The sequence below is a fragment of the Amblyomma mixtum genome, chromosome 3 (genome assembly GCF_055824585.1).
Source record: "Amblyomma mixtum isolate Tamu chromosome 3, ASM5582458v1, whole genome shotgun sequence".
NCBI lineage: Eukaryota > Metazoa > Arthropoda > Arachnida > Ixodida > Ixodidae > Amblyomma > Amblyomma mixtum.
In genome coordinates, this window is record NC_143014.1 from 230,918,365 (window position 1) to 230,984,899 (window position 66,535).

At 48.6% G+C, this 66,535-nt stretch overlaps 1 protein-coding gene and 1 pseudogene across 1 annotated transcript; one reads left to right on the plus strand and one right to left on the minus strand.

Annotated features, from left to right (window-relative positions):
* The first annotated feature begins 21,878 nt into the window (after nt 1-21,878).
* Nucleotides 21,879-22,955, plus strand: LOC149353975 (uncharacterized; annotated as a pseudogene).
* Nucleotides 22,956-25,182: 2,227 nt separating this feature from the next.
* On the minus strand, nt 25,183-36,768 carry LOC149353976 (uncharacterized). Its single transcript, XM_089582981.1, has 3 exons — nt 36,554-36,768; nt 28,988-29,138; nt 25,183-25,779 (listed from the first exon to the last, which is right to left on the minus strand). The coding sequence occupies exons 1-3, from the start codon at nt 36,766-36,768 to the stop codon at nt 25,420-25,422; spliced, it is 726 nt and encodes a 241-aa protein (XP_089439107.1). The 3' UTR covers nt 25,183-25,419.
* Between the last annotated feature and the right edge of the window lie 29,767 nt (nt 36,769-66,535).

The window sequence follows — 66,535 nt, forward strand, 5'->3', positions numbered from 1 at the left end:
TTAAACCCGCATAAACAATAAACAAAATTATTAACCTGCGAGCACCGCAAGATTCCTTTCGTCACAGACATTAGTAAGAGTTCCAAGTAGTTGAAGGCTTATCCTAGGAATGTTGTGTCCTACTGGGTCGTGCCTCGACATCATTTCTTTGTTTATTTTTCTACTAAAGCTCAAAATGACTTAAACATTCTTCGACGAAAGGAAAACTGGTTAACTGAATGCCCAAAATTTGTTTCTTTTCATATTGCAGGGACCTTCTGACTGATTTCGCATTTGATTAGAGTATGAAAATTTATTGGTAAAGCAAAATAAAGACAAAGTCTTCAGCTGCTAGTGCTGTCCTTATTTCAGGACTCCAATGGCCATCGCTGGCTCACTTGACACCAGGTTACGCCGGATAGTAAGGTAAGAGCTGGACAGAGTGGCCTCCCACTGCTCATTCGTGTTGTGTGTTTGCAGGTTGTATGGTTTTTCGCACCTGCAGCCCCACGTGACCAGGTATGCTGTGTTCCTCTCGTCGCACCACGAGCATGTGTCTTTGTAGTGTTTACGAATAATATGCTGTATTTATGTTAATTTGGGAAGGTGTTTGTGTGGAGCTGCCTCCAGTCCCTAGCCTCCTGTGCTCTCAGCCCCTTGTGTGGAGGGAAGGAGTTGACGCATTGACCGAAAGTATTGCAATCTGGTGTTGTAGGTAATGGGTATCGGTGTGGTGTCTAGTTGAGCGGCGTGAGTCTATGTGCAGCCTGCTCGGTTGGTATATACTCTAGCTATGCGGTCCACGACATCGTTGCCATTGAGGTCTCAGTGCGCTGGTATCCAGGTGATTTGGTGTTTGAGCGATAGGTGAGAGGATCTTTTTCTTTTTCTTTCTTTATTTGTTTCTTAGAACGTGTCTAAGGGGGGGGGGGGCGAAGCTAAAGGCGTAACAACGCCTGACGGGGCCTCGGCCCCCCAATACAAATTCAGCACAAAAAAAAATATTAATACATTTCGGCAAGCGGCACTGCACTTGTGAATCAAACAAAACATTTGCACATCTGATAATGAAATGTAAATAAATGCGTAAAAACAGGGTAGTAGCAAGGCTAAAATAATGAACTTTGGAACAGAGAAAGCACAAAATATTTTTTTTTCTATCTGACTTCCTTCTTTCTAGTTGATAATACGCATGCAAAAACACACAATGTATTTACAAAGCAAAGGAAAAACCGCTTGAAACCAAAACATTTTTACACTCTTTTTTGAATACAGGAAATCTTTTGTAGAAATCTACATTGAAATTGGTTCTGTTCAACATCTTAATTGTTTGAAAGTTTAATGTTTGTCGTCCATAGTTTGTTCTTATAGCTGGTAGTCTAAGTGTAGGGTTTCGGATTGAATAGCGAGATGAATTACCTGAGGAAGTTGGATAGAGTTTGTATTTACGAATCCATAGAAGTAACTTGAAATAGTACACCTGGTCGGCCCGGAGCATAGAATATTTTGTGAAAAGTGGTTGTGTAGGTAAGTTTCTGATGTTTCCATGGAAGTTTTCGCACATTCTTAACATTCTTTTTTGTAGGACCAATAACCTGTTGTAGTTAGAATATGTCGTTGTGCCCCATGTTAAGATGCCATAACATAACCTGGAGTAGAATAAAGAGTGATACAATTTTATTTTTTATTTTTTTTTAGCCACGTTGGTAATAGACTCTGTATTCTGCATATGCTACCCACTACTCGGGAGAGATCGGTGGTGAGCTTAAGAATATGGCACGTCCATGAAAGATCCTCAGAGAACCAGACTCCCAGAAATTTTTGGTCACTTACTTGGCTGATCAGCGTGTTTTCAAACTTTATATTCATTGCATAGGAGTCTTTTTTATTGATTGGCTTAAAAACGACATATTTAGTTTTGCTAGTATTTAGTCCTAGCCGATTCATTCGTAACCATGTAGAGAGATTAGAAAGGTAAGTGTTAACTGCTTCTTCCAGGGATTCATTTGACTGGGCTTTGAAGAACACATTTGTATCATCGGCGTACATTATTAATTCGGGTGAACTGGGTATTTTTGTTATATCATTAATGTACACCAGGAATAGCAGCGGCCCTAAAATGGATCCCTGGGGAACGCCATTCAGAACTGTCAATCTGCTAGATAACATTTCGTTAGCAGATACACACTGATACCGGCTGTGAAGATATGTTCTGATCAATGCCAGTGGGACTCCTCTTATTCCATATGTTTGTAATTTATTAAGCAGTATATTGTGCTGTACTGTGTCAAAAGCTTTCCTTAAGTCTAGAAACAGACCAAGTGTCAGGTGCTTGTCTTCAATGTTTTCAATTATTTTATCTTTTATATTGATGAGTGCCTGTTCTGCAGACTTATTCTTCTGAAACCCATACTGAGCACTGCTAAATATATGATGTTTTTCAAAGAAGCTCGACAGCCTGACGTATATGGCACGTTCGAATATTTTTGAAAACACTGGTAGAACCGAAATAGGTCTGTAGTTGTTAACATCGGTTTCTCCGCCACCCTTATACACAGGAGTTACTTTAGCAATTTTTAGTTCCTCGGGAAATTCTCCAGACTGAAGCATCTTATTTATAATGTCACTCAGTATCAGGCTAAGTGTATATGCAACATATTTTATGGGTGGGACTTTTATGCCATCGACTCCAGCAGCGACACTATTCGACAGACTTTGAATTATGTTATATATTTCAGTAGGTGTCGTTGGTACAAGCATAATAGATTCGAGTTGCTGCTCTGATACCAGACTGCATATTTCATCACGAGCCTCTTCACACGAGCCTATGGTAATGAAATGTCTGTTCATTTCTTCAGCAACTTCCGTTACGGGAACTCGAACGCCGTCTTTGTAAATGTCTATTATGTCTTGTTGGTGGCGCTTTCTACCCATTACTTCGTTGACGATGTCCCATACTTTCCTAGAATCATTTTGTACATTCATGAACCTATTTTCAAAATATGTGTTCTTGGCCTTTCTTAAATCGGAATTTAATTGATTTCTAAGCTTCTTGAACTCCACAAGTACGCTTGTATCTTTGCATCTTATAAATTCGTGGTGCTTTTTGTTCTTTTGCGTTATCCTCTTATATAATTCACGAGTGATCCACGGCTTCTTTATTTTCTTGCTCCTTGCTTCATACTCCTGCACAGGGAAGGCCGCGTTGTAACATCTAGAAAACTTCTTCAAGAAGGCGTTATAGGCCAGATTGGCGTTGGTTGCTTCATATACATCTTCCCACGATTCTAGGTCGATAAGTGCTCTAAATCTCTGAAGGCCCTCCTGGTTGATTACACGGGACATAAACTTTCTAGGACGTAAGTCGCTTTCTATTGGTGAAGAAGTGAGGCAAAAAATTGGCATGTGATCACTAATATCATTGATTATAACTCCAGAAGTGACATGGCTGCAATACGTGTTCGTGATGCAAACATCTATCGAGGTAGCGGAGCCGCAAGCAATCCGAGTGGGCAGTCGTATGGCATTAGTACAGGCATGAAGATTCAGGACATTTTGAAATTCGTGTGCTTCTGCAGTTGTTGATATTGTATTTATATTTACGTCACCAAGGATTAGGATGGACGAAGTTGAAGACTGAAGCAAAACGAGTGCATCATCTAGAAAATTTAAAAATTTTGATATATTACTCGCTGGCGGTCTGTACAAAACGCCAATTGCGAAATTTGAGACCCTGACAAAAAGGCTTTCAACGTCGTCATCCATCCTTGTCAATTCATGCATAGTTTGGAAATGCAAACTGTTCAACAGATAGAGCGCAACACCCCCACCTCTCTTCCCCTCTCTACTTAAGCTCATAGATTTGTAGCCATCTATGTGGGGCGGTACATCTGTTTCAGACAGCCAGGTTTCAGTGAGTGCTAAGGCATGAAATTTCATTCCGAGTGAACCAAGAAGTAATTCGAAGTCATCTATCTTGTTTTTGATACTTCTAGTGTTTAACTCTTTCGCTACCGCGGAAAAATGCACGATTTGGAGCGTACTGAAAGAAAAATTTTTTTCTCAAGAACTAATACACCCAGCACATATTGCAATGCATGAAATTGTAGCTTATTAGTTACACTTCTGAATGAAACAAACACCAGAGTTTTGTGTGCAAAAGTAAATGAACATTTATTTGTGAAATTTGCTAAAAACAAAAAAGTAAATAGCAAAAACAAAAATTACCGGCTCCACTAAGCCCGAACTTGATTAGAGGAAAACTGGAATATACAAACTGTTGCACATGTTTATAGCTGTCATTATTCACAGTTTCAGCTATGAGAAAAATTTACTGCACTTTCCATGGCTTGTCAAGTCAGGGGTCATGACTGTGGTGCCACTGTGAAGAGCAATCAGAGGTGAAGATGTGAAGTAGAGGTAGACTGACAAGTGCTTCACATAAGGTTTTATCTTTGTTCCTCCCTTGTTCTCTGATAGCCGAGCTTGTAGTTTCTTCTTTTTTTCATTCTTTTCGGTTGGTGTTGAATGGATTCTATGAGAGGATTGGGGGCGTGGACTTCTTTTCCCTCATCATCCCCGAAGATTTCTTGAATGAGCTGCTCCCTGAAAGCCAGCTGATAAAATTTGGCATTTTAGGCAAGCTCTAAAACATCAGGATCGATGAAATAGGTTTTATCGATGTGGTTCAAAAGCCAGGACACTTTTCAAGTGTTGCCAATAGAAGCTGCCGCCACTGAATCATCCTGGTCCGTTACGTGCAAAAAACAAAAACAAAAAAGCGAAAAACCAATTTTGAGAAATGATTTTTGATGGCAGAGGGCCAGAATAGATTATTCTGGTATTTCAGTAGCGACACAGTCGTGGCAGGTCAACGATTCCAATGTATATGATGATTCCAATGAACATCAGAATCTCCAACAGATTCACGTCTTCTCATGAGCCGTCACGCCGAATTTGCTGAAAATCTTCATCCATGCATACTTATTAGTGTTTCCGCGCACGATCTTCATCTTTTCCGTCGTGAAGAGCATCAAAAAAAAGTCGAGAAGTCGAGCGAATCTCCGAGCGCCGCTCCGCAGCGATGTGCCGATATGGACACCTAGCTCGTCTTGGTTGAAAAACGCGACGCGACCTTGAGCATTTGGCAAACTGTCTTCGCCATACGTTGTCAAGACCCTGAAGCACAAAAATAAGCCACTGTCATCAATTACAAACCGTATCCACCGCAGAAAACACACAGCGAACGAAAACAGAACTTACATGCAAGTACGCGCTGACGTTCCAGGCTCCCGAGGCGAAGTCTCGCTGCCGAAACCGAAATCCAACGTTTGTACATTGTTGCCCGACTAATAACCACTGCTTTCGTCGCAAAAAACGAAACCGAAACCGGCCGACGTGCTCGGTGTCAGCTTTCGCTTCCGAGGAGCGCGCGGCGACGCGGACGCCATTTTCTCCGGCTGACGGTGCTGCGGCCGTTCAAAGTTTTATTTTTCACGGCGCCCCCTCATGTCAAAACACTGAAACCAAGGCTGCAATCGAAAGAGCACTTGACGAGCTCGCTAACTAGATGGCGGAGCACGTCCACAACGCTCCAAAATTAGCTTTTTTGCGCGGGCGATTTGAATCGATCATATGCGAACGATCGCCTAAGGCGCGGTAGCGAAAGAGTTAAATGTAGTGCTGTGAATTTTCCCCTGAAATTTTGAAATTTTGATTTGAAATTTTCTGTGTCATAATAACAGCAGTGTACATCGGTATCCTCATCCATGAATAGCGCCATTGCAGATGTCTTTCTTTATGCCTTGATTCAGTTTGAAATTTTTTCAACATCGGACAAGCTGGCGATGCGTATCACATCAGCTTCTTCGTCCTTCCTTGCAAGTATTCTTCCGCCACGAGTCCACACAAACTTCCATCCCATTTTCTTCTTTTGAACGATTGCAGCGCGAAGCAGTTCCTTGTTGAAGGTGGTTAAATGCTCATTTATGAATATTTGTTTGCTGTCTCCAGCGTATTCCAAATCTTCTGTGGTGAGCTGCTTTTTCCTTGCCTTTTGCAGGATTTTGTCCTTCTTTGTTCGTTGCACAAAGCGCACGACAATGTTCTTCTCATGAGGTTTAAACGTAGGCACTCGGTGGCAAATGTCTATGTCTGAATCTGCAATAGGCTCGTCCAGTAAGGTCCCGATTCTCTTAACAACGTCACATACATCTCCGCTTTCTGGAACACCCCGTATCTCTAGATTATTCGACCTCTGGTATTGTTCCAGTTCTTCCAGCTTCTCACTCAGTCGGTGGTTTTCTGCTCTTAGTTCTTTATTCTCTTTGTGCAAATACTGAAGCTCTTTGCGCCGCTCTTTCATTTCTTTTCGGAGTTCATTTACTCCATCGCAGGTGTCGCTACAATATTTGACGCTTTCCTTTAATGCCCTCAGGTCAGCTCTGAGCTCGCGTTTCATATCTTCCACAGATTTCGCGAGATCTTTCACTTCCTTACTCATGACGGAACGTTTTCGCGGCACAATGACTTAATGGCACCCCTAAACGTTAGCGAGAAAAGCAATGCACAAAATATAGCAGTATGGTTGCTGTGTTCGGCAGCAGTGCGCAAGCAGTAACTTGTTTACAGAGTTATCAGAAACATGACACTTTCTCACCTGCACAGAATACAGAGCTGTTAGGTCCGTCGTTTATGCGCACCGCAGCCGAACTGAAGCTAGATGATTTGGGCAGGGTCCTTTTATAGATGAAGCCGGCACCGTCGTGTTCACGTGTCCACTCGACGCTTGTTGTTCATGACAATGCAGGGTGTTGTCTGGTCGATGTGCTCGCTGACTATCAGTGATATCCAGGCACAGCTGAAGCTTGACGCTGATGCTGCCAGATCCGGTGGACAGCGCCGCGCTTGCGCAGTGGAACCTCGTATCCCAGGGGCTGCACAGAATACAGAGCTGTTAGGTCCGTCGTTTATGCGCACCGCAGCCGAACTGAAGCTAGATGATTTGGGCAGGGTCCTTTTATAGATGAAGCCGGCACCGTCGTATTCACGTGTCCACTCGACGCTTGTTGTTCATGACAATGCAGGTTGTTGTCTGGTCGATGTGCTCGCTGACTATCAGTGATATCCAGGCACAGCTGAAGCTTGACGCTGATGCTGCCAGATCCGGTGGACAGCGCCGCGCTTGCGCAGTGGAACCTCGTATCCCAGGGGCTGCACAGAATACAGAGCTGTTAGGTCCGTCGTTTATGCGCACCTCAGCCGAACTCTGCAGTTTGTTAGCTGGTGCAGCCTGTTATATATATATATATATATATATATATATATATATATATATATATATATATATATATATATATATTCCTCCAAGAAAACAGCGTAACGTAAAAACTTTCTAACACAACTATCTGTAACCAGCATCCGCCGTTTATTCCACTTGCAAGGACATTAGTACAAGAGCGCAAAAGCGGAGAAAGAACGTGGACTGTGGCAACGCTGCATGCTAACGCTTTGAACGGCGCGTGCCTGTTCTGGAGACATGCACAGTGTGCCATCTCTATAAAATCCTGCCCATCCCCCACATACGTCACCCGGGCGGGACATTTCGAAATAACAGCCGCAAGGGTCCGCACAACATTGGCATGCTGTCTCGACCAGTCAGATAGCATGTGCGAAACGTAATATCAGTCCTAATAAGCAAATCGTTACTGCGGCCCAAATTTTCACAGGCTCGGCTTGCTCTCTAGCCCAAAGCCCGACTTCTACTCGACGGTGAACGTTCCTACACGACCATGCTGCAGAGGGAAAGCTGTAATAAGCGGCTTCTTGTGGCAATCTTTGACTTCTGTAAAAATGCCGCCATCCTGTGTCAGTCGACGAAAGAAGATGGATCCCTGAGCTCAACCAGAGAGGTTCTGCACATATCGATGTTAGCAGTCACACTGGCCGCTCATGAAAGCTATGTGTCAATTCATCTGGGCGTAAGACGAAGTATCTGGATGCAAGCAAGGCCTGTAGCCACGTGGCGACAAACAGACTAATTGTGTCGCCTGTTGTGGCAAATCTACACATCAGTTCAAAGGAAATACGCAACAGGTTTAGGTTTAGGTTTATGGGGTTTAACGTCCCAAAGCGACTAAGGCTATGAGAGACGCCGTAGTGGAGGGCTCCGGAAATTTCGACCACCTGGGGTTCTTTAACGTGCACTGACATCAAACAGTACACGGGCCTCTAGAATTTCTCCTCCAAAGAAATTCTAGCCGCCGCGGCCGGGATCGAACCCGCGTCTTTTGGGTCAGCAGCCGAGCACCATAACCGCTGAGCCACCGCGGCGGCGAAATACGCAACAGGCTGGACCTAATGAAAACCACATCAACAGCAAGACGACGACTGTATGGAGCACACCTCATGAATTTTGTTGCGGCATAAAAGCCATACCTTAGCGACAGACAGCAACGCATGCGAGTAAATTTTCCGCAAGCCCTTGTGCTCTTTGAGGGACGCTAGAATGCATCGGCTTAGAGTGTCCTCCATCAAGAAAGCCCAGTCCCCTGCGTGCTCAGTGACCCCTTCAACAACTGCCAGATATCTTTTTGACACGATCGCAGTGCATTCTAAACCAGTGCATTCTAAAGCAGTTTAGCATACGGACATTGCACTGGCCACTAGTGGCAGCAGACTTAAACCCCACTGCAAACGCTTGAGGGCTATCCAAGGCGCAAAGAAAGGATGATATCCCCGCACTGCAACGCCCGAGGAACAGTGAACTACCGAGCGAGATGAATAGAGGAGGCTGGCCACGCGCCACGGCGTTATGACATCTTTACTACTTAAAGCGGCGCAGTGTAGCGCGCGTGGTTGCCGTCAGTGAATATTTTACACAGTGTTAGGTAATGAAAAGTGATTTTAAAGAACTTTTTTTTCCTCGGAATAAACAGGCTCTTCTTAGGTTAAAATTTATTCGGAAAAGAGAAGAGGGTAAATGGGGAGCCAGGATGTCTTGCACGTGGTGCCTTGGTGGAGTCTCGCTATCCAATTACTCGGGAAAGATCTACATGAAGTCAGAGCCGTACGCCGCTGGTTACAGCACACCGAGCCTGTTGCGCTAACTTACGCTGAAAAGCACGGAAATTATTTCCGCAACGCACCAGTAAACAACGCACTGAGTTGCACCGCAACAGCCATCTGTGGCACAGACGCATTACGAAAGCGTCTATTGCACATAACTCGCTCGAGCAGAAGAGCGCCTGCAATCGCGGCCGCCAATAGCGTCCCCTTGCCGCTTTCCTACAGAAACAGACAGGCTTAATTTTGTCGCTCACATCAAGTGCATTTTGAGAAAAAAGTGTAAAATATCTGCCTACGCCGCAACAAAAAGATATGTAATTAAAGTGTGGCACGTAGCGCTCGCCAAAGAAACTGTCGTCTACGTAGCCTACAATACCGGCCTTTATATTCTCCAACTTTGTCTATACTGGAAGTAATGGACACGAAACGCGCATGTCCTAGTGCGATGCTTCGTCGTGTAACATATCCATTGAAGCCTACGAGAAATGCGAACGAGCGTACTGTTGTTTCGAAACTGACTTCCTCTGAATTTCGTTGTTAACTCTTCTCCAGCTCTTTGGAATCGGGAACGTATCTACAGAAACACGCAGAATTCTAAATTCGACTCTAAAGAAAATCATTTAAACCGGAAAAGTATAGTCCGAAAAAGAAAATCTGCGCCCGATATTTATTTAGCGCACCGTATAGCTTTCACAAGCCCTGATTCCTCGCAGATAGCTCCCATAACCACTGACATTTAGCGAAATCGTCACAGGCATTGAGGAGGAGCCAGTAGCATCATCGTGAAGATAATGGCTTGTAGCGATTTAACGTCCCAAAGCGACTAAGGCTATGACGGACGCCGTAGTGACGGGCTCCGGAAATTTCGACCCCCTGGGGTTCTTTAACGTGCACTGACATCGTGCAGTACACGGGCTTCTAGAATTTCGCCTCCATCGAAATCTAACCACCGCAGCAGGGATTGAACCTACGTCTTTCGGGACAGCAGCCGAGCGCCGTAACTGAGCCACCGCGGCGGCTCACCGCAAAGCCGGCACACCATTAAAGACGTGACGTGCTTTATTTTCAGAGTCAAGCCTCACTGTTTTCTGGAGCACCGCTTCTACAACCATCTGATCCGACATCCGAAAAGGCTCAGGTATGGCCTCGATGGACGCGAGAAACTATGTGACTGTCATCAAACTTCCATCAAACTGCACGCAAGGAGCAGGTGCTCATATTGAGCATTCACCATCAGCCTTGGAGAAGCGAGGTCTCCATTGCCTCCTGCACAACTTGCTGCAAGCGACATTTACATGGCCTTCCAGACACCATTCAGAAACTAAGCAATACAACAGACTACACCACCTCTGTACCGAAACACTATGCGGATACGCATGACTTTGGGAATAGTGCATATGCACTTTTATATAGCGTAATGTGCAATCTGATGTCGCATGAATGGCACCGCAAAGCCGTCTGCAGCACACGCATGAGAAGATGCGCCCTAACGCGTGTCGGTGCAGCCAAAAACTGTTGCGCATCATTCATAACTATGCCGGCATCGGTGTCCGTGAGAGCGAGAGAGTTGCTTTGCTATACCTGTTTTGCCCCAGCGCTGGAATATATCCTGGACAAAATTTTAAACAGGAAAAACACAACGCAAGCGCTACTGCAACCACGCCGGCACATAGTACTCAAAGAAAAGTGACTGGCACGGACGACGTGATTAAATAAAATACCGTTTCAAATCTGGCTGACCTTTGTACTTAAAACGACACTGAGGAGCATCCTATCCAATTCTCTTTTCTCTGTATAAATAGATTCTTCGGATCTTTCTGGGCATGCTGACGTTGGTCTGGTTACAAAATACGCATTTATGGTCGTGAAAGCCTAATTAAAAAAATTTCCCGCTACAAGATTCAAACTGGTGATGTCCTGACAAATATACACGGATTGCCACCGTTTTGAAGTGAATAGCGGAGTAGCGTTGACTCTGTGATCCGCGCAATCTGAGTCGACGAGTGCATTTACTTGCGGAAAGAAGAAGAGCGAGATGGGTGGAATCGGCCGGGGGTAGCGACGCCTGAGTTTTCTTTTCTTCCTGTTTTTTTTTTTTTTAGAATATCTCCGTTTTCCGTGAAAATAGACTCTTTCTGATTAGAACGCGCGCTTCTTGGTATACAGGCCAATTTAAAATTCTACTCTGTGGCTCTTTACGCACGTTCGGCGGTGCCAAATGCACTTTCGAGACACACACACAAAAAGTCAGCCACCGTCTTCGCCGTCGCGCATTCAGCAACAGGCAACGCGACAGAGAAGACGCGAGAGACAAGGCTCTTCTTTGTTGACAGTGCAGCAAAGCAGACGCAACGTAGTACAGTCCAGAACACGAGCGTGGTGCATCTGCAACTGTTAACTAATTTGTAGCCAGCTCGCTCGCGCTAATGTTCCTAAAGCTGCGCAGCGGCTTCCTGACGTTGTTCGGGCGACTAAGAGATGTCGAGTGTTCCCTCTAATAGTTCCAGCGATTGCAAGCTCATCGTAAAAAAAAACAATGTGCAGGCGCCTTTGATGTTCCACTCACTCAGGTCAGAGGCGAAATGCAGCCGAAAGCACTATGCCCGAACTGCCGAGCTTATACACTCCGACCCGTTCTCCAGGTTGGTCCACGGTCAGCCCCTTGGTAGTAGTGGTGGTCGTGGCGCTAGTGATCGGCGCAGCAGATTTTACCCCTGTATTCAACACGGCGCAGGCGGATAACCCGAGACTGCACGACAGACGTCTGCCTCGGCGTACTTCTCGGCGCCGAGCCTGTGCTGTTGGCTGCAACACACAGATAACGAGATGCTGTTTGCTACATGCTTGAGATACAAAATAAAAAGAGATACATCCAACGAACATTCGTTACGCTACCGTTATAGGCTAAGTGCACATGCCACTTTTTCTTGCCCAAAATACTGGCCGACTTCTTTGAAAAACATAGCAAAAAAAGAATAACGAGGGAGAAAGGCATAAACAGATATGATGCATTTTAATGTGAAAGCATTTCTTCACTCATGAGTGGCGTGGACGGGGTGTGCCACCGAGGGCTGTGGACAGGAAGAGTGGACAGAGCGTGTCCTCATGAGCTGTCGATCATACAGTAAGAATGTAATTATCATTCGTAATGATTAGTAATGATTCAATGGAAAGTTTAAATGACCGAATTACTAAGTAAATAATTAACAAATAATCTCCCCATTAACTTCGATAATTACTGTGAGTAAATCACAAAATCGGTGAATTACAAGCAGTTCCTCTAGAAATGACCGAATAAAATTAAGGAAGAAATTAATTGCAAAAATAATAAAAAATAACGATATCAATGATTAGTTTTAATTAAAATACCTAATGACTGTTGTTTGATTAATTAATAATGAATGAATTGGCATTTGATTATAAACCATTATTTCATGCGTTAATTAAATGCTTACCCTCACATTAATAAGTAACAGAGGAGGCAAGGAGCTCGAGGTCTCCGGAAATTTTGACCGCCTGAGGTTCTGATGTCACACAGCTTTATCACACGTCTCTGATATCGCACAGTGCACGGCCCTCTAGAATTTCGCCTCCATCGAGATTCGACCGCCGTGGCCGGGATCGAACTCTCGTCTTTCGGGTCAGCAGCCGAGCGCCATAACCACTGAGCCACCGCGGCGGCAGTTGCCAAGCCGTAGGAAATCTGAAGAGAAAACATAGACGACAGCTGCGTCCGTATTAACGCATCCTGGGACTTTAAACCTGCGACAACTGTCTTACGTCAGGTTTTTTTTTCCTTGCCTGCCGTTAGAAGGAAAACCATTGGCTAAAAAATGCACGTTGCTATCTTCCTAAATATATTACTATAGTCCCTTAGCCCCCCCCCCCCCTTTTCTCCCAAGTTATCAAGTATTGCCGCGGTGGAATATTGATCAATTGACACGACCGACGTGTCATTTCGAATCGCGTGATTTCTCACTGCAGCTGCCTGTTCAGAAAACTCACCTGCAGGGAAGCCTTCGACGTCAGTGCACCACGGCCGACAGCTCTGACATGCCCGGTGCTCTGCCGTGCATGCTGCCTCGGTGGCCATTCCCCGGGCGCACGGTGGCGACGGCCGTCAGTAGCGCCTTGTTCACCGCGTCTGCTGTCGCAGCGTCGGACCAAGACGCCGAGGCCCTGGCACAGCTCGACGACAGCCGTCCGCCCACGAGACCGCCTCGCAAAGGGCGAGCTTTGGCTGCAGTTCATAGTGCAGCGGGCCAATACTTGCTCGGTGGCGCCACTGCAAGACATTGGAGTGAGGACTCGGGATGATGCCACCAAAGTTGCTAGCGGACGGCTATTACGAGGCCTATAGCCCACTGTCACATCAGGCATAGGAATAGTCCTGGTAGTAGTCTACACGTTCGAATGATCTGACGTCGGAGGAAGAACACAGAACGCAATCCCACGAGCAATTCTGGTTTGTCTTCTGCCTCTTCTTCGTGGCGCCTCCTACAGTGCTAGAAGGACCGCGTTGGAAACAACTGTAGAATGGGCGCACGCAGCGCAGAATACAAGCCGCGGAATCGGAAAGCAGCTTCTACAGAAGGTCAAGGAACCGAAAAACACAGGTGACCGTACGGTCGTGCCTATGTTTTTATTTCTTAATTTTTTTATTCACCTGCCTGCAGCGCCGGAATGGGAATTATTGGAGGAGGAAAACATAGAAATGGTATACATGTAGCAGAGTGGTCGCGCCCGCAGGAAGCGCGTTCGCAATGTCGACCTTCGCGTTGCCACGGTGGTCGCGTTACATTCAGGCAAATACAGTGAATCTCCTATATGATCGTGAAAGTTATGCCTCCTTTTTTTCTTTATCTGAAGCATTCCTCCTCCCTTGCTCACTGATTAATGCACCAGACAGCTCCTTACTATTCTGCACACGAGTGGCCTCTCATACCTGAGGCCCAACACACACGCAGCGTAAGGAAGTTTGTTCCCACACGGAGCTTCTCTTTTTTCACGCGATGAATGAACTCAAGCCGGGTGTCTTCCCAGGGTAGAAGTGATGAAAACACATTGCCTACTCATCATGTTTTTACAGTGTATGTGCCGCGTGAAAATACGGAGGAAACTCTAACCATCTCCATTTGGAGTTTTTTTTTCTCCGTTGAATAGTTGAGGGAGGAATAAAGTCTGCGTTCTTCTCCACCTCTCTACTTCAAGGTTCACGTGATTTGGTGGGGGCGTGTAGCAGACAGTCTTGCAGATGATGGACGAACGGATGACACACAGAGGAACAGAGACACTGGACTTTGTAAACCTTCAAAAACGGTGCGGAAATAGACAGACACAACAGAAACAGAAGCTTCACTCTCAGCTACTAAAGCTGACCGAACGCCTAATGTTCACCTACTCAAGCTGATGCAGTAAGTAGCACTTGAGCTTACTGATCGCTCATCGCGGATTTCCGAAAGCCGGGGCCTGTCTACTTCTTTCGACGAAGCTTGAAAGAGAACCGTGTAAGATCAGCCCCGAAATTTCTAGAAGCGCGCGGCGGCACTAAGGAAGGGAGTAGGGGCCGCTGCACGTGCTAAGCTGCGTCTCTTTCCCCTTGTATTCCCGATTCAGCTCGAATCATTTCGAACCGTTGGTCCGCGCGCGCTGCAGCGCCAATGTGACAGGAAGAGGAGGACCAGAGCCGTGAGCTGGGCCGTGCTCGCTGCCGCTTTCGAGTCCATTCGGCAAATCTCACTTCCTTAGCTCATTGACATAGATCAATGCCACGATCCAAGCATGGCAAAGGATCCACATAACGATCACCGCAGCAGTGGAGAGGGACTGAAGGGGTTCAGGCTGGTCGCCATGGACAAAATTGTTTAGAGGAAAGGAAACACGCTGTAACTGTTTCACTTCACGGTGGACCCCTTAGCTACCCTGCCAGAAGCCAACCGAGACTAAGAGAGTTACCGCGTATCTTGAAGAAGAGTGTGATTTTGAAAGGAGCGAATTGTCTTCATAAAGACAAAGTATACAGTTTAAATAGCCGAAAGAGGATCATGAATGACAATCTAAGTGAAAGTAAAAACTGTATAGCGCCACCTAGTCGTCACCGCTGTGCATTTTCCCGCTGCCTTCGCTTTCTCAAACATAAGCCAACAGGTAATGGTTTCTTTCCCGAAAACGCATGACCGCCACGAATGGACTATCGTTTTTATATGCAGAAATAAATGCTCGAAATGTGAAAAAAATGCCCAAAGATTACAATTCATGCAGGCGTCTAGGGGTGACAGATGATGACGATGAAAACCCTTTAATTGCTCCTAAAACTGGCGGGTGCCTCCCTATTGAGGGATTGTTTTGAATCTTGTAGCTGCTCTAGCCATTTCCGTCAGCTCCTGCAGAACTTTTCTGTCTGAGCTGGACAATATTTCCCTAACGCTGAATCGACCGTTCATTTTTCCTTTCCATTTTTGTTTGTTTGCTTGTTTTTGTGGTTTAACATCCCAAAGCGTATCTGGCTATGAGAGACACTGCAGTGTAGTGCTCCGGATAATATCGACTACCTGGGGCTCTTTAACGTGCACTGACATCGAACAGCACGCGGGCCTCTAGCATGTAGCCTGCATAGAAATGCGACCGCCGCGGCCGGGATCAATCCCGCGTCTTTTGGACCAGCAGCCGAGCGCCGTAGCTACTGCGCCGGCTGCTATTTCTGTAGGGTAGAAACTTGGGCAGGTCGGTAACTGTGATTCATGGTATGTGAGGTAACGCAAAACGGGACTGGGACCAAAAAGACGCACCTGTGTTGTGTGCGTCTTTCTTTGTCCCTTGTGGCGTCTTTTTTCTTTTTTTTCTGTGTGGTTACTGCGAGTGCCATGGCTTCCACCTTCGAATGGGTTGGGTCTATGCACCTGAATGATAGGCTACTTGTGAAGTCGCCATCGGATTCTGTAACTGTTTTCTTCATGACGCCTACAACCCGACCTGCCTTCTCTGTGTATAGTGTGTTTCTATTGTTCTTTCTTTACTTTTTCATGTTTTGCATCTCTTCCTGCATAGTGTACCGTGTGCATGTTACCTGGTGAGGGCTTTACTTCAAAGGTGTTATCAGCAATTGGGGGCTTCATGTCGGTCTTGCGTTTTGCTCATGTACAGCCGTTTTACTCTCCCTTAAAGCAGAACGACGAGGTCCCAACGCTCCGTTGACACATTTTGAGTTTGCACCGATGAAAAGAAGGAAGAGGAGGTCAGCTTTCGTTCCCGTGCACTGCACCACGCGGCGTCCGTGTCGCGTGATTTGTCTCGGGGCTAGTCACCCACTGAATATTCCATGCTGGTTGTGGACTGAATCTGAGGTTTCGAGAATCGCGTCTAATTCAGTGCATCGCACGAAGACACCGACGAGAGTCACTCCATGCTGCTACCACTCAAACGCAGAGCTACGACGTCCCAATGCTCCGTTGATAGAGCACTGATGGCCCCGGCGCGGCTACGCGACGGAAACGTCGACGCTCGGCACAGCTACAGAACCTGCCCGTTCGGAACCTGGTTTCACACACCACCCCCTGGTGGTACCCAAGCATGGAGAGGGCCTTCTCTACTGGTCACTGCCGCTGTGATCCCGGCTTCCATGACGCGCCGCTATTCATCCAGGCCCGACCTCGAAAAGCAAGGGATGCAGTGGAACTATACCCTTTCCTTCTCCATCTATGGTTCCCTGGTAGCGAGAGGCCATTTATCATAGGAGGTACGCACACTCTTCATGTTGACGTAGTCGCGATTCTTCACCTCACAGACTCCCCTCAAAACGTTCTGATCTTTGTGCAGCTCAGGCGCCGCCGGGATTCTCCACACACGGAGGTCCTCGCCACGCTCCATCAATGCAAAGTGCCTACACCTAACGGCAGTGAAAAACATCCTGGTCGTTATCACCAGAGGGTCTGTCCTAGCTGGAGCCGACCGTGGACTCAGCCGAGTTGTCACAAGAGCCGGCGTTCACTGCATCCCCATCACAATGAATATGACCAACTCCTTCTCCTGAATCTCCGTACGCTGCTGCAGGAGTCCGCCGTCTTGCTACACATCATTCTGGGAAGATTACTACCCCTGTCCTGCATGCGAGCTGGACTGCAGAGCTACTGTCCGTCCTCGTGCTGGTTATCGTCCGAGCTGGCCATCGACCCGTCCACATAGCCGTACACTCCGCTGCCGGATCGCCATGGGGGCTTGTGCTACATGAGCTCCGCAGCACTGCAGATAAAGGACCGAAACTGGCGTCCCATGCCACGCGGTACGAGCACCCACGGATGACGCAGCTCACCGCTAGCACAACATGAGGACCGCAGCGGAGTGATCGCAGAGAATCCCGCCAGCAAGAGGGTGTCCAACCCCAGCGCTTGCCTCGTCTCGTTGCCCTTAGGCTGCAGACGATCACGGTACATACTACGGCGACAATAGGGAAAGTGGTGATGCTGGAGTTCAATCTTGCAACGTGTTATCATTTTCTTTATTGCGACTGCGCGCCTGCTGCCATGCCACTGAGACTAGCCACAAATGATTTGAGATTATGTACTTGAAGCTGGAAACCGCTTTGCCCCCGATTTGTCGAAAATCATACATGTCGAGACCCGCCAACGGCCGTGTCCGGTCACATTGTACCTGATGAGCATGATAGCCTTGGAAAATCTCGGACAGTTCACCTGTTTTATGCCTGCTCATATTGACTCGTTCACTTGCTTAGACCTGAAAACGTAGATAACGCGGAACCTCCACGAATGCGTACTTACCACAAAACAGCCGAATTCTTCAGTGATGTTCTTAGCGGCGCATTTCTCCTTCGGGTCGTTGCTGATATTGTCCTCTCATTTTCGCTCCGCAAATAAGGTTGTGCAGCCAGTATTAAGTATTTCAGACTTCAGTGCAATTGTCTCAGTGAATGGGAATGCTGTCTCTACGCTGCAAAGTGCACAACTGGCAGTCTTCGCGCTCTCAAGGTTTCAAGATTCTGCTCCTTGTCAGATTTTTCTGTTTGCGTTCTTTAGAAGGTAATATCGCCCATTTGTCTAAAGATCCAGCAAGAATTTCGGAGTGAAATGACTAGCTGACGCGAGACAACTGCTTTACCCTATTTGACGCATGCATGCTGTTGCTTTGCAAAGGATGCTTTTGGAAGATCCTTGTTTCTATCACAAAAAATTTGCGAAACGTGATGCAAACTATATTATAAACATACACTAATTTACAATACCAAGAAAGTGTTTTTTGAAGAAAAGAATTTAGGCATGCAGTCGATGTTGAGTAATAGATTAGCCATTTTGCGCTCAAAGAAAAAGGACGGCATCTCTATCGATGCACAAATATTCATAGCTCTCATACATTTCTGACTTTTAGAATAAGCACCAAACAAAACGATATCGAGCTGGACGAGCGGAAAGTGCAAAGAATTAAACGATGGATGAATTTTGGGGCCGTATTTGGCAGGCCCACCGCCTCTGGAGCAACCAGTCAAGGTTACGTCGCGGACAACCGAGGTCAGCCACAACGAGAGCTACGCACAAAAGCAATTACAGAAGGAGGAAATTAAGACAGTATGGAGAAAAAAACTAAGTGCTCGTAAATAGAAGAGTACGTAAATACGTACTCTTCTCGTCGACATTGCCCGGAAATTCCCCTCTGATCTCATATAATAGAGGGGTGATATCCGTCTATGTCTTCGAGGCTACAGCAGCGAATACTCAACTACTACAACTCAACTACAGGCAGCATGGCACGTTCGTTACGTAAATGCAGCGCCAAACGCTATCCGATGAGTCAAGTCAAACCAGTTTTCTACATTTTCATTTGTAGGCGTCGGCTGAAATGGTTCCGAGATGCCATGTGTTGTAGTCGGGGTGGAAGCCTTCAAATGAGAATAAGTTCTCAATACAAGAATGCAACCATCAAACCAGGCCTCCGGTATACCACCCCGAGATTAGCACCATAATCGTATAAGACTTGCTTTTATGAACATGGGTTCTCTTTTGCCCAGTTGTCCACTCACAATGCTGGAAATTATGCTGAAAGGCTTATACAGGTTTGCAGAAAGTCACTCAGTATGTTAACGGCGACCGTTCGCAGCAATCGCCCGAGGTCTTTGGTGGCGTCTGCGTCTACGCAGGGCTTGTGTGGAGTCACCGCGATAAAGGCGGAGAGCGCACCTACGTGGGTGGCCCACACGCCCCCCTTTTCATTACTGAAGACGCAGTTCAAGTAGTGGATAGCAGCATGGCAGAGGCTGCAACCACGCGTGGAGTCTTCGCAAATGGCTAGTCACAATCTGGCGCACTAGCGCTCCTGCTCAGTTAATACACCTTCCTGCAGCGTCAGCCAAGTGCCCGAGCGACAGTGGCGGCTAGAGGCGCCGGTATGATGTATGCAGCAATGAGCAGAGCACGCCCTGTTGTTAAGCACGGCCCACTGCATGAAAAGGCAGCTCTTTAAAGCTGGGAGCCAATTATTGATTTCAAACTCGCGATTGATATCAAAACCTCTGAAGCATATGGCAACAATATGGCATAATCTAAGAGGCCTTCCAAATAATTATGATAGCAACAGAAACAGACACTGCATCTTTCAACTCCTTAAATCAGGTGAGTGGCTATCTTGCGTGGAATACTCTTGCATAACACCATGTAAATTCGATAGGAACTAGCTTTCCTGACAATACGTTCAGCAAGCCGCACACGAATTTATTTTTGTTCCTTCTTAGAGCAAAAATCATTGCTTAAAGGAATAATTGATTAAAATGCATGGAAGTGTTTAATTCGACTAATGTTGAGGATTGTTCACTAAATCCCGCTAAGCTGGTAAGTCACACAAGAAAACCAAGCGTTTTTAAATTCAATTGTAATCCCTGATGTCACCATTTGAAGCACGCATTTTTTTTTTTACAAATTATCAAAAGTTCTCGAATCCGGAAACTCTAAGCGCCACCTTCACCCAATACGCCCTACCGGATGCCATACAGGGCGGGTCAGGAGATCCACCTCGTTCACACTATATAGAAAAAGGCTAGTTGCATGAGGCGAAATATGTATGACATATACAGGCTAAAATACGTCGCCCTGAAACCGTAAATATATCCAAGACGTTACTTCTGATGTGTGTTGTTATCCACTCATATTTCAGAGAAAAGCCCCGCCGCAGTGGCTCTGTGCTTACGGCGCTCGGCTGCTGACCCGAAAGACGCGGGTTCGATCCCGGCCGCGGCGGCTGAATTTCTTAAAGGGGAAACTCTAGAGGCCCGCGTGCTGTGCGATGTGAGTGCACGTTAAAGAACCCCAGGTAGTCGAAATTTCTAGAGCCCTTCACTACGGCGTCTCTCATAGCCTCAGTCGCTTTGGAACGTTAAACGCCACTAAACCAAACCATATTTCAGTGAAAAAAAGAATGGGCGAGCTATTACTAGACGCGCCGCTGTTTCCGCAAAAGTACGCTCACCCAGCAAAGACCTCATGAACGCCCTTTTTCATAAAGATATATGTATATATATATTTGTTAGGTTTGTCAAAAAGTTACAGTGCCATTTTTGGCCCGACCTACTTGAATTATTAGTCGAGATAAATTAATGAACTGTTTAAATATAGCTTGAAACGTTCAGGCGTGAATAGAAAAGTTGTAGAGCCCCACAAATATTGTCCAACCCAGGCACTTCCAAGGACATAGACTCAGTGTGGTCGTTTTTATTCGGTGAAAGCGGTAGCCTGGGGATTTAAAAAATACCACGTGACAGCGCACTCCATACGCCCGAATGCGCCGCAGTTGCAGCGCCCCCATTCATGCTTTGTGAAAAAATTGATGCGGTTTAGCTCTCGTTAAACTTGGTTGGTTGCGAAAGCCTCTCCTCCTCCGCATTTCAAGACGTTCGGCCCGTTGTTCTTCTGTTTACTCGGCACGCCTTGGTCTCCTAGCTCCATTCCCTATAGCACGGCTGGACTGACATTCTGAACTTGAAGTGGCTTGCTTAGCTGCTTCTGATTCTCGTCATTTTCGCAAACGTTCTTCTCGTTATTCCTCTGTTTCCTGGGCATATGGTTTCCGCTTGGCTTTTTTTACGTTTAGCTGGCCTAATCCCAGCTTGTGAACTCGATACTGCTCGTTTACCTGCTTCGGCTTCTCGTCGTTTCCGCTATCGTTCTTCTCGTTGTTCTTCCGTTTCTTGGGCACGTTGTAACCTCTTTCTTGCATTCTTCCTGGCTTGTTTGGCTGTCGCCTAACTTTCGATGCTCATTGAACTCGATCTGCATCGAGATTTTCGAGCACGCTCGAAGCATCCGGTGCTACACGGGCATTTTCAATGCTCATCGAGAAGTTTTCCTCATGTGCGTTAGGTGGCGCCAAATGTTCCTCCAAAAGCCATAACATGGTGATGTCCGGCAACGCTGTGCAGTCGGGGCCAGCGGCAGCCAAATCCGCAGCCAGTCGCGATAGCGGTTGGCGCCAAAACCGAAGGCTTTGTTGTGGCAGCTCTGCGAATTATTATGAGTTCGGAAAGGAAGCGCGAGATTGCTCTCATGATGGTGGCGGCTGCTGACCTCGAAGTCGAGATTGAGGCGGCTAAAGCTAAGACAGACAGTGCAAAAAGGCAGCTGCTTTTTGCGAACGGGCTGTGTATTGTGGCTGCGGTTGCGTGCAATGGTGCAGTCCACCGGGAAAGGTGGATGTACAATCGCAACGAACGCTGGTTTGAGGACACACTTCCCCACCTCGGTGAGCGGTTCTTCAAGCAAAGCTTTCGCGTGACGCCTTCGACGTTCCGGTACATAGTCGAAGCTTGCCGGCCCCTGCTGCAGCGCGTCGATACGAATATGAGGCTGGCCATCTCTGTCGAGAAGCGCGTTGCAGTGGCGATGTACAAGCTGTGCTCCTCGGCAGAAGATCGGTCTGTGGCCAATCTTTTCGGCGTAGGGCGATCAACTGTGAACACCATCTACCGGGAGTTTTGCGACACCGTAGTGTGCTTACTCGAGGACAAGTGGGTCAGCCTGCCCTCTCCAGACGCAATGGGCGACCACATAAGAGAGTTTAGTGCCGTTTGCGACTTCCCACAAGCGATGGGGGCACTCGACGGGTGCCATTTCCCCGTGTCGCCGCCGAAGGAAAGCGCATCGGACTAATACAACTACAAAGGCTGGTGAGTTATGTCATACTTGGCTTATGTAGAGCTTACATGTTGAAGCCATAAAGGCAGCATTGCAATAATACGAATTTGCTAATGCAAAAGTCTTCAGTTCATAACTCATTGTGCTTGTCCATGATTTATGAAGAATTCTTTTAATGTTTTTTTTTTTTTTCACAGGCACAGCATTGTGCTGCTCGCCTTGGTAGACCACCGGTATTGCTTCCGGTACGTGAACGTTGGCTCACCAGGACGCTGCCACGATGCGTACATCTACCAGCGCTCCCGGCTGGCCGAGTTCATAGATGGGCCAACATTTCAGTCGCCAGCTGTAATCATCAGTGGAACAGCTGTGCCTCCACTGATCCTCTGCGATCAAGCGTTTCCCCTTACAGCACACTTAATCAAACCCTTCAGCCACAGCGCCCACTTGGATGCCGACATGAAGAGATTCAACTACCACCTGTCGAAGGCCAGAAGGGTGGTGGAGAACGCGTTCGGCAGAATGAAGGCACGATTTAGGTTCTGCATGAAGAGGATGGAATGCAGCCTAGATACTGCTCCACTGGTGATTCGTGCCTGCTGCACGCTGAACAACATCTGCGAAGCGTTTGGCGACCACGTCATGCAAGACTGGACCTCTGATGGAGAAGTTACCGAGGCCCTGTATGAGCAGCCACAGAGAGTCACAGATGCTCAAACCACAACTGGTACTGCAGTACGACTTGCAATCCTAGAACACTACAAGCAGCGAGCACAGAACTGAGGTAAACAGTGCTATCCATTTACGATAACCGTGTTTTCAGGCTGGCTAGTTGGTGCAATGCATTTCCTTTAAGACACTGTGTGAAACGATAACAGAACACGCAGGAGACGCACAAAAAATTTCAAAGTTTATACCTCTTTATAGGCTTGGCAGCTAGCACTTTACAAAACAATGCATACATTACATTCAATGCAACCAAAGCAAAAAGATGAAGGACAAGACAAAAAGACGCTGGCTAGCTTTATTTTGTCTTTCGTCTTTGTATGCTGGTCCTGTTGTCTCACTATGAATTACCAACATGCCCACAATGCTTTGTTGCTATATAATATATCACAGGAGAAATATCACAAACTGCTGCGAAATATTGCTCAGGTACTGGAACAGGTGCAAAAAACATAAAACAGCAAGAACGAAAAACAAAATAATAAACAGAATCGTAAGGAGTAACCTCACACGTCGCACTGCATGTGGTTAACATAGCCGTGATTATTGCAAATCACTCAGGTACTGCAAAAAGCTCAAGAAATACAAAACAATATATAAAATCGAAAGGAGTAACTTTAGATAATGTCATATTGCACATAGGTAACACAGCTTTGAGTATCGACCCGCCGTGGTGGCTCAGTGGTTAAGGCACTCGTCTACCGAGCCGGAGTACCCGGTTTCGAACCCAACTGTGGCAGCCATGATTCGATGGAGGTGGAACAAAAAGGCGCCCGTGTGCTGTGCGATGTCAGTGCAGGTTAAAGATCCCCAGGTGGTCAAAATTATTTACGGCACCTCTCTCTCTTTCTTCTTTCACTTCTACCTTCCTCCCTTCCCTTACGTCACATCAGATGGTGTCATATTGCATATGATTAACGTTGCCTTCAATATCACAAATTGCTGTGCAACATCACACATGGACTGAAACAAGTGCAACAAATGCCAACAGCAAAAAAGAAAACAAAACAAGAGATAAAATCGGAAGGAGTCACATTAGATAATGTAATATTGCACATAGTTAACGCATTCTTGAGTACCACAAATCATTGCACAACATTGCTCTGCCGCTGGAACAAATGAAAAAAATGCTCACGGAAAAGAAGAGAGACAAAATCTGGAGTCACATCAGATGATGTCATATTGCATGTGGTTAGCATTGCCTTAAATATCACAAATTGCTGTGCAACATCGCACAGGCACTAAAACAAGTGCAGCAAATGTACAACAGCAAGGTAGAAAAACAAAATCTATAAAAATGGAGTCGTATAAAATAATTTCATACTGCATATAGCCTTGAAAACGTCACATAGGATAAAAAAAGTGCACGGCGCGACTTGCTGAGATGAAAGCAGGGGTAAAATATCAAGAAAACCGACGAGTCTGAAAACCAGCATAAAAAGAAAACTGGTAGGCAAAGTAAAAATTGCCAAAATACAAACATACAACTCTGAAAAAATCAGAAAACCGTCAAAATTCGCTGAGAGAATGAATCTGGAGTCACATCAGATGATGTCATATTACGTGTGGTTAACATTGCCTTCAATATCACAAATTGCTGTGCAACATCGCACAGGCACTAAAACAAGTGCAACAAATGCACAACAGCAAGGTAGAAAAACAAAATCTATAAAAATGGAGTCATATCAAATAATGTCATACTGCACATAGCCTTGAAAACGTCACACAGGATAAAAAAGTGCACGGCGCGACTTGCCGAGATGAAAGCAGGGGTAAAACATCAAGAAAACCGATGAGTCTGAAAACTAGCACAAAAAGAAAACTGGTAGGCAAAGTAAAAATTGCCAAAATACAGACATACAATTCTGAAAAAATCAGAAAACCGTCAAAATTCGCTGAGAGAATGGCAAATAGATTAAAATGAAACCTAATGAGCTGTGTGGTACAGTTGCCAATAAAATACGTCTTAATTATGCATAAATACGCATGGAATGCATATGGCTAACCCTGTGCCCTTAACCCTTTCAGGTGCTTTGTACACAATTGTGTAAGTGGCAAACTTGCAGCTTTTTCTGGGAAACTGGAGCACTTAACAGTGATTTCATTATTTCAGTCAAATTGTGTACCCTTCTTGTTGCAAATAAGTTACTTTTTTTGTTTTTGTACCTTGTAGAGAATGTAGTAAACAATATTTTACATAAGAGTGAGCTAGGTAGCACTTTGTCTGCCGTTTTTGTGCAGAAGATTTTGCCGTGACTGAAAACATCGATTGTTTTTCCTCAATTTCGAGCATAATGTGAGTCTTCCAAACACAAAGTGATTCCACGATCCCTAGGGTGTTTACCTGACACACGAGAACATTTTGATGCTATTATTTCTAACAAATCTGACACTTTGTATGGAATTCTCCACATTGTTGTAAGAACTGACCTGTCATGTTCCTGAATATACTACTTAGGTGAAAAAATAATTGATTTCAGTGAAAACAAAAAATGGCACCTGAAAGGGTTAAAAAAAATCCTTATGTTGATTCAAAAAATTTTGTGACAGCATTAACCAATTTTTCTTGCAGGGTCAAGTGCCGCTGCCTCATTTCCATTTCCCTGGAGTGGCACGCCTCAAAACTTTCACGGAGCATCCTCTGCTCCGTGAGCAGAGCTTGTCGAAAGTCATGGGAAGCAGTGCGCATCCTTTTTCTGGGCTGCTGCTCGCGGATGCCTGCCTGCCCCTCAGCTCCTCCTTCTTCAGTGGTCACGGATTCGGCTGCAACACGTTCGACCTGGCTGTCGTCCGCATTCAACATGTGCTCTTGAGACGCCTGTGCTGGGTCGGCATCCTCAGCGCCACTGTTGTCGGTGCCCACCACCATGTCCGCAATGATCTGCATCATATAGAACAGAGAAGAAACATTTTATTATGTTTGCCTGTTAATGTTTTTGCTCCATAGAGAGGTGAGAAGTGTGGGATCATTTCTGCGTGTGTGAAACAAGGATGTCTCTAGTGACTAGGTGTGTATTGAAGCAGAGATATTGTCATGTGTACTTATCGATGGCCACGCCACGACGGCCCTTGTCGACATCGGCGCCGACTACTTCGTTGTAAGTGGGGAGCTGTCCCGCCGCCTTCGCAAAATACTCACGCCGGAGGCCACCTTGTCACCTCGGCAGGCCGCTGCACTTCTCTTGTTGACATTAACGGTCTCACGTGCCCTGTAACCTTTGTCGTCTTGCAGCGCTGCTCGAGAGATATTACTCTCAGTATGGATTTTCTGACCGAGTTCGGCGCTGTTATCAACCTCGCCGACTGTCGCCTCACCCTTTGTCAACCTTGCCTTGACACGCCGAGCTCCGAGGCGCGCATCTTAGCGGACCACGTGACTTTGCTGCCTGACTCAAGCGTGTTCCTGCTGGTCGAGTCCGCACCGGTTGCCCCTGGCGAAGTTCTTCTTGAGGGTAATGTGCAGCTGCTTCTTGACAGGGGTTTTGGTGTTGCTAAAGGTGTCACACGGCTTCACTCTGGCTGCACCGAAGTCCTCGTCACCAACTTTTGCAGCACACCGCTGCACCTCACGAAGGGCACAGTAATCGGCCTCATCGAGTGCCTCAACGCCCCTGTCGACCCTGAAACCCTGTCTGCGGCTCCTTCCTGTCCGCTCCCTCCCAAGCACTCTGCGCTGCCTTTAGGTGTCAGCATTGCACCGCAACTCTCTGCTCAGGAGAGAGACGAGCTCATTGCTCTGCTGGGTGAGTTCCACGACTGCTTTTCTATGTCACCAGGGGTTCGCCATACGCCAATAGCAAAGCACAGAATAATTACCAACGACGCTGTCCATCCTGTTCGTCAGTCACCTTATCGGGTTTCGTTAAAAGAATGCGAAACCATACAACATCAAGTGCGCGAAATGTTGGCTGATGACACTATCCAACCATCTCACAGCCTGTGGGCTGCTCCGGTGGTGCTGGTGAGGAAAAAAGATGGCACCCTTCGCTTCTGTGTTGACTACCAGCGCCTCTACAGAGTCACGAAGAAGGACGTATATCCACCTTTACGCATCGATGACGCTCTTGATCGCCTGCGCCATGCCTGTTACTTTACATCCATTGACCTTAAAAGCGGGTATTGGCAGATAGAAGTGGATGAGCGGGACAGAGAGAAGATTGCTTTCGTCACCCCGGATGGACTCTGTACAGCTCCAGCGACCTGCCAGCACATTATGGACACCGTGCTCACCGGCCTCAAGTGACAAACATGCCTTGTCTACCTTGATGATGTAGTCATTTTTTCAAGCACGTTTCATGCACATCTGGTTCGCCTAAAAGCGGTCCTGCAGGCTATCAGAAACGCCGGCCTCACCCTCAAGCCAACGAAGCGCCAGTTTGCCTATGACGAACTGAAGTTTCTGGGTCACGTCGTCAGTCATGAGGGCGTCCGTTCTGATCCCGATAAAACAGTGGCCGTCGCTTCCTTCCCGACGCCGTTGGACAAGGACGCTGTGCGGAGATTTCTGGGCCTCTGCGCTTACTAGACACTTTGTCCCAGCTTTTCGGATATCGCCGCAGCGTTTACTCGTCTCACGAAAGAGTCCGTCCACTTCCAGTGGTCTGATGAAGAGCAGATTGCATTTGACCATCTAAAACGGCGCCAGCAGGCTTCCCCTGTACTAGGCCATTTTGATCAGAACGCCGCGACTGAGGTACACACTGACGCTAGTAACAGAGGCCTCGGGGCCGTCTTGATCCAGCATCAGAACAGCTCAGAGTGTGTCATCGCATACGCCAGTCACCTGGTGCATGGCAGGGAAGTCACTACCATGCTCGACACTATGCTGCCCCGCCAGCCAGACGTCTACACTCACGCCAATGCTCAACTTGTTGCCCAACATACGGAAGAAGCCCGACAGCTGGCCCGCCTTCGCATCCAAGCCTGCCAGCGAGTCGGTGCTCGCCAATACAACCAAGGCCATCGTGATGTTAAATTCAATCCTGGTGATTGTGTGTGAGTGTGGACTCCAATTCGACGCCGTGTCCTTAGCAAGAAGCTGCTGAAAAGATAATTTGGCCCGTACGAGGTGATTCGCCGTATAGGCGAGTTAAATTACGAAGTGCTGCCGATCGTAACGCGGGTGCCCCGCCGCCCTCCTGCCTCCGAAGTTGTTCACGTCGCTCGCCTCACAGAGTATTGTGACCGCTCGGAGCACGTGGCCCAACTCTTCGTGATTTATGCATACTTTTCAGCCTTGATTTTGCCTCTCTGCGCATCGGGTCGATGCGTCTTTCGGGAGTGGAGCAGTGTCATGTGTGTTAATTGTGATTTCCCACTTAACGTCATCCTCAACTAGCGGCAAAGAGGAAGATCGACGGCAAAGAGGAAGAGGCTCTGTGGGAATCGCTTGTGAGCTCGGCTGTGACCCCTTGGACTGTCTCTGGCGCCTGCTCTCCTGTGGTCCTGGTCCTCCTGTGTCCCCACGACCTGCTTCGTTTGGACGACCCGTGACAATATTAGACAGATTTTGTTTCTGGCACACTTATATTCTTTTGCCATCTAGTGGAGAGAAGTTTCAGGCTTCAGAGACGTTTCAGAGAAGTAATCAGGCTTTCGAAATACATTGGCAATGTTTCTTCCAAGGACATGTTTTCTTTACTTACTGCCTCGGCAAATGCCTTCAGGGGCCATCTGTGGCAGATTCTGTTGACATCATGACCACACTTGAAACGTAAGGTGGTTGATACTTTGTAGCGCTAAAAGACAGGATGACAGCACTAACAAATATGATGCGGAGAGGATGGAACTAGAGATAAACATCACTATGGTTCAAATGCGACCCAGCACATGCTGTGTGCTATGCAACGTGCAGCAGTTCTAAAAGACAGACTACTAATGTCAGGCTGTTTGCATTTTGTATGTGATGTCACCTTGGCATTTTTATTTAGCATTAGAGTGTGCCACATATTTCATGACCACAAGATCATAGCTACTCCAATAAAGGCCATTTTCCAAAGTTCACGGTGATGTATATGAAAAGGTGACAAAGTGATAGAGCACCACTTTTTTGGCAAGTGCCTTGCCAATCTTGAATTTGATCTACATACCTCCTCTACAGTGGCTCCGGCAGCACAGCGGGTTTCCTGAACGAGCGAGGGGTCGTTCATGGGTAACGACCCCAAGAATTCGTGAATCCGGCTGTAATGGGGCCATTGGATGGCGCCCGATCCTGTTGTAGTCCCGTTTTTGTTGATGTCCCTAAAAAGGATGGAAAGCCGCGCAAATTTACACAACTGCTTAATGGCAGCGCAATGTGCATTTAAAATCGACAAGAGAAGCCGTCAATAGTTCTATAGTAAACAGAAACAAGCCTGCCAGATTTTACATTCAGACGCCAGCCAAAATGAATGGAGACTTGCAATGACATCTCGTGAAGCGTGAATTCGAAGCAACGAAACAGAACAGGCGCAGGTGAAAAAGGCAAGGCCTGCGTGTGTGGGGTTACTGGCACGGTTCGGACCCTGAACTCAGGGCCAACGCCACTCCGCTAGCTCGACCACACCTGTGGCCGCGAAGAACAACACCTCCGAGGAATAAGCCCGCAGGCAAGAGCTTTAATTGGGATCTCCCAATAGTTTTCCTCGGTCGCGCGCAGACAGCCGCGGCAGGCAACAGGCACAGGACACAGGCACAGGAGACAGGCACAGAGCAGTTCAGGTCACCTGGGCCGCCGCTGGTCTCGCGTCCGCTCTCTCTCAAGGCTCGCTGTCAACTCCCCATCCGACTGTCCCGTGGGCGCGGCCCGCGCGGCCGCCGAAACCGAGAGCGGTGGGCAAGGAGGGCTGCCCACGTGACGACGCGTAGTCGCGGGCGCCTCCCCTCCGCTCCATGTCGGGGGCCGCCAGAGGAAGAGCCGTGGTAGGCCACGAGAGAGAGAAGGGTGCATCCGGCGGGCGAGGGGCAACATGAATCCCCACACCCTCCCTCTCTCAATAGTGACCTCCACCCGCTGAAGCGAACTCGGCGGATCAGCAGGTCCATGCCGCCTTTCCGGAGACTGGGCCCCGGGATGGTAGCTCTGCGCCTGGGGCGCGGGCCAGACCAGGATGGCGCCCGCGAAAGCCGGCCTGCTCCGCGTTCAGGCCGCCCGTCGTCAGCTCGCCCCGCGCTGTTCCGGAACCGCCGCCGAGGCCCCGTGCGATGGTGTGGGGGCGAAGTTCGGCGGCTCGACCCCGGCCGCGCGCCGCTCTCCGTGCCGTCGCTGAAGCCAGGGCCGTAAATCAGGGCAGCCGGAGGGGGGCTCGGTTCCTCCGAGCGGGCGTCTTGCAGTGCTCCGGGTACAGGAACTACCCCGGCTTGTGTATCCACACAGGCAGGGTGGGCACGAGACCTCTCGCACCAGGTTTTGCCGTGGTCGGCATGGGTCACATTCGGCGATCTCGCCCAGTTCGGATATTGTGACGTCGGGGGCAAGGATCTCCTTGCATGAGGTTCACCGTGCGCGATCTCGCGCGTCTGGTGTTCCTTCGCCGTTTGCTCGATCTCGAGCTGTTTTGGCCAACCGACGCCGCCGTGTGCGTGATCTCACGTTTTCGGCATTCTCCCGTTCCCCCAGCGAGCTCGCTGGCTTCGGGTATCATAGCGATGCCTGTAGAGATCTCTCTGGACTTCGCTCGCCTCTGCGCAATCTTGCGCGGGTGGCGTTTCTGCTTCCACAGCAACCTCCCTCTGGAAGTACTGTTTCAGCTCTCCCACGTGAATGGGTCCGCTGATTCGGCCCGATCTCGGGTCTTTCAGCCGGTAGTTGAGCCGCGAAAGCTTCTCAGCGATCAGGAAGGGTCCCACCCATTTGGGCGCTAGACTGGCCGCGAAACCTGCGGTTGCATCGCTGAGAGCGTGATTGCGCTTGAGAACGAGGTCTCCCATCTGAAAGTCCACGTCTCTGTGTGCGCGATCATAAGTGGCCTTTTGACTTGCCCTGGCCTTCGCGCGGCTGCGGTTCGCCTCCTTAATGGCATTTGCCAAACGCTCGCGCAATCGCCTTGCGTAGTCGTCAACATCTGCCGTGACTTCGCGGACACTCTCCGACCCTTCCATGAGAATTGTGTCCATAGGCGTGTTCAGCTCTCTGCCAAACATGAGAAAAGCCGGCGTGAAGCCGGTCGAGCGATTTGTGCTCGTGCGCAGAGCGAAGGAGATGGCGTCCAAGTGCTCGTCCCAATCATTGTGCGATCTCGCATATGCGCCCAGGAGCGGCTTGATATCTCGATTTCGGCGCTCGCTCACATTGGACTGGGGATGGTAGCACGTGGTTTTCTGCTGCCGGACACCCATTGCTGCACACGTATCACGGAAAACTTTCGATGTGAAATACGTGGCATTGTCAGTGATCAGCCGCTTTGGGAAGCCGTAGCGGCAAAACACTTCACACAGCTTTGCCAGGATCTCCCGGGCAGTCGCTTTTCGCAGCGGGTACAATTCAGCGATCCCACTGAAGTGACACGTGACTACCAGCACGTATCTGTACCCTCGTTTGCTGCGCGGCAGCGGCCCCATCAAATCGCACGCCAGGATCTCCCAGGGCTTGGTGCTTAGGATGGGTTGGAGTAAGCCAGGTGGCTTTCCACCTCTAGGCTTTCTCTCTTGGCAGACGTGGCATGTTCGTACATATCTACATACGTCAGCCTTCATTCCCGGCCAGGTAGCAAACCGACAAAGCTTCTGCCATGTCTTTGGAGCGCTCCCGTGACCGTCGGCGTCGTGATAGTGCCGCATAGCGGCGCGCCGCAGTTTGCGCGGAATAACGGCTTTGAAACTCTCATCCGAGGCCTCTTTGCCTGGCACGTATTTTAGCAAAGCTCCATCACGGTCCAGCAGGAAGTTCTCCAACTCACTCGCCGCAATACCAGCGACACTAGAGTTAGCGCCAACCACACTACCAGTGGCTTCACAGCGCAATTTGGCCTGACTCGTCGGAGTGTCTCTCTTCACTAAGACTATTGATCAACTCCTGACAGAATGAGTCCTCCTGCTGAGCCCTGACAAGCTCGTCTCTGCTGAACGCAACCTCGAGAGGGATCCCCGCTCCAACGAGGTGCACGTGCTCTCGGGGCTTCGAAGACGGGGCACTCCCCGCAACGAGCTCCTTCCGCAGAGGGGGAGACAGCTGCCACTCTGCCTCCTCCTCGTCCTGGCCGGCCGGTTGGGTGTCAGTGACCGGCGCCCGTGACAGCGCATCGGCGACTACATTTGCAGTGCCTTTGCGGTAACGCACTTCGAACTCGAAGCGTTGCAGTGTCAGGGCCCATCGCGCAAGCCTCCCGCTGGGCTCACGCAGGCGTTTCAGCCAGGTTAAGGCCATATGGTCGGTCTCGACCGTGAACTTTGCTCCCTCTACGTACATCTCGAACCTTCGAAGTGCGTAGATGATGGCCAGGCATTCCTTTTCTGTCGCTGAGTAATTGCGTTCTGCCGGCGTCAGGGCGCGGCTCGCAAATGCCACAGGTAGGAGTTCATGCCCCTCCATCTGAAGGAGTACTGCTCCCACCCCGATATCACAGGCATCTGTCTGGATAACAAATGGGCGGTTCAGGTCGGGCAGCTTCAAAGCCGCCGTCTCAGCGATAGCGTGCGAGAGCTGATGAAAGCTCTTTTCCTGCTCGTCTCCCCATATCCACGGAGAAGACTTTCTTAGCAATCTTGCCAAGGGCGCTTGCAGTCGCACACAGTTAGGAATGAAATGGCGATAGTATCCCACCATGCCAAGATAACGGCGAACACCGCTCACATCTTTAGGCGCAGGAAACTCCAGGATCCCCCGAAGCTTCTCTGGATCAGGAGACACCTGTCCCCGTTTTACTCGATATCCAAGCAAGCTCACCTGAGCCTGGCAGATTTGCACCTTTGCGGGATTGAGCGTGATGCCAGCCGCCCTGAGATTTCCCAGGACATCTCTCAGGTGATCGAGGTGCTCCTCGAAAGTTTGAGAGTAGACGATCACATCGTCCAGGTATGCGAGAGCGTGATGCCATCTGGCGTCTCCGAGTACACGGTCCATCACCCTTTGGAATGTGCTCGGAGCTCCGGACAAACCGAAAGGCATTCTCGTGAAGTGAAACAGACCTCTGTGACACGTGAAGGCCGTTTTGCACTCATCGCCCGGTCGCATTTCGACCTGCAGGTACCCCTTGCTTGCGTCAAGAATCGAGAAGAACTTAGCGCCGCCGAGATTTGAGACGATCTCGTCTATTCTCGGGAAGGGGTACGCATCTTTCTTTGTGACCGCATTCAGCCGCCGATAGTCAACGCACAAGCGCCACGTGCGATCTTTCTTCGGCACAAGAACCACTGGGAACCCCCAGGGACTGGAAGAGCGGCATATGAGACCAGCATCGAGCAACTCCTGGAGCGCCTCGTCGATAGCTTGCCGTCTGGCAGCACTGACGGGCCTTGGGTTACATTTCCAGGGCAGCGCGTCACTCGTATCTATGCGGTGCTGCACCAAACTAGTGCATCCCGGCTGGTCCGTGAATATCTCGTCAAAGTCATCCAACAACGACAAGAGGCGGTCACGTTCGAGCTGTGTCAGCGCACCGGCATCTGCCATTAAGTTGTGCATTTTCGCCCCCGATCTCGGAGGAAACCCGTGCTGACAGGCCGCCGCTGCCGATCTCGGCATTGGGCGGGGAAACCCGCTGTCTCTTAGCTCGCCGACATCTGTCGGTACAGCCTGCCTGCCCTTCTCCGATCTCGGAGAGGGAGCATTGAAGCGGGCCGCTGCTGCCGATCCCGGCATTTGGCGGTGCGGGCTTTGCTCGTGGGAGGTATTTCGCTCCTCCGCGGGCGTGTCGGCCGTGCGTTCTGACAACGATCTCGTTGCAGTCGGCGGGTCGACAAAGGGCCTCAGTGGGGCGCACGGGTTCTCCCGATATCCGCCACGGGCGATGTCTACAACCAGTCCAGTTTTCGCCAAGAACTCTCGGCCTAGAATAACTGGCACTGTGAGACCAGGCAGGTGAACGAAACGCATTCGGCGCACACGCTGATCCCAGCGCACTGCGAGGCGAACGTCACCACAGGACCGCACTTCTCCGCTAGCTAGCTGGAGTGGCGTCCTTCGCTGTCGCAACCGAACGGATCTCCGCCGGAGCTGGGAAACGACCTCGTCTCCTATTGGCGAGATGCTTGCCCCCGTGTCCAGCAACGCCTTAAAGGTTCTCCCCGCAACTGCGAGGTCCATGAAAGGAGCAGGCGTGTTAGTTGGTTCTCCAACTTTGAATGCGGACGTGACGGGGATGGGCTCCCGAGCGTTGGTAGCCTCCGCCGGTGCTGCTACCGGCGGCCTGCCTCGTTTCCCGATCTCGAGGGGCAGTTTCTGGCTATGTGACCACTCTGGCCACAATTAAAGCAGCGCACAGATCTCCATGCTTCTCGCTGCGACGCTCGGGGGGTCTCAGTGGCACCTCGGCCATCCAGCCGTACACGGATCTCCGTGGGTGCTTTCTGAGCAGGCGTGGGCTTTTCTGGCGGTACCCCGCAGATCTCCGGGGGTTGTGTATCAGCACTCCGCAGCCCGTACCTGTAGGGATCCAGAGCACGATCCGATATTTCGAACGGCATCCGCTCGTTCGTGAACGCACCTGCCATGGGAGTGATCTCACCCCTTACCGCTGCAACGCCGCTCCAGGCACACCTAGGCTCGAGGCACTCCTCAGCCGGCGGTGGGGGCCGGTATTTACGGGCCGCTGAAATTTGAGCCTCGACTCGGCGCGCTTCAATGGCAAGCTCGTTCAAATCGCTGCATCTGCAGCCCCTCAAGTAGAGGGAAAATGTCGGATGGCTCTGCCGGATGACACGTTCCACTCGCTCCGAACTCGGAGCTTCTGGGTCTGCATATTCATACAGCTCTTGCATCGCTCGTACGAACTCGACAAGCGATTCATCCGGGGCCTGTGTCCGCAGTTCAAGCTCTCGTCGCATACGCAGCTTGTAATCGTATGGAAGGAACTCCTCCCTGAACAAGCGTCGAAAATCAGCCATGTTGCCTGCTGTGTGGCCAACCAACTGGTACCACCGGGCGGCTTGATCAACGAGTGCGACGGGGAGAGCTCGTCTCAGAATCTCGCTCTCGCTCAGGTCACTCGCTAGCTCGTACCGGCGCAGGGCCAGCAGAAAGTCATTCGCACTTTGCTTGTCGCTGTAGCCACTGTAATTCGGTATCGGCACTCCGATCCGAGGGCCGGGCGAGCGCGCTAATTGCAACATCTGCTGCAAAGCGTTTGCGAGGACGTTTGCGATGTTCTCTCCCTCTGCTGGACACACTGCGCGCTCTTCAGCCACCTGGCTGGGTGCGCGTCCCACATTTGCGGGCGTAGTTAGAGCGGGGCCAACTGGCCAGCTTTTGTTGCCTTCGCCAACTGGCGGTGGCTTGTAGTGGTGCTCGGGACCTCCCGGACCAAGTTGCGCTGCGTCACCCTCTGCCATCTGGCGGGGAGCGCGGCCCGCATCTGCGGGCGTTGACGCAGTTAGACCACCTGGTCTGAATGCGTGCGCAGGAGTTGAAAGGAGCGAGTAGCCGACGCCAACTGGCAATGGCTCTACGAGCAGTCCAGGATCTCCTGGGTCGAAACTCGGTTTGCGAACCGCATCTGCGGACGCGCCTGAGACGTAGCGGAGCGTTTGGAAGCCACTGACACCTGACTTTGGCTTTCCTTGCTGGCCGGGATCTCCCGGAGCGTAACCAGTTGCGCGACCCGCATCTGCGGGAGCGCCTGGGGACACGTTCAGCAGAACGGAACTCCTGTAGCCACAGCCATCTGGCTGCTCCAGCTCGGAGTATTCACCAGGAACTCCTGGCGCAATATTTCGGGCGCCAGCCGCGCCTGCGGCTTCATGCATAGCGCCCGACGGACCTTGCGCTACCGCATCCGCGGTCGGTTTAGATGTGGCCACGGAAACGATGCTCGAGATCTCCCGTGCTTCGCCGCATACATCAGCCAACATCATTAGGTCCGGCAGCCCGTAGCGCGGGCTGGTCATGCTGTTCTTCGTGAGCTAGCACCCCACCTGGAACTCCAGAGGGGCCCCACGTTGGTGCGCCAAAATGTGGGGTTACTGGCACGGTTCGGACCCTGAACTCAGGGCCAACGCCACTCCGCTAGCTCGACCACACCTGTGGCCGCGAAGAACACACCTCCGAGGAATAAGCCCGCAGGCAGAACCTTTAATTGGGATCTCCCAATGTCTTTCCTCGGTCGCGCGCAGGCAGCAGCGGCAGGCAACAGGCACAGGACACAGGCACAGGAGACAGGCACAGAGCAGTTCAGGTCACCTGGGCCGCCGCTGGTGTCGCGTCCGCTCTCTCTCAAGGCTCGCTGTCAACTCTCCATCGACTGTCCCGTGGGCGCGGCCCGCGCGGCCGCCGAAACCGAGAGCGGTGGGCAAGGAGGGCTGCCCACGTGACGACGCGTAGTCGCGGGCGCCTCCCCTCCGCTCCATGTCGGGGGCCGCCAGAGGAAGAGCCGTGGTAGGCCACGAGAGAGAGAAGGGTGCATCCGGCGGGCGAGGGGCAACATGAATCCCCACACGTGCTAGAAGGCCGTCTAAAAATGCTGCGTCGTTAACATGCACAGGCCCGCTAATAAGCGCTTCGTAGCAAACGTCAGTTTACTTACCGGTACATTTGCGTTAAATTTCTAATCTTGTGCCGCACCTCTGCTGCCGTTCTATGAAAGCCAAGGGCCCGCAACGCCTCCGCGATTTCCGCGTAGATTGCGGCGTTCCTCTTCTGGCGCCGCAAATCGTCGAGGCGGTCCTGCCAGCAGTCTATAAGAGCGGCTGTCTCGCGCTCGCACCAGAGTTTGCGCGCCGACGAGCTGGAGGACGCCATCTTTGTTTACACTGACGAGCCGACGAGAGACTGCGAAGCGTGTAGCGTGGTGCCGAGATTATTTATAAATATGTTTTCATATAAGCAGGCATAGTGCTTGAAAATGTTCTGTCTTGCATTTTAATCAATTACAACAACAACAGTTGTAGTTTTGTTTTGTTAACTAGTGTTTATTTTTATAGCTTCGTGAGAGCGAGAGTGCTTTCGATCGTGCTTGGAACCTCAAGCACTCTTGAGGGGCCGGCATCGAGTCAAGCAGGATCGAGCTCGATTGCGCTTGAAAGTGGCCGTGTGACAACCGTCGATCTGCATTGAGTTCGATGAGCATTGACTCAATGAGGATCGAAAGTGCCCGTGTGACAGGGGTATTAAACTGTTCAGAAGCAGTAGAGCAACTAGATTCAGATATAGACTTCGTCGGTGACTTCGGAGTCCTCGAGGAGCGCGGCACAACCGGCTCCTGCTGGCTGCGGTGGAGAGAGCAAGCTGACGTCACGCGTCGCCATAGCAACGGAGAGGCTGACGTCACACCATCTGTTAGGCGCGGCGGCGGCTCCTCGAGGAGCAGTGGGGTCCACGGACCACGCGACGAGCGGTTAGACCTGGCGTAGTATTGCTTTCGCAATAAAATATCGTTCGTTTCGCTCCGTTCGTGCTGCCCACGAGAGCTTCGCGTTGCGCTTGGTTCCAAGATAAATGCCAGTGGGTTCGGGCGCCAACTGAAAGAAAGCGCGGCTGCCGTTTCTGCGGCGATAATTGTGCTCTTCCGCGACATTGGCGAGCGGCTGATGAGGAAGCGCTTTATCGGAGCGCCGTCCCCAGCCGCTGCCGGTAATGTCAGAGCCAAGCAAAGGTGGAAGCCCTTTCTCGTAAGCGAGGAGAAAGCACGGCGCGTTCGATGTTTTTACAAAGCATGGATGAGAGCGCTGTAATTGCGGCGCATTCGGACGCACGAAGCGCGCTGTCGCGTGGTATTTTTTATACTCGGCGGGCTTTCGTTTTTCCTGAATAAAAGCGATCACGCTAAGCTTATCTGGTTGGAAGTGCTTGGGTTGGCCCAAATTGAGGGGGCATTTTGGCTCTCTAAAGGGCTGAAAGGCGAAAGCGTTTCCTGGCGCACTGTTTGTTTTATCTCAGTTTTATTTTTCATATATTATTTTTTATTTTATTTTTGTCTTTGTTTCTTTCCCTAGTTTTATTTTTATTTTTGATTCTTTTCTTATGTTTGTTTTTATTTCTTTTACTTTATTTATAAAACCCATGCATGCACTAGATGCGCCTTTATTCATGCTCAAACCCTCAGCCTTCGTGGCTGAGCGGTAGCGTCTCCGCTTCAAATTCCAGAGGCCCTGGTTCGATTCCCAGCCTCGACACAGTCTTCTTCTAAGTAGTGCCGCCGAAACGCGGACACATTTGTCGACACGGCTGCTAACGACAGTAACAGGCATTACAGGCTTTCGCCTTAATATTTGTGGAGCTCCACCACTTTTCTATTGGCGCCTGAGCGTTTCAAGCTATATTTAAAAAGTTAATCAAATTACCTTCACTAATTCTTCCATTAGGTCGAGCAAAAGAATGCTAGTGTAAGTTTGGATAAACCCTAACAACATCCACGCAATTTCAGTTCTGAAGAACGCTTAGGTTTTTTTTTTTAAATATTGGTCCAAGTTAGTTGGGAATCCTTTAAAAAGTTTACTAGAATAATGAATATATCCGCCGATCTCCTGTCAGCAGGCTCGCATTTTTGGCTATTAGCCTTTTTGCTGTCATCAAAAACGTTCCCTATATGTCTTCTACGGCAGCCTTAACTGCTCGATACAAGCGATGGAGAAACATTACAAGATTTTGCTCTGCATTGGAAGAATGGATTACTACCTTCAACTTTTCGATAACAGTACCTTATAATGTTGCCATATTCAAAATTTTCGTCCAAGAATTCTGGACATAACTTGTAGCCAAGTAGTCACAACAAAGATTAGCTTTAAATTTCGCCAGTACAAAGCAAGGTGGAGGCAACGGAGCAAGCAAAGCATTAGGCTAATATGAAGGAAAGAAACAGCTGCGAAACAAAAAAAAAAACTTCGAAATTTCACCTATAGAAATTTTTCTCTTTACGTAGCCATTTTTACACATACAACGTCTACAATCCCTTCTCGAGTCTTGTTTCGTTTCTGCTAAATTATATGGCATGGTGTTATGTACGTCGAACCACAGAACGGGTGCACGCGTTCTTTCTCTCTGATCCGCTGGAATAGCCTTCCCTCTTTTTCTCTACTATGTCTCCGGCCGCCACCCTGGATCTGAAGGAGAGTTGACTTCGGAGCTCGCGAAAGAGCGGCCACTAAATGGGTGTCACTCTGCGGTGAATAAACACTTCTTGTGTCCACAAACGCCAGGTTGTAAGTCTCCTGCTGACGTAACAACCATCGAATGTTCTACACTGCTTTGGAGGAATGATGTCTCGAGGTGGTTGTTTGCTGGTCGGTGAACGAACACAGCACAAACACAGTACGCAAAGGAAGGGAAGACAAGGTAAAGGTGACACGGGCGCTGAACTGCCAACTAAAGTTTATTGCTCTGACCTTTGAGTAATCACACAGAAATCGTCAAAACAACAAGGAGTGACACGGATAACCCGACATTGGCAACAGTAATCAAGCGCGAAAGAAAAGATAATCACCCCGTATCTGATTACAACATCAATTCCTCATAAAGAATAGCTATGGAGGTCGTAGGGTATACTTTAGGGCGGTTATTTTTGCTGACTGAAAAAAATGTCAAGTGATTTTTTCTCCGCATCTCCATCGCACGCTTAAGTTTCGGAACTCAGGTGTACAGATTTTGTCAAAAGTAACCAAGCTGAACGTATTTCTTCTAAGTCGTATATTAAAGCTATTATGGCAGCCATCAAGCTCTAAATCTCTGTATGGTAAGAAGAACCCCTGTCCTCACCTTCAAAGAACTTTTTGATCTTTAGGGACGCCGTGAAGGTTATGTTATACGAGCGAGAAGCAAACCATGGAGCCTGGTTACTTTTGACAAAGACTGTACATCCTCAATAGAGGCAGAGAATACCCAGGTTTCCTGAAATCTCACTTGTCCCATTGCATCTGTGCTCTGTTTTAAGCTCACATTTAGGCACCTGCCGGTTTTTCGTGCATATGCATCACAAAAGAATGGAATATACGACCCTTGGAGAGCATGATGCGAACCGCTGGAGACTGCCTGTGTAGCACCGCTACGCATTTTATTCACGCGCTTGCAGAGACTTGACAAGCTATGCAGAGGCAAAAACGAACATCTACATAGACAAGTCTTCCTAAGAATCTTAAATTCTGCTAAATCCTCTGTGTGAGTAGGGTATGACTGCGACCTTTTTATCGTACTTATGACCCTGTCAGCTACGACAAAGGGTGTCTTTTTGTTCCCTGTAACAAACTTTTTTTTTGCTTTGTTTTCTTTTCAGCTCTAAATCGTTTGTCTAGTCTGTGCAAGCGCACGAACCAAATGGGCACAGGAAACCGCGGTTGCTTCACAAGGTATAGTCAGCGGTTCGTATATCATGTGCTGAAGGGGTCGTATATTTGATTCCTTTGCGATGTAAAAAAAAAAGGTGCTTGAAGTTGCCATTTTTCTCCTTCTTGAGAAGAATGCTGTTCGAGAGCATGTAACATTAGAACAAGGAAACTATAGGAATAAGATTATCCATAGGACTTCGCACATTTTATTTCTGTGCGCTAGGTGGTGTACTCTCCCTTGCTTGAAATTGTTTCGAGGGTGGTAAAAGAAATGAGACTGTGATTGTTCTGCCGAAACACGAGGGAGAAACAATTTCTCTAGGTTTCTATAGTACTGTCGCATGAACAGCCATCACAAACTGTAGCCTTAGAGAATATATTTTCGTTTTAAACGCAAATGCTAAAAGAAGATACGATTTGCTGACATAGTGAAAACAGATAAACAATCACCTAGCGCCTTCGTCCCTTCGTCCCAATCCCTTCGTCCTCGTTACGTCTGTCCGCTCAACTGTTTAGCTCCCATCTTTGATCAGTAAGTAATCCTTTATGACCTAAGTTCACTGCTACTTCTTCCGGTTTCTCAGTGGCATCCCCAGGCGCTGCCTATGCTACCCTTCTCTTGGCAGGTTAAGCACACTTCGCTCAATTTTCGTCGTTGTGCGTAGGTTCAGCACCCGCGGCAGCGTTCAGCACCCGCGGCAGCATAGGCTCGCAGAGCATTGCAGGCAGCTCCATCAATTACATCTGGATGGAAGAGGACGACACCCTGTGCCATATCATGCTGGGGCATAAAAGAAAAAAAGCAATTAGAAGTGCAGTGCCCAACCTTCTTTCGCAGCAAGGGAAGCGACGAAAGGCCTCGCCCATTCATACTGAGAGGTTTGGGTAACTTGCATAGCGCCGACGAAATTGGAGGTACATGCGGAGCGCACGCTCTTACAAAAAAAAGCACTTTAAATAGACTTAAATAGACTTTAAATAGACGCTGTCTACCACTCCAGTGCCTACAAGGTCGACCGGGCTCTGTCAACGCTGGAGGATACGCACGTACTACACCGCAAGAACGCATTTCACCCAGCCGCTGGAAAAGAAAGGCCCGAGCACATCGCAGTAATCATCGACAATTGATAAGCCAACGCCCCTGCGGATCAATGGCTGCGGCTATCAGACAGCGTGGGATCGCCGCCATCGGCTGCCTTTATAAGCGGTCACCATCCCGCATTCCGTACCAGTTTGGCAGCGGCGCGCAGACGACAAGCACGACGCTAACCTACTGCTTTTTGCAGGTAAGCACATTGCTAATTTGAGGTACTTTAATTTTCTGCGTGCTGCTGCCAAACCTGGATGATCCTTTTCTGTTTCCAACTGTAGCAACATGTCAAAAGAATTTGCTAAGGTCATTGAGGATTTCACGCGTGAGATTAGGGCGGAGCTTCGCAGCGTAAAAGAAAGCGTGAAGTTTTGTAGCGACACTTGCGATGAAACACGTGCTATCGGCTCGGATGTCAAAACCCTTCGCAAAGAGATAGGCGAGTTGATAAAGTGCAATGAAAGTTTGAGGAAAGAAAACCACAGGCTGACACTACGAATTGAAGAACTAGAGCAGTACGGCAGAATGAATAATCTGGAGATAAAGGGTGTCGCATCTCGGGAGGAACCTGTCGATGTAGTAACAAAAATTTCTGAAATCATAGATGAACCAGTCACCACTTCTGATATTGACACATGCCACAGCGTTCCCACAAGGAACCCGGATGAATTCAACATTGTTGTCCGTTTTGTAAGGCGAGATAAGCGACATGCTTTTCTCGCAAAGGCTAGGAAGCAGACGATTACGAACAAGGACCTTGGCTACTCGGAAGGAGGATCCGTCTATGTCAATGAGCACCTCACCCCCGCTAACAAACAGTTGCTAGGAGCAGCAAAAGCGCGCAAGAAGGAAGTGTCCTGGAAATTTGTTTGGACAAACAGGGGAAAGATTCTTGCGCGGAAAGATGAAACAAGTGACGTCATCAGGATAGCTGAGCGGGCAGATCTTCATAAGATGACACGCTAGTGCTTTTTCCATTCTACTATGCTAACTGGTTCGGAACCTCCATGGCTTACCAATATCCATGTCTTCTTTATGATTCTTTGACATTCAAAGACAAATTTCATTTGCAAATGCAAGCGTTTTTTGCCCTGCACTTCAATATCCGGAGTATGAACCATAAGAAAGACAGCCTTAATATGATCCTGGAATCTTTGGGTGTGCAATTTAATGTGATCTTGTTCACAGAAACTTGGTTACGATCCCATGAGGATCATGTTAGCATAAATAATTATCATTATAATGGCCTAATACGTCAGCAAGGAAGAGGTGGAGGCGTTGCAATTTATGTGAGGAATGGCTATCCGTACTCTCTGTTGGACGAATTCTCTGTTATTGATCCCAGTGTGGAATGCTTGGCTCTGTCCGTTACAAACATTGTTGTAGCTGTAATATATAGACCTCCTACTGGTAACAAATCACACTTTTTTCACTTTATTGAAAATTTTCTTGAGTACCTGATCTCCACTAAGCTCCCATTTGTACTTATGGGCGACATAAATATTAACCTACTGCACGAAGATGCCAACTTTACAGAATTTAATAGCATCGTTTCTTCCTATGCCTGTACAAACAATATAACTCTTCCCACAAGAGTGACTTCAGATACTGCTACTCTGTTGGATGTCTGCATCACTAATGTCATGTCTTCTGATAATGATTTTGGACTACTTGCATCAGATATTAGCGACCACCTGCCAATTTTCTGCAGCCTTCAGATTGGTGGTAGAAAAATTGCAGATAAAGATGCTGTTGTAAGATGTAGAGACATAAACGAGACTTCCCTTAATATATTTAAGGCATCAATTGAAAGCACATGTTGGGATAGCGTATACGCCTTAACAAATGTAAATGAGGCATATTCTGAATTTTTTTCTAAATTTTATCATTGTTATGACAAGGCCTTCCCTGTTGTAGTGAAGAAAGTGAGAAACAATAAATTTCGTAAGCCTTGGATGACCAAAGACTTGTACAAGAGAATAGCAAAGAAAAATGATATGTTTCATAAGTTTCTTCAAATACGTGAGGCTAACGATTACGCCGACTATAAAAAATATAGAAACAAACTTAATAAAGACATTAAGGCTTCCAAAATGAATTATAACATTGAACAGTTTTCAAAGATTCAAAATGACTCTAGGAAACTATGGCTAGCGGTCGCTAATATATGCCATAAGAAACAACCTAAGAACATAATCGAAATTATGACACCCAAAGGTAAGCTTCTTGACACTGAACTACCTAATGTAATGAATGAATATTTTGTGGCAGCTGGTAACGTAACTACAGGCTCATCACCACCTGCGTCTAACTATAACAACCTGATTACTCCTTTGCCAAATTCTATAGTGTTCGAACAGGCTACTTCCCATGAGGTAGCGACGTTAATTATGAACATAAGAGATAATGTGGCTGCAGGACACGATGACATAAGGGCACTTCCACTCAAGTATGCGTCAGTATTTATATGTGACATACTGAGTCCTATCGTCAATCTTATGTTAACGGCTGGCGTATTTCCAGATGCGCTAAAAACTGCACGTGTCACTCCGGTATTCAAAGGGGGCGATAAAACTGAAATGTCTAATTATCGACCTATTTCTGTCCTGTCAGTATTTTCTAAAGTTTTTGAAGGTGTCATTAATAACAGGCTGATGTGCTTCTTTCATAAATATAACATTATCGACAGTTCGCAATGCGGTTTTATGAAGAACAAATCCACAGAACAAGCTTTATTAACTGTGAAGGAGAAAATTCTTGAAAATATCGAACATCGAAGATACACGCTTGGTCTCTTTCTGGATTTTCGTAAGGCATTCGACTGTGTGCAGCATAAACTCTTATTGCGGAAACTAGGAACTTATGGCATTCGTGGTACTGCGTTAGATTTGCTAAATAATTATGTAATAGATCTCAGTATGTGCAGGTAAATAATGTATCTTCCAATCACTGTGCTATTAGACAGGGAGTGCCACAGGGGTCAATATTAGGACCGCTCCTGTTTATCACCTATATTAATGACTTCTCCAATATACCAGGGTCACCTAATTTAATTATGTATGCGGATGACACTAATATTTTCTTTTCTGCAACTTCCATGTCGGAGTTAGAAACAAGTGTAAATTCTTATCTAAAGAAACTTCATTTGTGGCTGCAAAATAACAATCTAAGTTTAAACCTGACAAAAACCAACTACATTATTTTTAGACCTATTAATGCACTCATATCGCAACCTATGAATATACAATATGCAAACACTACAATAAGTCGGGTTACTAATCAAAAATTTCTTTGAGTTTGGTTTAATGAAACCCTATCCTGGAATGTACATGTTTCAAAGCTAACTACAGAATTAAGTAAAGCTGTTGGATGCCTGTATAAAATTGCACCTTTAATACCTGTTTGGCTTAAGCTAGCAATATATTATGCCTTTTTCTATTCCAGGCTATCGTACTGTATTTTAGTCTGGGGAACCACAACAGCTGCTAACATTGAAAAACTTCGCACACTCCAAAAAAGAGCCTTGCGGGCATTAGAAGGATTTTATGGCTTACCGTTAAATTTTCCAACTGCTCCACTCTTTAGAAAATACAGTCTACTAAACACTAAGCAGATTTATAACTTTCGCCTGCTGCAGCATATACACAAAAATCGATTATATGATTCCACCAATGACACCCCGACAATGAGGTACCCCTTCCGCAAAATAATGGAAGTAGTACCAAGAATCCGTACAAACTACGGCAAACAAAGTTTAAATTATCAGGTACCAACTATTCTCAATGTGTTTAGCGTTAAAACGGAATTTACCATCTCTCTAAATAGTTTTAAGAAAAAAATCAAGAAGCTTTTGTTAGAAACTGACCCTCTACTAACATGAAAATTTTTTAAGGTCGTCTCGTTTTTGGCGTACATTTTGTTCTTCTTACTGCATATCATGTTACTTTATTAAATTACTACGCTTTTAGTCTTTGGTAAATATTTTTTGCTTACATGGTTTATGTTTTCCATGTTATGTTTTCCATGGTTTATGTTTTCCATGTTACATGTTATGTTGCTTCTATGTGCTGCGCACCGCTGCCCCTGCTTCAGGTGCCGGGACCTCGTCAGGCCAATCGGCCTTTTGCCCCGGCTTCCTCTTTCTGTAGAAAGAAAGAAAATAAATTTCAATTTCAATTTCAATATCTCTGCACACTATTGTGCACGATTAGGTGCGTTCTGCTGGCGACTCTTAGCCTCAGCCTAGAATTTAACGCCTAAAACAGCTACGAATCATTTGCACTGGTGCCAGTATCTGATTCCAAACGCATTGACGCTTTCAGTTCGCGTGTATTGCTGATTCGTGGGCTGGAGCTTGCCCTGGATTCGTGAAGAATTGATAGCCATTGCTGGCAAGGTACAGCCGTGAAATGTTTCAGTAATATCCGGCTTCTAAAACAGGATTTGTGCCCGTGCCGTTGCCTCCACCCACATTCCGCACTGCTTCGACGAGAGGCCCTGAAGCACCGGCGCTCGGCGGGTATTGTTTAAAAAATCTGACTGAACGCATCATTACCCCGTGTACAGAACAGCGCAGTGCCACCTTCATTTTAAATCTGGACTGCTCTCAGACGTCTTCACAGAAGCGCCGTCGGTTTCTACTTTGCCGATAATATACGGGGTTCTTCAGCAAACTTGCTCCGAGATTTAAAATATGACAACCAGGTTACAAAGAGTACACTACTGCAGGATGATATGCTGGTCACCATGGTTTCCAAAATAAGTGATTTCATAATTATTAATTAATTAACATTTTATCGTGAACTCTAGCGCAAACTGTTCAGTTTAAAAGGGGAGAGCGTCTTCAGGAATGCTCATTTAAATTTGTCCTTCACAGTAACATTAGCGTAGTTTCTTTTCTTGAGAGTAAAATTAAGCCCGCGAGATATTAAAATTGTCGTATGACTATGGCACTTCGGCCTCGCGATGTTAACCCCCTCTCAAACGCACCCATGTGAAGGAGCCTGGTTAAACAAAGCCACAGCGAATGAGCGGACAGACTGTAACAGCGATAACTGCGCGGCAAGAGCGGGAATTACTTTCAACTGGGATAACGATGCTGCAGCAAGGGCGCAACCACGTAAGAGGGCAAAAAAGGCGCAAGACGGTTGCGAATGTGTAACACGAATGCATGAGCGTTAGCTGCGGCGCGAAAGCAAGTAATTCTGCCGCAACGCGCCCTGCCACTACACGCCTCGCATCGCCTCGGCGCGCTGACAAGTTTTCAGCGCGACGAGTCACCACATCCAGTGCACACGCTAGAACAAACACGCCACGCCACGCCGCCACGCCACGCCGCCACGCCGCCAGGCCACGCGCGCAGAATTGGCAACACCTTGGCGCACTGCCATGATACGTACTAAGTGCTACGAACGGCGCCGCTGCTGCCCACGCCGAGGGTGCGAAATTGGGCAACGAGCTACAAGCTAGCACTCTAAAATTATCCGTGCTATACCGTAAAACGACGACCATGCGGCGATGGCGTGAACGCCTCCCTCCTACCAGCATCCTGATTCTAGCAGTTCTCGTTGCCTGTGCTCGTGCGGAACCGTCATCACTGTGACCGGTGGCTTATTTATTCATCACGGCTTTGTCCAAACGAGTTCTCTAAATCGCGGTACAATTAAGGGTGCTAACATTGCGATACGGTGCGCTTATTCATCAACTTTTTTTTTATAAATCGCGCGGAACTCACTTTTGTCTAAGGGACAGAAACCATGCTATAGTTACGCGGGCAAAAGAAATTAACGGGTATCTCTCGGTATCGTGTGCAATATTAACACTGAATATTTTGCACTAAAGTTAGTGGCAAATTAGCTCATTTCTCTCAGTTAATTAGCAAATTCGGCGCATTTTAAACGTATTGGCACGAAGCTTCATACCAATGCAAGCAACGCAGTCCTGGGTGCTGTTCCGCTTCAAACCCAGGGGAAGAACGAGCCATTGCTTTCGCTAGTCGCTCTTTGTCTAAAGGTGACGCTAAATATTATCCCACCGAGAATGAATGTCTTTGCATCATGTGGACGACGTCGAAATTCAAGTCCCATTTTTATGGGAAACTTTTCAATGCATTTACCTTCTGTGTTTCTTTCACACATGACAATATGTTGAACTGGTCAAGACGGCTGGTAAAAAGGGGCAATAGGATCTTCGTAGGAGGCGGTCTGTTTACAACTAGGCACAAGTTAGCTGAAACGCGCTGTATAAATCTATGACAGCTGTCATAAATTAGAGGCGCGATTGCTTCTATTATGCCTGAAGCAAACCGTATCAGCAGTAGGTTAGTACAAATTGAAATACATGCCGCTAGGACATATGTAGACAGGATACCTAATGACCTTGGGTTTGGCAAAATCAATTCCTGGCTTAGACTGAGTGCAAGTGACTGCGAATGGTGCTGTTTTTGAGAGACGAACGCATTTATTCGAGCCGGGTGCAGCGAATGTAGCTTATGGATGCAAGAGGACAGTACTCACACCGGTAACCTCTAGTCACGAATATTTACAACGGCATGAAGACATTTCCTTCCGACCTGTGTAACGGGACTCAACCAACGGTGGCACTATTCTCACTTTAGACATATCTGCACCTTTGAACGAATGCTATCAAAATATCAGAAGAAATTCAGGGATTTTTGGATGCTGGTGTCTGTTCTAAACACTCACCAGAGAAGCCTTTGAGCCAGATGACCGTGGCGGTCGCTGGGAGGACGGCCGACGGCTCTGCCAGGCTGGTAGCTCTCCAGTGTATGCAGTGTCGACAGCCATGAGGGGGAGCGTGATTCCGGCGGCTGTCATCACCTCTTCGTTCTCCGTCTTTGTTGCCGCACCGTTGGACCCAGATAACGAGGCCCTGGCAGAGCTGGATGACGTGCAGCTGCATTGACGACCGCTCCGCAGAGGCAACGCTGTGGCCCCAGTTGCCGCTGCAGCAGCCCAATTATTGCACGGTATCGCCACACCAAGACAGTGCAGTCGGGAAACTCCACCAGGCAGCTGCCATAACGAGCGAAGGATCAACCGGGACACCCTTGACATACACACAGGGGATGGCCCCTTGTCTCGAAAGAAGTAGTCCTCGCCGGAGTGTAGACGTTCGGATCATCGCGAGTTCTGAAAGGAATGCACGCCGCCAGTGCACGAGCTGGTCTCTTTTGTGTTCTAGTTCTTCTCGCAGTGACAGTACGTGCGACAAATTCCAAAACTGTCGTTCCCACAATCATGGCGTGCAAATAAGGGGGACATTTTACAGGTACCGAAAAACCCTAACGGAGCTCCTTCCTGAATTTTTCAGATTTCGCTTCGTACTTCGGCCACAAAAAGCTAATATTCTGGCAGCCTGTACGCTTCAACAGTCCTGACAGTGGCCCTGACTTCGCGTCCCATCCTTCTCAGCGGTGGGAACATGCAGAACTTCACACCGAGCCCCATTCACAGATGAACGCGCACTTGACAACGGCAGCGAGGTGTATTACAGTGTGGTTGAAGGCGCGGACCGCGTGCGTGTTTGCATAAAAACTTTTATTGAAGTGTAAGATACCGGTTGCGGATGGGAAAGAGCGGTGTTACTGCGCATGGACGGAGGAAAATGGTTTTGTTAGGAAACCGGTAGCGTTTGAACCGCGGCGGCTGCCTCCGTCCGGGCTATGACCCTGGATTGAGCGGCCTGTCGGAGCTGGAGAGCATGGTTGCCTTCACGCCGCCACTTCAAAGGCACAGTCCATTACTTGACCAGACTTGACTCTGCGAACGCATCAGCGAACATTCAAGTATGCCATGCCGGGCATTTTTTTTTTTCATAGACATTGCGAGACATCGTAAAGTTGCGCAAAAAGAACACACACAAAACAGGGTATGGGAAGAGCACAACACTGGCAAATGTTTTTTAATGAAATCTTTGCAGCCGGCTTCCCCTCTGCCATAGTGGAATCGGTGGTTGAAGAAACGCTGCAAACGATGAAAGGCAAACCGCGGCAATGATTTGAAAGGAAGTGAAAGTGGCGGAAATGCTGTGTGTGCATGAGGCAGAAGCAGCAGCACAGGTAAAAGCACCGTGCCAGGAGCCCTGTGCAGAGTATCGAATTCCTCCACCAGACAGGAGCACTGCCAGCCTGCTGGCAGAGGTGGTGGTCGAGGAGGCGAGCAGATCAGCCGATGTCGCTTTCAGTTGAATCGCCACCTCGCGTGTTGCTATCCGTCGCAGAGCCCACAGCGTCTGGCTCGCAAACCATTGAACCCATCCTGCATCAGACACGTTAGGCGATAACGTGTACAGCACCACCGTTGAATATCAAAACACAAGTAATGTCCGTATATCTAACACAGATCCAGTAAAAACAGACATTAGCTCCACGCCGAAGAAATGCGCGCAGTGCCTTTTTCTTTCACTGCGAGGAAAATTCTGCAGAACGAAGAGAGATATAAGAGCAAAAATAAGATATACGGAAGAATAAACAGAAAATAGTGCACATTTTTTTTTATCACGCTAGCCGTTGGACTCTCCTATGCGTGAACGCTTTCTGGTAGAAGTAAGCAGATGTCAAGGGCCGTGTGGTGCTGAGCGCGGCAGAAACAATGCTTCCAAGTTTAACACGCTGGCAAGGAGAATATGGACATTCTATCCTTACCGAAAACCTCTTTCTTTTAAATTCAGCACGACTAAGCGAAAATTAGCATTGCGCTACTAAGCGAAATTCAATTTAGAAATAACCATTCATTATCAACAATTTTATTTAAACAACTTAATTTTTTCCCTGAAATGGTTAAAAGCCTCCACAGGGGCTCAGTGCTAATGATGCTCGGCTGCCGACCCCAAGGACGTTGCTTCTATCCCGGCCAGCAAAATGCGAAATAGAGGCGAAATGGTGGCAGCCCCTCTGCTGCGCGATGTGTGCACGTTGAAGAACCAAAGATGGTCGATATCCGGAGCCCTTCAATCGGCGTCCCTCATAACCTGAGTCACTTTGGGACGTCAGGCCCCTTAAATCAAACCGTAAACCAATCTTAAATGGTTATCAAACGCTTTGCGCAACCTGTTCTGGTTGGTCACACATTGATCCTTTGTTGTTCACCGATCTGTTATCAGTAAAGCTTTTGGCGGCTAAAGAGCTATATAGGGTACGCGTTCTGATCCCGAAGAGAACATTCTAACTGACAACGGAACATTACTAAGCTAGAAAAGTCTAAAAAATGAAATAATTGGCCGATTTCGCAAGTAAAATGTGCTACTCAACATCGAATTTTGGGCAACGATTCCAGAGCCTAGCCTGCACCTCACTCGCTTCAAAACTGGTAGCAACCCGTCCTGGTCAGCAGGTGCGAAGATTGTTAAATCCAAAATTCTCGGCCATAAACACCTCTTTTGATTCTGGAAAAACATTAGAATTGCCAGAAATGGCCAAAGAATAAGTTTTTTTTCTGACAACAACACTCGCATCCAGTTGTCCTTAGTGCCTTTTTAAAGAAGTACAGCAAGCCGAAATTAATCCAGGGAACTATACCATGGCATATATAACTCATGGGCAGCTTTGAGACGTTAGACACTCATACCATACCATACCATACCATACCATACAATACCTTTCAATACCACACACCACCATATCATAAGAGCTTTTTCACGTCCATATAATCATTTTAACAACTTATCTCTGCTCCTAACGTTACCTGCTCTGTTTAGGAGAGAATAATGGGCAATATCAAGCTTTCTATGCTTCTTAGAACGTCACAGCGGTCGGCATTGAGCGACTTATTGTCCTACGCCCTCATTGGTATTCTACTGCCATTCTGCTCCACCACTTCTCCATCTGAATTTTCGTTGACGTGGGCAGCTCTCTACACGTGACAGCGATTCAAACGTCGACATGTCGCTACTTCTCTCAGTTAGACGCAGGGCCTGCTGCAACTATAACACTAGTTCTTGAAAAAAACATTTCTGACGGCTCAATCGGTCACTTATCGTGATGAAGGGCCACCACATCCTGCGTCACATAGGCCAGGCACATATTACAGATGCATTTGGAAAAGCAGCGCTCATGCTCTTCGCGCACTGCATGAGAAAGGACCAGAAGGCTCAGCCACGGGTGCTCATAGCTGCCTGCGACACGTTTTCCGCCGCGCAAACTGCAGAAAACTGCACAGCGCTTACTGATGGAAAAGCGCCCTATTCAAAGCTTATTTCCCCGACAACTTCAGCCCACGTTCGGGCCCGCTGAGCGGAAACTTCGAAACCTCATTCTAAAGCCTAGGCCCGAAAGGTCAGACATACAGTCCTTCCCAAGTGAATCAGCAGTGCGATGTTTTGTTGCCCGTACGGGCTTTTTGATCACAAATAGAGAGTCAAAACGAGCGCTTCAAACTAAGACGTTAGAAAGCGACGTGGTACATGCGCTAGCGGGGTTTCTTTGGGCTTCCAAAAGCCGCACGCGTTTCGATAGCGCAGCGCATTTGGAACATGATACCCAAAATACGTTGAACTACAGTGGCGAGAGTAATCACGTTTTTGAAATTCTATAAACCGTATATGACAATTGTTAAAGACCGGCTGCAAATCTCTCACTGCAACCAGGCGATTAACTGTAATGGTTAAAAAGTTAACAAACACGGATTAGTTAACATGATTTAAGCAGTTAAGCCCTCTTGGCTTACTAGATAAGTGGTCTCACCGGTTTCCTAATATCCTCCGAGAAAGGTCGCTAAGCCATTCGCTAAGCTATGTCGCTAAACCATTCTTAAAGCTCAAAAAGCCTGTCCTCAAGGTTAGAGGTGGGCTTCCCTGAAAACACCTCATACATGGCTCCCTCTTGACGCGTGTAGCTGGACCCTGCGATTAACCTTCCTCGTCAGGCATTGAAAGGGGGATTCACATCACGGACTATTACCCTCGGACCAGGCGTCGCATGGCGAGACACTTCCGCTCTTTGAGGTCGCCGCTTGGCCCGCGAAATGGAGAAAGCCCGAGCGCATGTATAATCCCTTATCCCCACCTCTTGCGTCTTTCGCCTCTGCAAGTGGCGGCAAGCGCGTTAGGCATTAGCACAATACTTCGCCATCCTGCGTTCACCTACAGCACTGACCAAACGCGACCCCCACGAAGCAGAATTGGGAAGCCATATGACGCCACGTACGCAATAGTCGGCGGGCCGATGGTGCGCCCGGTCAGTCCACTTAATCGGACCCAACTAGCCCAAGCCAAGTGAATACACAAATGCACCTCGCGCAAAAGCACCCCATGAACCTCACCATCTTCCGCCTTTACACGATATGTGAGGAACTGAGGCACTTCATACTAAATCACCAGGGAATCCTCCACCCCTGACAAACACACCCCGGAGAACACCACACCTAACAAGGTTGGCCAAAGGAAAGCTTTATAGCTTTCCTTTGTAGCCTTATGGCAGCATTTTGGTCGATGTCAATGATACTCAACTACTCCCTATTTACCTAACGGGGTTGTGAGACTGCTCTGCTTATCTTTAATCTCAAGGACCAACCACCGTTGATCGCCACGTCCGGCCGCGCAACTGCCTCATCGGTCCTATAAGGCACTCCTCACAATCCCCCTACCCATCGTCCCCTCCACCAGCCGTGCAGTCCGGCCTTGGTTCAACCAACCAGATGCACAACTGACCGATATATAAATTAATCCATCCATCCATCAATCAATCAATCAATCAATCAATCCACCAATTTATCTCGCGACCAAGTAGCCACGCTATGCTAAGCCGGAAGTTCCACATAGTCAACAACTGGCGTGCGCGGTCGTAGGACAAGGCGGAACACTTCGAAAAAAAAAATTTGGTTTTGAAGAAAGCAGAGGCCCTAAAATAAATGTTGCACTTCTTGGTGGACGACGCAAGCACGCTATAAAGAAAGTTATGAAGGAAACAGCGAAAAAAGGAAGAGAGAAAAGGGCACAGCAGTAATAATTTAGACCCCCTGGCATTCTTCAACGTGCACTGATAACGCACAGCACATGAGGAGCGTCGTTAACATTTCGCCTCAGTCAAGACGCGGATGCTGTGTGCGTGGTTTGATACTGTGTCGTCGGGTATAAACACATCTCAGACGTCTGGGGCATGGGGTTTAAGGAGTTAAAAGGAAAGGTACGATAGCACCCTTACAATGGCTGTACACTTGGACCAAGAAAAGGCTAAAAAAAGGAAAAAATTGGAAGAAAAGCCAAGTGAATGGTTGCTCTTCGGAAAAATGTCGCGCTAACTGGCTAAGAACGTAAACTCTCATTTCTACTCTGCTAAATTTTAGCCCAGAAAAGCCTTGTTGGCTTTTTCTCGTACAGGTACGAAAAACGAGAACCTTTGCAGGATACATTTTATTAACTTTTGAAAACTATCACTAGTACTTCGCAAACAAAGTTCACTATTGCGACTGAGAATACTTCGTGACTCCGCAAAACTCACCGGAGAACTCTTCTTTGTCGAAACCCTGAGTTGGTAGCTGGGGGACGTCTCACGGCTCTGCCAAGCTGAGCGGCGTCCCTTGAATGCAGCTTCGGTTGCCACCGAGTTGTTGCAAGGTGAAGGCGGCCGTCTAGACCTCCCAGTTCTCCGGGTTCGCCGTCGCTGGCTCGGACCGATGTGACGTGGCCCTCGTCGAGTTGGATGGCTGTTGGACGCCAACATGACCGCTCCGCGCAGGTCGCCCTGTCCCCGCAGTAGCCGCTGCAGCAGCCCGATCCTCGCTCAACGGTGCCATCCGGACGCGTTGAAGTCCGCAGCCGAGGCGTTGCAGCCGACGTCGCGAGCGGAGGAGGATCGGGAGGGACGCCCTTGGAAGACACAGAGTGCATGGCCTCGCCTAGCAAAAAAAAAAGGAATGCTCTACGGGGCGCAAAGGTTCGAACATGGAATGCTGCAGGGAGCAGGCAGAATGCGTGCGCGCGAGCTATTCTCAGTTCTATTCTGCCTCTTCTTTTTTGTAGCCATTTTGCAAATAAGAGTTTTAGCAGGATGTCGGCACTACCACATGTGATCATGCCTATAACAGACGCATCTATTGCACAGAAAATGTCTTATAACAGGACAAGAGATTTTAAGAGCAGCTGTAAAAACAAAAAGTATTTTGCCTCGAGGTACTAGCCTGTACTTAATTAATCGACGTCAAGACAATGGTTTTTAGAGCTTATATGCGCAGGAATTTCATGGCGTAATTTTATTTTTTCGAAAGCAACTTAATGTTTTGGTTGATGAGCCCAGAAAAAATAGAGTATCGGCACCGGTAGAAGTGTTCACACCGGAACAATTCAAAAGAACAACACTATCACTCAGTACCACAAAATTTCAAGTATACATCATCTTGTTGTGAATAAAAGAAACGCGAGAAAAAAATGGCACGGAGATTAACGTGACTTTCTTCTGGTTTTCTTCGCTGCACTGTAGACATAAGTACAAAACTAGTGCCACGTATTGATTGTGAGAAAAACGCTTCTCGAACCCACTTGCTACAAACATGATGGTCGAGCGGAATGCGATCGCTGTATCCGAAGTTTGTATTGAGTATACTTTTCAAACTAGAGCTAAAAATGCAAGTTCTCACAATAGTGGCGCTTATTTCGTGAGGTAGAACGCTATGCGCATCTGATTCTTCAAAGCAGCTCTGTGCATTCTAAGCTCTCCGCGAAAAACGCATAAGTCCATCACACTTACGACGAACCTGGCGGTCGTGTGGAATGCGTGCCCGAAGTTCGTATTAAGTGGCATTTTCATACAACAACCAAAAATGCAACTTCACACAATACCAGCGCTTATCTGTCTAGATAGAGCGTTATGCGAGTCTTATCCTTTAAAGCAGAGCAGCGCTCCCCGAGTTCCCACCGTGGTCGTGTGCTCGTCGATAGCCTTGCTGCCAAAAAGCCGCCTTAGGAACGCCAGAGAACAAATCTGGTTTAAAATGTCCACGTTAGCTGGTGACACGTCGCCCTCTTCCTGAACGGCTTGAGCAGGGTTCTAGCAGCTGGCAAATCCTAGTACTTCATATACAATAGATAGGTCAGCACATGGCTCTTTGTTGTCGGCGTCTTCATGCGTGCCAACGAAGTGATCGAAGGCGACAAAAGGTCCTGCCAGCTGTGCAGCATGTAGGATTTCGTCAGGATCATATATAGCTCCTGGGGTCATTCAGCGTCGAAGCTACCAACGCACGTGTGCGCTGAGCATAAAAACTGCTAACCTACGTGCTTGCGTGAACGTGGTATAAGTGCACAAGGCGAAGAGTTGCATGGGTAGGCGATGCATGCCACATGACCACCTGGGACAGCACGACATAACACCTCACTGGTACTCCACATTTTCAAATCGCTTGCACTAATTGATTATCGACCGTGCGCATAAGTTTCGTTTTCAAAGCTACCCTCCCCCCCCCCCCCCCCCCTTCCTCATGGATCTTTTTCAGTTTAGACCCTTGACACATCCAGCATATAAGCCCCCACTGCTTGACCTTGTCAGCACAAGCTTAGCCACCTATTATCCACTTTCGACACACCTTTTGTGGCTTTTCTGAGCGGCCATATTCTTTCCAAGGCGGTTTCCCGGCGGCTCGGAGTGGCTGTTCTGTCTCCACGTTTGGAAAAACGAGAATGTTTCGACTGCGAGGGCACGTTAGCGGTGCCTCGTCGTTGATTATAACCGAGCAGTGCGACCATAGTTGTTCGTTGTTTCTAAGATTCAGTGTCATTGCCTTAATACATATTTTGACAGTAGCACCGTCCTCGTTTGTAATAAGCGAGCTTTCGATATAACTGGGGCCGTTTCCGCACCCAAGAAATTTGGGTTTTCGAAACAGGGGTGTATAATTCCAATCCCGACTATGAACGGTAAGACGCCCGTTATCCCGTCCTGACCAAATTGCAGTGTCCCCTAGCTCCGTGATTAAAACAACGCCCTGTTTGCCCATTGTACTCTCTGCTGCAGTTAAGTGAAATACTCTAAACTATATTAGTTGTGCACCGTGTAAAACAGAGTTGCTGCTTGATAGTGCAGATCTGCTTTTTCGTTTTTACCATCATCGAACAAATTTTTTATAGCTGCTCGGTGGGGAGAAGAGCGCATTTACGTTGCTTCTGCTGGCTATTTTCTTTAGGTTTTAGGATACATTCTGAACGGAGTCACTCCTGTTTACTTCCTCTGATCATGCGGTTCTTGTTTTTTAGCGTCCTTTTTCTTTGCAGCAGGTTCTCTGCGACCGCTGGTATGGATGCCTGGCATGCAAAGACGCTCAGGTTACAGTTCAACGCTTTCTTGCATTTCGTTTTTACACATTTTTTCAAACACTTTATTGCAATCGCACTGCTGATTATCTTAGAATGAGCCCTTCTGTAAGGGCGAAGTGCCTTTCTCGATCTGCAATTCTTCGATCTGGGGTGGCCTTCCAAAAAAAAGAAATTGTCAGGTCAAGAAATGGTATTCTGTTAATGCATTGAAGTTCAAAGGCAAAAACATCTGTGCCTTTTCAAGCATCTTTCAGAGATAAAGATTTTTTTTTTTCAATGAAGTATCAGTTGCAAGTTCAGCGTTCGTACTGTAGTGCTCAATTACAAAACTCTTCTATAATGTACGGTACCTATCGCGTTTTGAATTTCTATAGACGCGCAATCTGCATTCCAAAACACCTTTGGATTGATAATCACAGTTTGTTTATGAAAAATTGCGACAGGCATATTTTGGACACAACTTATAACGCTCTATCTTATCCTCTCAGCTGCTGCCTGATTTCTGGTCACTTCAGTGACAGTGCCATTGAGTATTAGTGTGGCCAAATCTATGTCTTCATTCTAGTCTTCCCTCTTTGCTTTTATGTCATCACTTAATATTGTTCCTTTCTGCGTGTCAATCCTGAAGCTTCCAATATTCATATACAATCAGCGGATAGCTCGTTATAACTTGCCTTGACCTCCAATAGCTCTTCTATCCAGTCCATCAGCAATGAGCTTTTGTGGCACAGAAAAGATTTTTCTGCCATCTGTCACTCGCTATCCTGCTCTCAAAGCCCAACGTTCTATGGATTGTGTTCTGCTCAGGATGAAGCAGTATAACAAGGCTATTGGGTCACTGATCAAGAAAAAAAAATGAATATCACATTTCGGGTCCTCTACAGGACCATTCTTCACAAGAAGACTCTCCGGAAAAAGATGACTCTTATATACCCGTCAGGATTCTTAGCAGTATTTTCCTACAGATATTATGAACAGTTCCTTGATTCCTGTTCAATCCGTCGGGCGTGGTCTGGGTGTGTAAGGACTCTAGACGTAGTCTTGTCAGAGTGTCTCTTTGTCTTGCCACGCCTGACGCCTCATTCCGGAATGCGCGAGCTCCATCTAGACATCTCGTAAACGCATTCTTTGATGCACTCTTCTTGACGTCACGTTGATGGGCTGTGATGCATCGTTGGAAGTTCCCGGTTTCCTGAATACAGACGGAGAGCCAGTCGTTGCATGGGAATCGATAAACCACACCAGGGAACTTGAAACGTGGCAAAGGATCCTTTACGTTGACAAGTTCGACTAAATGCTTGCTTGTGGACGGACTCCGTGCAAAGGGAAAGGGCTTCACTGACTTCATACACATAATGAATAGCAGCATGCACGCTTCATAGTTTTCGCTTCTGGCGCCCGTGCTTCCAACTTGTGCTTGATTTTTTTTCATATCAATTTGGTGAAAACATTTCTGGGGTAGCCGCTTCGCTCCTTCATAGGAGAGGGTTGCCAGTCGGCGCAAACATTTCTTTCAATGTTTACTGGTGACGCGACAACTCACCGCTTGTGCGCCATTGGGTGAGCGAATTCAAAATCCTGCCATGATCCCTAGTGCAAAACCCTGATGCATAAGCTATGCGCATAACGCCATTTAAGTATGATTTTGATTTCATCAGTGAGCCAATATTCGCTTTCTTATAATACTATCCTGCTCTCTTCCTCAGCTGAGGATGATAGCTTCACGTAGATGTGGTCGCTTCATTTACAGCTGCTCGCAATCTCAAGAAGCTCCAATCTCTCCATAAGTGCCTAACACGGCCCTGTCTTCAAAGAGGTCCAGATAACAGTAAAAAACACCGCAAATGCCTTGAACTCCGTCAGCAGTGCTCTCCTCGTGTTATCTCTCCTACATCTCCTACTACCATGATCCTCCTACCATGATCACTGAAGTGTTCAACGTGCACAGGGGAGCAGCGTACTAAGGTTGACTGACCCAAGCCGTGCTAAAGTTAAATAACACAAGCCATTGAAGGGCGACTGCGTACCTCTCGCAAACCAACGACCTAATCGAACACCTGAACAAACCACTGCAGACGTCAAGCTTGCCATGTACTGCCACGCGTGTGTATGGCACGCTTGCCCGGTAAACACCACCAGCCGAAATTTCGCTAGCATAAATTGAAACAGCAGCGGTTATCGGCTTCACCTGTTGCTCCTCAATGTTTTCTGGCGTAAGATCTGATGGAAAAGCTCTCAGCAGAGCAAGCAATTGTGAACAGCGTATCCGCTTCTGTTTAGATGCTTCTTGGTGTTGCCGCCAAGCAGGAGCGCCGCAGGTCTCTAGCTTGCCTCTGTGACGACCCCACATAATGCGCAGGTCCACACGGGACGGAGAGGCAAGAAGACACCGAATGGCTCAGTTTAAACAAAATGATGTAATCAATAATTATACATTGTACATCAGAGGCTGGGGTGCCCGAGCTTACGTGGCGACGCCGTCATGGGGGCGATGGAGGGGCTCCGGAGTTGCGATCCGTCGGTTGCTGGCAGAAGCTGCGCGCCGTCCGGCTTCGGCGCTGAAGGACCCTTTTTCGTGTCCGATCTCGTCCTGCGCGTGTTTTTCGTCCGCACTGGCCAGCTATATCTGCTCCGCCGGCCACGCCCGATCTCCTGTCTTCCCCACTGGAATGTTTCCTTCTTCCTCCTTTCCACGGCGGCGCCGCGGCACCCCCGACCTCCTTCGTTGGAATGTCGTTTGTCTCCCGCCGGCAGCTTTCTTCTCTTGTCGGGTTGTCAGCCTCTCCTGTGTCCTTGTACGGCCAGGCAGCCTAATTGGGCTGGCTTTCCCTCCCGCCGGCGCCTTTGTACCATTGTACCCCTTCAGTGGCTTGCCGCCGCTGGGGGCTCCGTCAACGCGGCGCCGACGAACGCGGACCGTACCCCTTCAGTGGCTTTGCCGCCGCTGGGGGCTCCGTCTATGCGGCGCCGCCGAACGCGGACCGTTTAAGGGGAGACAAGGGAGTAGGACGGTTGAGCACAGAGAAGATTCCGCCGAAGATATGGGCCCTGGTAGCTCACGCACGGAACGTCACACTCGCTCACCCTCCAGAAGAATGTTCTCCGAACATTTGAGTCCAGGCAGCTCCCCTTCTTTTTTCTGAATCGCCTCGCACATTCCGTCCGACAAAACACTTTTCGCTGCACACAACACCACTGCACTGCACCATATGCCGCAGCTGTCATAACTGGCGTCTCCAGGGGCAGCACTGATCTTCTTTCACAGACAAACATGAAACTCAGCACCCAAGCCTCTCCTTGCTAGTCCAAACTGGACGAAATAAATTTACCACAGTTACAAAGGAGCTCCCACTTCCAGCACAATCACGGCACAGACAAAAAATATATAGATAACGAAAGGAAGTCGGGCATGTTCTGCATCCTGTGTAAAAGTGTTACTTAATGACAGAAAGGCTTAGCTAGCAACTCCGATATCTTAACACATAAGCACATAGCAATGTTATGAGCTGCAGCATTACACAGTCTTAACCAGTCCCCAACTCCGCTCTGTTTACGCCATTAGTCCGACTTAGCTTTCCGATTTCGAAGCGGATATCGGCGTTCATGAGTCGTACCAAGTAATTCTGTGACCCCTTGTCTGCTTTGAGACTCGCGAGGGCTCGTGGCAGGAGCCTCTCTTGGCGTTATCTGCGCGGCAACCTCGCGCGCTCCTTCCTCCATCAATGCATGAAGTAAATCCGGTGGCATTCCTGCCGTAACCTCTGGCGCTTGCCGAACAAATGCAGGAGAGGGCGTTTCTTGCGAACAATCTGCGCGCTCCGCTTCACTTCGGTCCCCATCAAAATCTGCGCTTTCCCCCTCCTCATTTCGTGAATACTGAACCGGTGCCGACTTGAGGCGATTTGCGTGTATCCTTACCAAGCGGCGGTTCACGTCTCGGACCCTGAAGTTTACCGGAGAAAGCTTCTCGACAACCTCGCACGGTCCTCTCCACCTCGTCTGGAACTTACGAGCCAACCCAATCTGTCTTTGGCAGTTTTCGATGTACACGCTGTCCCCCACATCAAACGGCGCGTCTCTAGCACCGCGATCGTGCACCTCCTTCCTGCGCTTCGCCGCTTTCTTTAAGGCCTCCTTTGCGATGTCCCTCGCCACTTGCAAGCGCGATTCTAGCTCAACCTTATAGTCGTCCAGTGAAGCGTATGGGACACGACGGGGGCCCTCTGGCACTTCACTAGGCTGGTCCGGGTCTCGGCCGTAGAGAAGAAAGAATGGCGATTCGCCCGTGCTCTCGTGTGCTGCGGAATTGTAGGCAAACATTGCATACGGGAGCCACAAGTCCCAGTCCCGCTGGTCGCGCGAAATAAAATGCGACAGGAACCCGGCCACGGTTTGGTTCAGTCGCTCCACCGCGCCGTTGCAAGCCGGATGGTACGGTGTTGTCTGCTTCTTAGTGATCTTAAGCAGCTCGCAAACTCTCCTCATTAGCTGCGACACGAAGTTCGTTCCCCGATCTGTCAAGAGTTGCCTCGGAGATCCATGTCGGAGCACGATCTGTTCGACAAATGCTCTTGCAACCGTGTCTGCTTTCTGATCTGGGAGTGCTACCGCTTCCGCGTATTTTGAAAGGTGATCGACAAATACTAAAATGTACCTGTTTCCAGAAGTGGTCGTGGGCAATGGGCCCATTATATCCATACCTGTCCGCTCGAAAGGAGCCGAAACCTCAGGGAACGGCTGAATTGGTGCTGGCCTGCGTCCCTTGGGTGTTTTTCTTTCCAGATAGGAATGACACTTCGCACAGTAGTTTCTAACATCCTGTCGCATGCCACTCCAAAAGTACAAACGCTCGACGCGCCTGCGTGTCTTCGCTACGCCAAAATGACCGGCGCACGGCGCATCGTGGAACGCGCGAAGAACCCTTTCTGTTCAAGAAGAACAGCGCGAAAAGATAAGGACCACAGGAAGATACACAAAGACAAGCGCTGACTTTCAACTAAAGATTTATTGCTCGGAACGTGGAATTAAATACATCAGGCTCTAAGCAACAAAAAGAACACGTAGGGTTGATACACACTTGTCCACGCACCCAAAAAATACCAAACAGATACAGCAGCATTACTTCCTTGCAGATAGAAATTCTAATTCTTTATTTGACAACGATAAGGAGGGACTACTGATACATGCGTCATTTAGCCGGGCGATTTCAGCAGCTTCAATGATTTCTCGAGTCAGCGTATTGGGGTGTCTACTTAACACTTTTGTTTGTTGGAAGAATGGTTGGCACGTTTTGCTTTCGCAATCTCGGCAGTGGATGCCGAGGTGCCCTTTAACAGTATTATAAACAGTGATATTATGTTCTCTCAGGCGCTCGTTCAGGCATCTGCCTGATGTATTTATTTCCACGTTCCGAGCAATAAATCTTTAGTTGAAAGTCAGCGCTTGTCTTTGTGTATCTTCCTGTGGTCCTTGTCTGTTCGCGCTGTTCTTCTTGAACATGGCATACCAACTCGCCCAAGCATCAGTCCTAACGAACCCTTTCTGTCCACGACCGAGGTATGACGACTCTCTCCCAAGCGGTTTTCTCTGGTCTCCCTTTCCTGGTTGGCCTCGTGCGCCGACACAGGGTGCCGTCTTTGCCAATGAAATAACCTAGCTGTTCGGGGTGAGATGGTGCGCCCTCTTAGCTTTCGATTATTCGCTTCAGGGCAGGATCTTTGCACTGCTGTGTGCGTAATTCGGCGGTGTCGACTACGGGGACAAACTCATCTATAGCTGACACGGCAGCTGTACGGCTGAGCGCATCAGCATTCAGATGTGTCTTTCCTGACTTGTGCTCCACCTCAAAGCAGTATTCCTGCAGCTGTAGATTCCATCTAGCGAGTCGCGAGCTAGGGTCCCTGACACTCATCACCCATTTCAGAGGATGGCAGTCTGTGACTAGCTTGAATTGGCGGCCGTAAAGGTAGCATCTGAAGTGCTTTACTGCCCAGACAACGGCGAGGCACTCCCTTTCTGTAGCTCCGTACTTCTACTCTGTGGGGCTCAGCTGTCGGCTAGCAAAAGCCACGGGATGTTCTTTGCCCTCGATAACCTGAGATAACACAGCACCAACTGCGAACTTTGACGCATCTGTGGCCAAAACGAAGGGCAAATTAAAATCCGGGTGGCGCAACAGCGGTGCACTCATTAGCTTCCTCTTCAGGGCCCCAAAAGCATCCTCCTCGGTTTTGCACCAGCGAAAGGCGACATTTTTGGCTGTTAAGGCAGTGAGCGGCTTAGCGAGCTTGGCGAACTCCTCTATGTGCCTTCGGTAGTAACCGATCAGGCCGAGAAACTGCCGGACCTGGCGGACACTAGTCGGGGATGGAAAATCCGAGACACACCTTAGTTTCTCAGGGTCCGGTCGCACGCCGTCAGCTGAAACAACGTGCCCGAGGTATTTCACCTCGGTTTTGAGGAATTGGCACTTAGAAGGCTTCAGCTTGAGACCAGCTCCTCTTAGTCGCACCAAAACCTGCTCAATATCGCGCAAGTGGTTCTCAAAACTGTCACTGTATATGATTATGTCATCCATATACACGAAGCACAGCTTCCCCAGAAGACCCGCCAGGATAACATCAGCGGTTCTCTGCCAGACAGCAGGGCTGTTGACCAGACCCATCGGCATTCTTTTCCATTCATAGTGCCCTGAGGGCGTATTGAATGCCGTTTTCTCAGCATCTGCCGGATCCATTGCTATCTGCCAGAATCCCGCCGCCAAGACCACTACCGTGAAGTACCTGGCAGAGCCCAGCTGAGAAAGCGTCTCCTGTATATTGGGAATGGGGTATGGATCGATGCGAGTTACGGCATTTAGTTTGCGGTAGTCCACCACCAATCGATACGAGCCATCTGGCTTTTCCACCAATAGTGCCGGTGCTCCCCATGGTGACTTTGAGTGTTCGACAATGCCGCGATCAATAAGGTCCTGCACCTGCCGCTCCATCTCCTCACGTTGGGAGTAAGGAATCCTGCACGCACGTTGGTAAACGGGCGATGAAGTGCCAGTTTCTATCCTGTGCTTTATAACGCCACAGCAGCCCAAATCCAGGTTGGACGCGGCGAATACCTCTGAGCAGTCGTTCAGCAAACCAGCCAGAGCCTCCCTCTCCCTGGATTTTACGTGGGAAAGATCGAACAACGCATTTGGAGGAGCCGAAGGACTAGCATGCTCTACAGTTGCGAGTACCGTATCGGTGGGCTCATGTTTCTCTATCGCAGAGGTGAAGAAAGCCAATGTTTTGTTCCTGGGAAGGCTCAGTGGCTGCTGGCTACAGTTAACCACCCGTAGAGGCACTCTGTGGGCGTCATTAACAGTCACGAGGCACGCGGCTGCCTTCAGGCCATTACTAAGAGAGTCGACCGGTTCAAGCACTCCCACGGCGCCGCTCTCTACATCTGCAGGCACATAAGCGTACAAAATGTGCTCCGACCACGGAAGGACGACCGCCTCATCGACCAGCTTCACGGCAACCCGCGAATATACCTTCTCTAATGATCCCACTGTTGGACGTGTGTCGATATCGGTACTGCGAATCTCAGCCCTGCTCCTGTTCAAAAACGGAACTTTTGAGCCCCCCGCATTAACTTCTTCCTCAGAGAATGAGACTACTACCTTCCCTTTTCTTAAAAAATCCTGCCCTAATATACCTGACACTCCGTTTGGCAGAGACACCGTGTCCGGGCATACGTAGCAGGGGTGCTCCAATGCAATTCCGCCGAGAGTGAAGTGTAACCGGTAGAGCCCACTTATGCCAAGAGGATCCCCCGTTATGCCTACAAATTTGGTTGCCATACCACCAGACGCTTCCAACACCTCGCGATCCCCTTTCCTTCGAAGCGTGTTAAAGCTGCTTTCCTTAAGCAAGGTCACCTTTGACCCCGTGTCTATCAACAATTCCATGCAACAACCATTTAACTTGCAACGCACAACAGGGCATGCCTCGTCGGCCACACAAACCACCACCACCTCATTACCCACTGCTCCCTCCCCACACTCATCAGGATGGGGAGGACAACCTAGTTTTTTGTCCCTGTATCTGGAGCCTCGCTGTAGGCTTGCTTAGGGCGTGTCTCGCCTGCTTCTCTTTGTGGCTCCCCACGGCGCACGTTTGGGCAGAACCTTGCGATGTGTCCGCGACCCTGGCACGCGAAGCACGCGATTTCTTCGAAATCTCGCATACCGCGCCTGTAGCTTTGTGGCGGTCTCCGGTTTCCAGCGAATGGGCGCCGTTGAGCTCCCGCTTCAACCTGGCGTTCCACCTGCTGAGATAGCAGCTGCTCTAAGCGATCTAACCGCTCTGTCAAGAGAGCAACCTCAGGGTTGGGCACCGCTCTCTCTATAACGCGAACTCTCGCTGCGGCCGCCGTTAGCGCCTCATTTCGTTCCTCATCCAATGCGGCCGCCACGGCTTGGTCGAAATTGCTAGGCTTGCGCGAGAGCACGAACCGGCGCACGGGGTCTTGCAGACCAGCCACAAACAAAGCGGTCATTTCCTCTTTAAGTAGTTCCTCCGCGTATTTCTTCTTTAGCTGGTCTCCTTCCTCCTCCCTACTCAGCGTATCGCGCGCTAGGCGCTGAAGCCGCGACGCAAACGTTCGCACGTCCTCCCCTACCATCTGTCCGGCGTCACGGAACCTCTGTACCCGCACATGACGTGGTTCAGTATCGAAATGCTCGAACGCGAGCTTCTTAAATTCCGCAAATGATTTTGTGGATTTTACTTTTTCGTCTCGCCAAGCAAAATCATGAGCAGCTCCTGCCATCTTACACCTCACCATTCCCAGCATTTGAGCATCGGACCACCCCCCCATTTTCCCAATCTCTTCTAGCATGGAAAAGAAATCGCAGATTGGAACCCCTGTCTTATCTCCCGTAAACGTCGGAATGACGCTTCCTAATGCCAGCATGCTTGCTCCGAGCGACGGCTGTGGAGTGGGAGCTCCGTCAGTTACAGACATTTTTTCCGCTCCAGCCCTCCGGTGCCTCAAGCCTCTCAAATGGGGGTCAATGTCCCACAATCAGTCCCGTGATTCCCCTTTGATTACAATTTTGAAGTCATGAATGTCGCAGCATTCAGAGGACATTTGCTTTTGAGACCCCACTTCTGACACCAGTGTGACGACCCCACATAATGCGCAGGTCCACACGGGACGGAGAGGCAAGAAGACACCGAATGGCTCAGTTTAAACAAAATGATGTAATCAATAATTATACATTGTACATCAGAGGCTGGGGTGCCCGAGCTTACGTGGCGACGCCGTCATGGGGGCGATGGAGAGGCTCCGGAGTTGCGATCCGTCGGTTGCTGGCAGAAGCTGCGCGCCGTCCGGCTTCGGCGCTGAAGGACCCTTTTTCGTGTCCGATCTCGTCCTGCCCGTCTTTCGTCCGCACTGCCCAGCTATATCTGCTCCGCCGGCCACGCCCGATCTCCTGTCTTCCCGACTGGAATGTTTCTTTCTTCCTCCTTTCCAAGGCGGCGCGTGCGGCCCCCCGATCTCCCTCGTTGGAATGTCGTTTGTCTCCCGCCGGCAGCTTTCTTCTCTTGTCGGGTTGTCAGCCTCTCCTGTGTCCTTGTACGGCCAGGCAGCCTAATTGGGCTGGCTTTCCCTCCCGCCGGCGCCTTTGTACCATTGTACCCCTTCAGTGGCTTGCCGCCGCTGGGGGCTCCGTCAACGCGGCGCCGCCGAACGCGGACCGTTTAAGGGGAGACAAGGGAGTGGGACGGTTGAGCACACAGAAGATTCCGCCGAAGATATGGGCCCTGGTAGCTCACGCACGGAACGTCACAGCAGGATGGGCATACAAATGTAGCATACAACAAGAAGAACATATACAATGCGAGGGAAACCC

What these genes read in the sequence shown, in the direction of transcription:
- LOC149353976 (XM_089582981.1), bottom strand. Translation starts at nt 36,768, where the DNA reads ATGGCGTCCTCCAGCTCGTCGGCGCGCAAACTCTGGTGCGAGCGCGAG. An exon ending in AATTTAACGCAAATGTACCG is followed by an intron (nt 29,139 to 36,553) that starts GTAAGTAAACTG and finishes CATCCTTTTTAG; the next exon opens with GGACATCAACAAAAACGGGA. An exon ending in CCGGAGCCACTGTAGAGGAG is followed by an intron (nt 25,780 to 28,987) that starts GTATGTAGATCA and finishes TATATGATGCAG; the next exon opens with ATCATTGCGGACATGGTGGT.